This window comes from Mesoplodon densirostris, chromosome 2, assembly GCF_025265405.1.
Source record: "Mesoplodon densirostris isolate mMesDen1 chromosome 2, mMesDen1 primary haplotype, whole genome shotgun sequence".
NCBI classification, from domain to species: domain Eukaryota; kingdom Metazoa; phylum Chordata; class Mammalia; order Artiodactyla; family Ziphiidae; genus Mesoplodon; species Mesoplodon densirostris.
In genome coordinates, this window is record NC_082662.1 from 54,787,306 (window position 1) to 54,859,394 (window position 72,089).

At 46.9% G+C, this 72,089-nt stretch overlaps 1 protein-coding gene across 1 annotated transcript; it reads right to left on the reverse strand.

Annotated features, from left to right (window-relative positions):
• Positions 1-16,669: 16,669 nt before the first annotated feature.
• On the reverse strand, positions 16,670-48,333 carry KANK4 (KN motif and ankyrin repeat domains 4). The gene is made up of 9 exons (XM_060084224.1): positions 48,318-48,333; positions 40,348-42,273; positions 38,904-39,015; positions 35,473-35,691; positions 33,906-33,993; positions 31,599-31,818; positions 26,247-26,389; positions 22,389-22,589; positions 16,670-16,774 (listed from the first exon to the last, which is right to left on the reverse strand). Exons 1-9 carry the CDS (start codon positions 48,331-48,333, stop codon positions 16,670-16,672), a joined length of 3,030 nt encoding a protein of 1,009 aa, XP_059940207.1.
• Between the last annotated feature and the right edge of the window lie 23,756 nt (positions 48,334-72,089).

The following is a 72,089-nucleotide window of genomic DNA, read 5'->3' on the forward strand; positions in this document are numbered from 1 at the left end:
CTTACTGGCTCGAGTCATGGTGGTAGAGCGTCACCTCCTATTTATGCTTAACGGTGCTATTCTTTTTTATCCACACATCTCAAGTGTATTTTAATTTCTCTATTAGATTGTACTAGTAGCTTTACTTCTTCAGGAATGTGTAGATTGTACTTAAATGGCATTGGGCTTCCTCACATGTATAATTCTTGCCCAAGAGATTTCTACTCATGTGACTTGGCTTGTGGGGGTCTCCATTTGGGGCAACTCCATTTGGTTGCCTCTGATTGGGTCCTATTCTGGGTCCCCTGACTCTAGATAATTTTTTATGTTAGTGGATTGGCTTGGATTTTGCTCCTTTGAGAATGCAAGTCCTACATGTATGTGGTGCACACCGACTATTCCAATTTCATGATTCCAGTCTGCTAGGACTAACTCTATCTTCTTGCTGAGAACTTGGGTGAGTGGAAGGACATTTAGATTCCCGTTTGTGGATGGGCAGCTTGGTCCTGGCTCCAGCTCCAGGTCCTTATTAAATGCCAGGCCTGTGGGCATTTTAACCCTAGCTCCTACAGCCTGTCTCTGTCCCTGGTCCTTTTGAGGGCTATACACCCTCAGCTACTGCTCTATATATCCGACACCTAGGAAATCCCCTTTTCTTGCCTTTGAGACATGTATTCTTAAACTATTTTAATATTCAAATATTTTAAATAATATTTTGTACAGCATTTCTATGTTTTAGGCAAGGAAGGGAGTGTTTTAGAATGTGCCCAATCTACCATCTTGACCTAAAATTTTAATAGAAGTTATTTTTAGTAAAATATTGGTTTTTAATTTTAATTTTGTAAATAATCTCTTTACTCACCTCTTTTATTTTTGTAGCAGATTTAACTTGTTTCTGGGGCTTGCTTTTTTTTTTTTAGATGTACAGTCATATGATCTGTATATAATGACAGTTTTTCAACCTCCTTTCTATTAATTACATACTTCAATTCAGTCCTTTGCAATTACATTTTATTTTATTTTATTTTTTATTTTTTTATTTTTTTATTTTTTTGCTGTACGCGGGCCTCTCACTGCTGTGGCCTCTCCCGTTGCGGAGCACAGGCTCCGGACACACAGGCTCCGCGGTCATGGCTCGCGGGCCCAGCCGCTCCGCGGCATGTGGGATCTTCCGGGATCGGGGCACGAACCCGTGTCCCCTGCATCGGCAGGCGGACTCTCAACCACTGCGCCACCAGGGAAGCCCTGCAATTACATTTTAATTCAGTCCAGTTGCATTAGCAGGAACTTCTAGAATAATATCCAATAATGGTGGTACTATCAGTTTCCCTTTTGTGTCTGACTTTATTAGAAATACTTCTAGTGTTTTAGCATTAAACACATCTTGGCTTTGAGAAATGTTTTCCTTAAGATAAGGAAATACCTCTACATTTTCATTTTATTAAGAGGTTTATAAGAAATAGGTGTAGGAATTTTACTAAATGCATTTTCAATATTCATAAAGGTTCATTCATAATGGTTTTGCTCTTTTTACTTATTTAAAATTAATTTATATTATTAAATTTCCCAATATGGAACCATCCTTAATTTCTTGATTCCTGAAATGAACCTCACTTGGTTTTTGTGTGTTATTCTTTTAATGTATTTCAGGTTTGATTTGATACATATAATTTATATGTGGAGATATATATTTTTTAACCCTTTTTTAAAAAGTTTTAATTTCTAATCACAAGTAAAATTAGTTTGTAGCTTGTCTTTATTAGGCTTCTAGATTAATGGTTTGTCACTTTTAAAAAATGAATTAAGATTGTTTCCTATATGTCTCTGCTCTTGAATAGTTTAAACAGCAACAGAAATATCTGTTTGTTCAATATTTGAAAGATTCACATGTGAAATGATCTGGGACTAGAGTTTTTGAGAAGAATTTTCTTAATGTCTTCCATGTTATTAACTTCTTTAGGTTTTGCATCTCTTTCCAATCTGATTTTGGTAATATATATTTTTATAAAAGCATCAATTTTATTTGGGTTTTCAAATATATTAATTATGATAATATAAAATAGTCTCAAACCTATCTATATTTCCTCTGTATATAGGGCAAGTTTCTCTTTATCCTAATTTTGTGTTTTTGTGCTTTCTCCTCCTGTTTCTTCTTTAAAGCTAGTTACTGACACTCTTATTGTTTAGTAATCCAGCTTTTAGACTTACAAATCCGTTTCTTTGTTTTCTTCATCATTATTTGCTGATTTTAACTTTATTGCTTCCTTATTCTACTTCCTCAGGTTTATTTTACTGTTTTTCTAACTTCTTGAGATATTGAGGTGACTTCAGGTATTTTTTTCTGTAATGGCGGTTAATGTACCTGGATTTTCCTCTGAGGTAGCTGACATGCGCCATCTATCGACCTTCCAGGATATTACACCCACTAGAGATGGCCTTTTGGGATATATGTACTTTCCAAGATATTTTGGAACCTTAAACCCAAAGGACTAGATAAGAACTCTAGGTGAGATCTGAATATGCAGAAATTGGGCATGAAAAGATTGTAATAGCTGAGGAAAAATTGTAAGAAGTTCTCAGATGTAGGGAAAGAATAGGGGTATTTTCTAGCTGGAGGGTATGACAAATAGGGTGGTGGTAGATGTTTGGAAGCCACACAACATTGGATCTTGAATCCAAGGCTAAAGTTTAGAGAACTTCTACAGGCTCTGGGGAGCCCTCGATGGGCTTTTTTAGGGTAGAATGCCATGAGCTCAGAAGGGGTTCTGGCAGATGCCAGAACCAGGGTGTCAGACACAGTGAACAGGGCAGGACACCAGACACACCTGCACGATCTGAACTCAAGTCAGGTGGGGTGAGTGAAGCTCGAGGGGGTCAGGGCAGACACGCAGGATGGATGTGGTTTGCATGGAAGTAATCATAGAAGTCCTGAGTGTTCTAAGGGAGAGGGGGGAAGAGAGGAAGAGTCGCGGATGAATCTTTATATAAAGGGATTTAAAGAGCAGAGCCCGGCATGGGCATCTGGAGAGGAGAACCAGGGAGAGCAGTCATAAGAGCCAAGGGGCAGAGCCACGCTGAGCTACAGGGAATCACGAGGGCGAAGCTGCCGGCAGGTGGAGGAGGGGAGAACCTCGGTGAAGACTCCTCGATCTAGAGGGCGCCCTCATTGCTAATACTAAACTAGTGAGTGTTACAGAGCAGAACGGAAGCGCTGATGGGACGTAGGTTCTGGAGAGAATGGGCTCTTCACACTTCAGATCTTTTCATGTTATTCACAATTAACCATCAAAATATTAGACAATTGTGGTTTCTGTTGTTGGGACCGGGAGGTCAAATTTAACCTTATCTATCTGGGTAGCATGTATTTAGCAGAAAATACTAACTGGTGCCTTTTTTCAGATAACAGTTTTTTGTCAAAGAGAAGTCAACTAGAGGACAAAACAAAAACAGGGGCTGTAGCCTTCATTTTAGAGAAGATTTGCTACCAATTTCTTTTAAAGAGAGGTCTCTCTTAGAGTACTGAAAATATTATTCAATTTACTAAGATTGAGGATATGCTGAGCTCTCCCATGAAATGATGTGTAAAAAATGCCTCGCAGGCCCTCAATAAATGTTAGTTATCATTCCCCACCTCCCACTCCCAATACATTTCTAGGCAAATCAGGCCCGGTGTTCCGTCACAGGGAGCTATGTTCTTCCTGCTTAGAAGTTCGATCAGGTCTTGTCTGGGGCCAGCCGAGCCTGTCTTTCCCAACCAGAGACTGTGTGCTCGCCAGCATTGCTTGACCTTTCCGACATGCATCAGCATTCACTCCCACTAGGCCTGCTCATTTTGCCTTGTGTCTGCAACAGGATAATCACTTTGGAAGCTGCTGGGCAGGTCTCCTGCTTCCAGACGGGTGTGGAAAATGTCACCCATGCAGTCATATGTGACTGGCCTACTAGCAAGTGCTCACACTGGCCATGGTGGGGTCTGGGAGAAAAGGGAAGCCTAACCAGATTTTTCGGCAGCTAGTCTAGCCCCATGATTGAGTCAAGGCTATGCCAGGGCCAGAAGGAGAGGGAAGGTGGAGGAGAAAGACCAAAGGGCTTCCCCTGGTGTCAATGACGAAAAGTCAATGCCAGGAGAACAGTGAGTGTGCATACAAATGCTGTTTTTTGCTATGTGGTTATGAGGGACGGGAGTTTCTCATTGCAATATTATTTTTTAGCATCCTGATAAGCAATTGATATGTGTCTGTGCCCACCAGGTCTGAGCATCCTCTGAGTTCTCCTCCCTCAGTTGGGCCACCTGACTCAAGAGAAGTGAAACCACCTACACCCACAAAGCAACTGTTTATATTAACCTGACTTTCCTATTCCACTCTCTGCTTCAACATAAGTTGACTATTTCAGGAAACTCTTGCCCAGAGGATGAAAGTTGAAGTAACTATTGTTTATTCCTGGAAGTTTCCAAAAAACTATTGAAATGATCATTCAATTGTTTAACTCTTCAACAGAAAACATCAACTGACAATTTACTCCCCAAGATTCTTTGAACCCTTGCTGCTTCCCTTAGTGGTCATCAATCTCAAACTCGTAATTCATGATCCTTACCCAATCCTAATCAAGCCCCTCATTGAAAGAGCTTCTGAAACCAGACTCCAAAACCTTATAGATTCCCAACTTTGTCTTCCCCTCTCAAGATACTACTAAGACTCCGTCTTACTGAGAGAAGAATGAACACAGTCTTGTCTTAACAACAGGTTGTCCTGGTGCTATCTGGGGAGAAGGCAGCCTCCAATGACAATCTCATCTGTCATCTCAGCCTTCCCTGAGTTCTGGAACCCATTCGGACTTCAGACAAAGAGGTTATGGGTTAGAGGGACTCTGGTCAGTAGGACAAAGGCCCTAGTCTTATGTTCAACACACATGGCCCTAGGTGATCTGCCTGGGCCTACATGTAAATTCAGTGTATTATTGTCTACTATTTGTGAGTTCAGAAGCTAGGCGATGGGAATTAAAAGCTGAAGAAATATGGAGTCACCCTGTCTGCCCTCAGTCTACGGCTTAGTGGGGAGAGAGACATTTAAACAGATAAAGTACATTGTATTATGTGCAATGATATTATGCAGAATAGTGCTTCTTAAACAGTATGTGGTTAAGAATCGATTTTTCCTACCAAATCTACTGTGGATCAATGCATTTGTAAAATGCCATTGTATTCATGTTCTTTGGCTGCTACAACAAATTAGCCCAAATTGAGTAGCTTAAATCAACAGAAATGTATTCTCTTGCAGTTCTGGAGACCAGAAGTCTGAAACCAAGATGTTGGCAGGGATATACTCCTTTGGGGGCTTTAGGGGAGGATAGTTCTTGCTCCTTCCAGCTTCTTGTGGCTCCAGGTGCTCCTTGGCTTGTGGTTGCATCATTTTAACCTCTGCCTCCATCTCTGTGTGACTCTTTTAAGGACTCTCAACATTGGATTTAGGGCTCACCTGGATAATCCAGGATGGTTTCACCTTGCCATCCTAATTTAATCACATCTGCAAAGACTCTTTTTCCAAATAAGGTCACATTCATAGGTTTCAAGGGAATAGGACAAGGACATCTTTTTGTGGACCACCATTCAACCCACAACATCTATAAAAATGAATAAGTTGGAAAATGAAATTAAACACAACAGAAGCCCACTGATTGCAAAATGTCAAACTACTGTAAAGTTCCTAGCCACACTTTGAGTGGCACTGACGTGGAGCGTACGAGGGCTGCACATCATCCCTCTAGCTGTGCGGGTATCTGTAGTGGTGCTGGGGGCAGAGGTCACAGAAGGCTTCCCAGAGGAGGTTACACTGAGGTGCAACTTTAAGAAAAGCTAGGCATTAGCTGTGAGGAAGGGTGAGAGCTAGAGGGATGAACATCTTAAGAAGAGAGGAACAAAAGCACGTGATATGTGTTGAATCGTGTCCCCCTTTCCCCCAGTAAAGATATATTGAAGTCCTAACCCCTAGTACTTCAGAATGTGACCTTATTTGGAAATAGTCTTTACAGAGGTAATCCAGTTAAAATAAGGTACTTAGGGGGGCTCCTAATCCAATATGACTGGCATCCTTGTGAAAGAAAATATTTGTTGTGTTTTGTTTATAAATTTATTTTTTTGTTCATTTTTGGCTGCATTGGGTCTTTGTAGCTGGTCTGGGCTTTCCCTACTTGCGGCGAGTGGAGGCTACTCTTCGTTGCTGTGCGCAGGCTTCTCATTGCGGTGGCTTCTCTTGTTCCATAGCACAGGCTCTAGGCACATGAGCTTCAGTAGTTGTGGCACGAGGGCTCAGTGGTTGTGGCTCACGGGCTCTAAAGCACAGGCTCAGTAGTTGTGGCGCATGGGCTTAGTAGCTCTGCGGCATGTGGGATGTTCCCGGACCACGGCTTGAACCCGTGTCCCCTGCATTGGCAGGCGGAGTCTTAACCACTGTGCCACCAGGGAAGTCCTAAAAGAAGATATCTGGATGCAGAGATAGACATGCACAGAAAGAAGATGATGTGAAGACACACACAGGGAAGAGGGCCACACGAAAGTGGAGGCAGCGATTGCAGTTATGCTGACACAGGCCAAGAAGTGCCTGCGGCCACCAGGAGATGGCAGAGAGGCCCTGGCTGAGCTGATCCCTCAGGTCCCATATCTGCTCCCTGCTGGGCTGTGAGTGCTTTTAAGCCTAGATCCTGTCGATTGGGGGTGGCACTTGGGTGGCTTTATAATAGTGCCAGCCTGAATTGTTGCCCTCTTTGCTCCATGGCTGGGCCTCTCCTTGGACCACTGACTCCCTCCTCCTGATTCCTGGATGGGCTCCTGGTGTGCACACCTTGCCCCTTGGTACGGTCTTATTTACTTGCATGTCCGTCCACCTGCCTGCCTGACCAGACCTCTGAACTGTGAGACCTGGATGCCCCAAATTCCCCCTCAGTGAGGCCCTGTCCTGCCCCACTCTGACCCAGGGCACCCTGTTCCAGCCCTATCGGGGACACCATTGTGCCATCTGTGAATGGCAGCTCCTGGACACAACAGCAGAAGGTGATGTTCACTAGAATACAGTGAGATGGCGCCCCCTGGAGTTGTGCAAGTGATGCGACTAGTATCACTGCAGGCTCAGACAGACTTTGGGTCTGGCAGTGCCCCCTTCAGGCAAGATTCCTTCATCTGCCTGTAGCCCCCAACCCCTCTTTTCCACCCCACTTCACCAGTAAGACCAGGCTGGGCCTCATCCACAAGATCAATGTGCTGACCAGGGAGTGGGGGGGACTTGGGGGAGGAGTTCGGGGACAATAAACACCGTTACTTTTCTCATTTCCAAAGCTGGGAAACCACTGCGAGATGAGACACCAGAGATGTCAGTCAACTTTATTGCTGACCACAGCTGGAAAGAAGGACATGGCTTAAGTGTACACAGCGAGTATCTCACAGCTGAGCCCAGAATCACAGGTTCACTCTGGTCACAGGCAGAGCCGCGGTGCCCCCTGCAGTGTCCCTGTGATACTGTGATTAATAATAAGAAATATATATTTGAATTTTGTCCTGTTTTTGGCACAGAGCTCCTAAAACCCTGGGAATCTCCTAAGCGATGAGAGCCATAAAGGTGTCTTTTGTTATGTTGAGGACTGACCTGGGACAGCACCTAAGGTTGGGGACTGATTGCCAGAAGAACCAACCATGGGATTAAAGGGTTGGAACTTTCAGTCTCACTCCTCTGACCTCCGAGGAGGCGAGAGGGGCTGGAGATTGAGATCAATCACCAGTGGCCAATGATTTAATCCGTCATGGCTGTGTAGTGAAGCCTCCATAAAAACCCGGGTTCAGAGAGCTTTCCTGTTGGTGAACACGTGGAAATGCAGAGAGTTGCATGCTCTGAGAGGATGAGGAAGCTCCGCCCCCTTTTCCCACACCTTACCCTACAAGTCTCTTCCATCTGGCTGTTCCTGAGTTATATCCTTTTATGATAAACCCGTGACCTAGTAAGTAAGTGTTTCTCTGAGTTCTGTGAGCTGCTCTAGCAAATTAATCAAACCCAAGGAGGAGGTCATGGGAACTTCTAATCTATAGCCTGTCCATCAAAAGCACAGGTGCCAACTTGGGCTTGTGATTGGCAACTGAAGTGCAGGGCAGTCTTGTGGGACTGAGCCCTTAACTGGTGGAATCTGATGCTCTTTCCAGGTACATAACATCAGAATTAAGTTGAAAGATAGAACGCCCAGCTGGTATGCAAGAATGGCTTGGATGAGGGGAAAACCCCACACACTGGCATTGGTGATCAGAATCTCAGTCCCCTAATGAGGCATGGCCAGGCCTGTCCTGCTGAGCCAACAGGGGGGTGGAAAGCAGACCTGCGTGCATCCTCTTTGTGGGCAGGCAGAGCACAGATGGGGCCTGGGTTTTGCTCCCATCCTGCTCCGCATCTGACTGCAATGACGCTGGAGGAGGGTATCCAGTTTCTTCTCATAGCTTTCCCTTCTGGGGAGAAGAGTGGAAATTTCCTCACTTCTAAGGCAAATGAGGATTGAAGAATATTTCCCGGCTCCCTGCTCAACAGTAGGGTGGTTCTGTTTGCTTCACTGAGTCTGGCTGTGGAGTTGAGGTAGAGAGGAAGGCAGGTGCGACCCCCTCCATCACCGGCTGGGGTCCTCTGTTCCAGGACCATCCCTCTCTGGGATGGGACAGGGGGTGAAGGAACTGATTTGGAATCATAGGGAGTTCCCTACTGAGGGGGCAATTGAGGCAATGTGGGTTCAGACTATCTGTACCCTGCACAGAAGGCTGCTTTCTTCCCCAGGCATGCTGAGTGCCTGGGGGTCCTGACTCCTCAGCTGTTCCAGTCCCAAACACTCTGCCTGTTTGTCTCCTCTGTCTGGGGGCCACCCAGCAGGACCTGCAGGTCAGCCACTGACTGCTGCTGGGCACTCGTCCCCAGCCTGGGTCACTGGCAAGGGAGCAAGGAGAGCTCCAGATATATGGCAGGTGGTGGAGTGGAGTTACAGAGCCAAATCCACTGCTTGAAATCCCAGATCTGCCATTTAGTAGCTGTGTGACCTTGGATGAGTTACTTAACCTCTCTGTGCTTCAGTTTCTTCATATATTCAGCAAGGGTAATATTAATGCCAACCACAAAGGGTGAGAGTAAATGATTTTGTACAACACCCTTAAGACTGATGCCTGGGTATTTCTAAGTACTCAGTGAAGGCAAGCTTCTATTTTTATGGGGCCAGGTCTAGAGGAAAAGATCAAATGCCCAGCGGAAAGGGGAAGTACTCTTCTGTATATTGAGTTCTGTCACTGGGGCCAAGCATTAAAAGGACGCCTAATCTAATTAACCTCTTACGAGAACAGAGGGGGTAACTATTATCCCCCAGTTCACAGATCAGGAGCCTGAGTGGTCAAGTGGTCTAGCTGAGCTTCAGCACCAGAGACAGCCAATTCCAGACACCATGGTCTTGCTCACCTCCCACCATACTACACAGCCCCGAGGGGAGACTGGGAAAGAAAGCAAGTAGGGTAGTTACCTACTGGGGTCTTCAGAAGGAACAAGCGCTGCTCTGGTGAAGCCAGGAAGTCTCTTTCAGACTTTCTGGCTGAAGAGTCACTTTTTCTCTTCAGTGCACAAGGCTGACCCTGGCCACCAGCAGCTTCTGAGATCAACATGTTATAACCCAGACACCCAGAAGGAGACTGCATCTCTCTCCTAAATCCCAGCTCCAACATTCCTTGGAGAAGGTCTGATTGGCCCAGTCAGTTCCACTGTCCACCCTTCAGTGGCCAGGGGCCAAGATTTCATGTAGGAACGTGACTGCTCCTGCTGCAGTCATGTGGATGCTGGATGGGGCTGGGAAGGGGAGGTTCCTAGGACAGGAGGACCTGGCAGACAATCCATAGGTGTCTACTTGATAGAGACTTTGCTCTCCAACTTTTCTCTACTTGTAGCTCCCTGTTGCTCATACTTGTTGCCTGGCTTGACCTCTGTGCGTGCAAATTCTACCTGTCCTCATACGTCACTCCACTTCACAGCTTCTCTCTCTTCTCACTCCCTAACATGACCTTCTACTTGTAGATAAAACTCTACGTTTCTTTTTTCTTTTTTTTTTTTTTTGCGGTACGCGGGCCTCTCACTGTTGTGGCCTCTCCATTGCGGAGCCCAGGCTCCAGATGCGCAGGCTCAGTGGCCATGGCTCACGGGCCCAGCCGCTCCGCGGCATGTGGGATTCTCTCGGACCAGGGCACGAACCCGTGTCCCCTGCATCGGCAGGCGGACTCTCAACGACTGCGCCACCAGGGAAGCCCTCTACATGTTTCTTCATTCAAATTTCTCATACAATTCAGTGGTCTTGCCTATATTTCCATACCAGGCCAGTTCACAGGCACTGTCTTGCTTAAGGACTGGCTGCCCTGTGGCCCAGAGCCTGTGTTTAGGAATCTGCTATAGTGATACAAGGCCTCACCTGCAAGACTGTGGGTGGGGTGTTTTCACTGTGGGCATGGAACAGGGGCCTGTATCTTGAGGACATATCCATTATACTTAGCCATTGAGAGGATGCTCCTTCTGAAGGCCTTCCTGAGCTTTTCCCCCTGAAATCCACTAACCTCAGCTTTATTTATTTGTATTTTTTAATTTTATTGAAGCATAGTTGATTTACAATGTTGTGTTAATTTCTGCTGTACAGCAAAGTGATTCAGTTATACATATATGTATTCTTTTTCATATTCTTTTCCATTATGGTTTATCACAAGATATTGAATGTAGTTCCTTGGGCTATACAGTAGGATCTTGTTGTTTATGCATCCTATATGTAATAGTTTACACCTGCTAATCCCAAACTCTCAATCCTTCCCTCCTGCACCCCCTCCCCCTTGGCAACCACAAATCTGTTCTCTATGTGTGTGAGTCTGTTTCTGTTTCTTAGATAGTTTCATTTGTGTCCTATTTTAGATTCCACATATAAGTGATATCATATGGTATTTTTCTTTCTCTTTCTGACTTACTTCGCTTAGTATGATAATCTCTAGGTCCATCCATGTTGCTGCATATGGCATTATTTCATTCTTTTCTATGCCTGAGTAGTATTCCATTGTGTGTGTGTGTGTGTGTGTGTGTGTGTGTGTATACACACACACATATACATATATACCACATCTTTATCCATTCACCTCTCAATGTACATTTAGGTTGTTTCCATGTCTTGGCTATTGTAAGTAATGCTGCTATGAACATAGGGGTGCATGCATCTTTTTAAATTATAGTTTTGTTTGGATATATGCCCAGGATTGGGATTGCTGGATCATATGGCAACTCTATTTTTAGTTTTTTGAGGATCCTTCATACTGTTCTCCACAGTGGCTGCACCAATTTATATTCCCACCCACAGTGTAGGAGGGTTCCCTTTTCTCCACACCCTCTCCAGCATTTGTTATTCGTAGACTTCTTAATGATGGCCATTCTGACCAGTGTGAGGTGGTACTTCATTGTAGTTTTGATTTGCATTTCTCTAATAATTAGCAATGATGAGCATCTTAACATGTCCGTATTGGCCATCTGTATGTCTTCTTTGGAGAAAAGTCTATTTAGGTCTTCTGCCCATTTTTCAATTGGGTTTTTTGTTTTTTGTTATTGAGTTGTATGAGCTATTTGTATATTTTGGAAATTAAGCCCATGTGGGTCACGTCATTTACAAATATTTTCTCCCAGCCCTTATATCCTCAGCTTTCGACCCTTGAGACTGCCATGGGATGCTGAGTACATTTGTCCAGCTCCTCCTGCAACAGAGATCCCAAATGTGCAATGGTGTAAACAAACTAAAGAATTATTTCTTGCTCACATATCAAATGGGGAATAAACAACCAGGGGCAGATTCGATGGCTTTACAGTGTTGGGGGCCTAAACTCTTTCTGAATTCTTATTCTATGATCCCTAGAGAGCTGGCCTCATCTTCATGGATCAAGATTTATTGCTACCACAGTCCAGCCAGTGGGAAGGGAGAAATGCATTTAAATGCAGGAGCCAGAGTTTGCACACATCATGTCACTCACGTCTCATTAGCCAGAATTTAGTTACATGGCCACATCAAACAGTAAGGGAGGCTGGGAGATGGAGTTTCTATTATGGGTGGTGATGTGTCCAGCTAAAAGTTGGGGATTCTATTACTAAGGATGATGGGAAGAACAGATATTAGGGACAGCGACACCATTGTTTTCCTGTCACTCATTTTAGACCCTTCTCCACCATCCAGTTTGTCATCACATCCTGGCCCATGCCCACTCCTGATGCCTTTCCCATAGGGCCCTATTCTTTATCCCTACTGACACCAGGAAAAACGGCCCTTACAGCTTTATACCTCGTGTCTTATGAGAACTTTTAGCAGGTCTTTTCGCCTCCAGTCTCTTTCCACCCTCCCCCTGTGATCATTCTAAAGTGCAAATCTGATCATGTGGCTCCGCGGTTTAGAAATTCTTCAGTGGCTCCCCACTGCCCAGAGCAGTGAGATTTTAACTGCAGATTTCTGAATCCCTGAAATTACATGCATATTTGGCACATATGTGCATTTTTCCAAAGAGAGCTTCAGAGTGTCCAAGGACTCTGTGATTTCCCCTCAAGTTACAAGGTCAATTTCAAATCCCTAATGTCAACAAACATGTCAACAAGTGAGATGTGTCTACCAACCTTCTTCTCAAATCTTCTCTCTAGTCATTCCTCTGTGCATCCTAAACCCAAGTCATCGTGAAATGACTCTGAAAGAGCAGGCTGTGCTCTTTCACAGTCCACATCTTTACACCTGCTGTTCTATCTAGAATGCCTGGGCCAACTCCTATGCATCCCGCTGGCTTAGCTCAAAAGCCACCTACTCTGGAGGCTTCCCTGACTCCCTCTGGCCAAGTCAGTCTCTGCAGCGCGACTCAGACTTCCATTATTCATCCTATCGCATAGCTGCTGTCAGCCTATGTCTGTCTCCTCCACCAAACCATGAACTCTGGAACCTAGGACCCAGAATAGATAGTCCACAGATGTTTGTTGAATAAATGTCACTCATGCCCCCCAAAACTCTAGTGCTATTTCTGACATGTAAATCTGAGCATCGCTTACTATGTTCCTATTTCCTTCAAGTCTTGTGACAGTGGCTTTCTCTCTGGTCTCATCTTGCCATCCTTCCTTTTCTCTATTCCAGGAACACTGGAGTTCTTCTAATGCCCCAAGTCAGCGTTCTCCCTTGTCTTGAGGCTTTATGCATGCTTCCTCAGCTCCTCTTTGCCTGGCTAATGCCTAGTCATCCTTCAGAAAGCTTAAACATTCCTCGGGAAGCCTCCCTCGACTCCATCCCCACCTTCCGACTAGGCTGAGGGTCCCACCTATGTGTCCCCATCACACCTTGTACTTTCCCAGTTACAATGTGCATCATTCTGGGCCAAGAGGACTGGTTTGTCTTTCTTCCCTGCTAAACTGTGAGTTCTGTGCCTAACTTGCCTACCAGCATGTCCTCAGCCCCAAACACAGGACTTGGAAGGGAGTAAGTACCTGACACATCTGTGTTAAATGAAGGTTAGGTGAATGAATTTCTCAATCATAAATCCGTAGACTTTCATTGCCTTTAGAACAAAGAGCTATCACAGATTTCGGGCCCTTTTTGATCTGGTCCTCAGGTATTTTCAGTCTCATCTCTTCCAAATCCACCCTTTGATCTCAGCATCCCTCTCAAACTCTACATGGCAGTTCTATCAAACTGAATGAAGGTCCCCAAATGCCAGCTCTCAAGTCTTTCAGCCTTGGCAACACTGGTCTCTCTGCCTGACACACTCAGTCCTCTCCTCACCTCTCAGTACTCTTCCTTTTCTGGCGAACATCCACTCATCTTTACATTTTCAATTAGACTCTGCTTTCTCTAGAAGCCTCCCTTGACTTCCTAAGGCCCGCTCTAGTGCCCTTTATTGGTACCCCTGTAGTGTTCTAGGCTTCCTTCTCACATTCTGTTTCCCCAGGTAGATGAAGTGGCCGTCTGAACTGTGTCACTATGATGACTCTAATTCAAGCCCAGCACTTGCACACAGTGGGTACTCCAGAAATATTTGTGGAATAAACTATGTTGTCTGGTTTTATTCTTTACTATTAGCCCATGTGTCCTGTCTTCCAAAGCAGATTGTAAGCTCCCTTGCAGGCAGTGAGGGAAGCTAAAATATCTGTGGGTCTCCCCCCAGGCCTGAGCTTAGTTCCTGTCTCCAGTGAGCCTGACTTATGTTGCTTGGAGGCTGTACTGTCAGACACTTGATAAATGTGTTAATCAGTGGAACCTTGGCTTAAAGTCCTGGAAAGCCTGGGACTGGGATCATGGTAACCTTAGACACTGGTTTTCTAGAGGGAACCACAGCTGCTTTCCAAAAGCCAGTGCGGGGAACAGTGTCAGGCACCGGGCCGGTTCCAGCAGATTTTTGTGGAATGATTCTAGAGCGGTGACAGTGACAGGGAGGCAGGCTGTGCTTGTTCATCTCACCATGCTCTGGGCTCAGACATTCCAACGGGATGGAATGGTTAAGTGATGAGATCATGTGTTCACGTTCCAAACTCAACATGAAAAGAAACTTATTTAAAATCTCAGAAAGGGTGAAAAAGTCTTTCTGATAATGACTCAGTGGCTTCAAACTCTAGGAAAACCAGTTTGCCTTCTCTGGTAAATAAGCAGTTTTTAATAGCTGGGCTCGAATGAGATAATTTTAAAAAATATGACCAAATAAAATTTACCACCCTAACATGAGATGCAGAGATAGACCCTAAATTGGCAACCAGGACACGGACCCCCTTAATGCTCTCTGCAGAACCATAATAGAAAATAATTTGCAATGACTGCAAATTCACAAGAGCTGAGAGCAGAGAAATGCAAAGAAACTTTGAGACAGAATATCGAGAGGCAGCATTTTAATACATAAACGGTCAGGATAGGCCAGAGTCTTGCTACTGCACGTGTGGTGTGGCCCTGTGGCGTCAGCATCCCCTGGGAACTGGTTAGAAATGTAGACTCTCCAGCTCCCTTCCCTCGCAGACTGACTGCGTTCCAACAAGCTCTCCAGGTGATTTGTATGCACATCAAAGTTTGAGAAGCACTGGACTAGAACATTTATTAATGTGGGGTTCTGCTCTTAACATGTGCTTTGAGGTCAAAATAAACCCATTTAAAGCATTTTAGATCATTATTTGCTCCATTCTCTCTGAGCAGCACCATCACACGTCAATGTCCCGCTCTGGGGCTTAGAGCCTCTCTCATGAATCACAAAGTTGTACTGAAGTTTGCTGTGCCATTTCAGCAGACAGTCTTTATGGATTACAAATTGGATTCTAAAACATCCATCAGCTGTTCCTTGCCCAGCACCCCCAGGACGAAGGTTGTATGATGATTTCCATTTTTAGAGATGATGAAATTGGGGCCCAGAGAGGTTCCATGACTCACCCAAGGGGCACCAAGCAAATTGATATCTGAGTCAAATGAGAACTCAAGCTTTTGAGTTACCAGTGTGAGGCTCACCCAGCTTTGATGTCTTTCCTTTTTATACAAGAGGGATTGCTTTGCATAAGAGATTTTTAAGAAAGAACAAATTCATAGATAAAGCCATGCACATGTGGGCCCCTGGGATTGTGGAAGTTTAAGAACTAACTTTCCAGTAGACAGATGTGTCAGTGCAGAGGGGGCCCTGCGCAGCCCAGCTTCCACATTCCTGCTGCAGGCTGACAAGTTCTGCAGCTAGGAGCCTCAGAAACGTCAGAGCCACATGAGGGCTCATAGTCTGCTCATAAGGGTGGAGGGGAAAGGAGCCAGGATTACCATGAGTCCATGGGTGCTGCTACAAAGGAACAGTGGTGGCTTCTGGATGATAATAACCCATCTCAAGAAGTATGCTCACTCTGATTCATTTGTTTCTTTCGCAGATTCAGAAGAGCTGACGTAACTGAACTCTGCCTAGATATATGTGGTGTGCTTCAGTGGATTGGATAACTTCCTGATTAATTCCAATTTCCTAGAGCAAAGTAGAGCCACTTGGTGACTCAGAAATGGTCAAGACTGTATATCTGGCATTGATGCCAATGTGCTTCTTCCTACCTCGTCTGAGTTTCAGATTTCTCTGTCAACGCCAACTAAACAAAGGCCCCAGAGGGGTTTGTTCAGTTTCACCTGCCTGCATGGTGAGTCTCCTAGGGTCCTACAGAGAATGACTGCCAGGGAAGCTGCTTAAATCCCACCCCTTCCCCACCCCCTCCTCTCTAGACATGCATATTCAATGGGATATCTTCATATATAGTTGATTAAAAAACAGAAAGATGGCGCACTTTAAAATTCCATGTGAAAAGTATTGCTTTGCTACTGTGCTCCTGCCTGCCTGCTCTCTGCACGGTGCTACAAAGGGTAGAGTCACGAGGAACTCGAGGCTGAAGATAGTCGGGATTTTTTAGCCAACACCAATGCACTTTGTACCTTGCACCCCTCTGCAGCCCGCAGTTTTGGGGCTTGGCCTAAGGCAAAAACTACAAAGCATCCTAATGAGCAGAATTATACAAGAGGAATGTATGTGCGTATTTGACATAGTTTCTTCTCTTGCGGGGTGGCCCCCTGGCTATGACCCGTGCCCTCTCCAAGGGCGAGGGAGGAGTCCAGAGAAGGCCCCTTCTGTTCCCTGCTGCCAGCTCTTCTGCAGCCCCTACGGTCCCAGGGACCTGCCCTGCTTCGCGTGGGCCCGTAGCAGCCCTGCAATTTCCACATGGGCGGGCGATTTCAGAACGATGGACAAAGCTGTTCGGCCAGCCTACAGGGGAGAAAGAAAAGGAAAAACAAATTTTTATCCCATTTGCCTCCCACCGCAGAAAGGAAGGGTGAGTTGGGAGCAAGGGGTACGCATGGGACATAGAAGTCTATTCCAAGCATTCACAGAGGAGAGCAGGAAACTCGAATGGCATGAGGATCAGAGAAGTGGGCCCCCTTCCATGGAAACATCATTCACTCCTGGGAAATCTGTGCCAATGAAAATAAAGAAGTGTTGCTTGGTTTTTAATACTTTTTTTTAAAAATTGGAAAACAGAGGAATGAAAACAACTCTTCCATTATTCCATTACACAGACCTAAATGAGAGTTAGGATTTCGGTAAATTTCCCTCCAGTCTTTTCTCCTGTGCCAATGTGTTGTTGGTTTTGTTTGTTTGTTTGTTTGTTTTGCGGTACGCGGGCCTCTCACTGTTGTGGCCTCTTCCGTTGCAGAGCACAGGCTCCGGATGCACAGGCCCAGCGGCCATGGCTCACGGGCCCAGCCGCTCCGCGGCATGTGGGATCTTCCCGGACAGGGGCACGAATCCGCGTCCCCTGCATCGGCAGGTGGACTCTCAACCACTGTGCCACCAGGGAAGCCCTGTTGTTGGATTTTTTTGTGTGTGTGTGGTACGCGGGCCTCTCACCGTTGTGGCCTCTCCCGTTGTGGAGCACAGGCTCCGGACGCGCAGGCTCAGCGGCCATGGCTCACGGGCCCAGCCGTTCCGCGGCATGTGGGATCCTCCCAGACCGGGGCACGAACCCGCGTCCCCTGCATCGGCAGGCGGACTCCCAACCACTGCACCACCAGGGAAGCCCTGTTGTTGGTTTTTAAATAGAGGAATGATAATGTATATCAATTCTGAATGTACTTTTATTTTTAACTCACCATGATATGCTATAAGACTTTCCCTGCTCTTACATAGTCATCAGGACATATAGGTTTTGCCTACTGGCTGTATAATATTCCATTATTTACTGAACTATTTTCCTTTTATTGGAGATTTAGGTTGTTTCCAAGTCTTCACCACCATAAACTTAGTGCAGAAAGCATCCTCCCATTCCTAACTATTTCCTAAGGACCAATTCTTTGAAGTGGGCTTGCAGCCCAGAAGGACACACATTTTTACTTCCTGATGCATGATACCATGCTGCTTTTCTCACCATGGCTGCTGTGCAAGAAGCTTCCCATTCCGCTGTCTAAAGAAGCTGCAAACAGAGCGGCTCTCAGCAGGCAGCACCAACCATTCTCTACCCAGAGATGAGGGGAAGGGTCGCCATGATGCAGTGGACGCTGAGCTCCAAGGGCTCAATCCCGAACCCAGAATTCTGAAATCTAAACAGCTCTGAAAACCACTTTTTTGGCAACTCATTTTGAGGCAAAACCTGAGGTTATCTCTGGCCCTCACTTAGCCCATTTAAGTATCAATACTTTTACATTTTGCTGTATAAATATGAATGGGTTTGACACATGGGGGCCACTCAAGACCCCGCTAGAGTGTTCTCTACTCTACTGCAGATGGGGGGAATTACTTTCTAAAATGTGGAAACTCCAAAGAAGCAGGTGGGAAGTGTTCACGCTCAGCTAAAAACCCTTCAGTCTCTTCTCTGTGCTCCAGGATGGAGTCCAGCTGCCATCGGGGCTCCACACACATGTAAATAACTATAATGTACGGCTAAAGGCCAAACAAGCCAGCAAAGGAACAGAGTGAGCTCAAGGGACAGGATGACCACCCTGTGTATATCGGGGGAGGGCAGGGGGCGGGGAGAGGAAGGAAGTGGCATTTCAGCAGACAGCCTTCACAAAACAGATGAAGTTCTTTCCCTGAAAAGGCCTCATGATTCCTTGTACCCCCCTTTTACCCGTCTTTGTATTTGTGGGGTTATTTGATAAATCTCAGTCTCCACAAGGTCAGACACTGGATCTGGCCTGTTCTGCTGGCCCAGCCCCTGGCTTCATGCCTGCGGTCTGGTCAGCCCTCAATAAGCACTGTTGAAAGAGGGAATGCTGGATGATAACAGAGTATTCATTTCAAGTTGATGAAGAACCTGAGCCACCTAAATCCTAATGAGTATGTTCTTAGATTGTCCAAGTCTGGAAGAAAGCAAAGATTTTCCACAGAAGATTCTTGTGAAAGCCCCACCAGAGGGGCCTGGGTTTATTTAGGCCTGTCCCCTGCTGCACTTTGTCAACCCTGACGCTCCACATAAACAAGGAGACAGCATGATTAACGTTATTATGGGAAAGAGCCACAGGGCCAGTCCCAGGGGACACATGCACCCTTGAACAGGGCCCACCTGGAGATGACAGCCTGCATCTGTAGGCTCTTCAACTACACACATGGAAAGCGGGGGCCCCATTCATTTCAGAAAGTGTGGCCAGAGAGACCACCTAGGGAGGGTGTGCCCCTGAGATGCCTCTGCCCGAGCCCTGGGAACAAGCCCACGGCACGCAGCTCTGGTGGAAGCCAAGCACGGCAAGTCCCTGCTCGGCAGCACTGCAGGCCCAGAGAGCCCGAAGGGGTCAGGCAGCCAGCACACCTTGTGTGTGAGAGTGTGTGTGTGTGTGTGTGTGTGTGTGTGTGTGTGTGTGTGTATGTGTGTGTGTGGTAGGGGATTATCTCTCAATATGACAAAAACTCACCAAGAAGCCACTACATATCAGGCAAAGATGAGCAAGGCATAGTCTATGCCTTCAAGAAGCTTTCACTTTGATGCATGCTTTGGAGTCACTGCCCAAACAAGTCCTTCAAAGGGTAAGCCTTAGGGGCCAGGGATCAGGTCTCACCACCACCTCCTCATTCTCATCACTCTGGGGGTCCCAATAGGCTGGGTGACCAATTTCCCGAATTACCTTCTAAACGTGGGGAAGGTGCCTTGCTGGCTGTTCTGGGGGTTCTGCATTTATAGCAACCTTTACATGTCGGTAGGATGAGAGGAACCAATTTCAGGACATGATTCCTCTTTCAGTTTTCCAAGGGAGCACCTAAGTCTCCATAGGAAAGTGAACATTGAAACGAGATGGTGATCATGATAAGGGCTGGACTCCACCCTTCAATGCAAAGCTGGAGGCACAGGGCTTGGTGCTTGCCAAGACCCAGTCGTCGGTCCCCATCTCCCACTGAAACTTTTCACCCAAGTCACCTTCAGGAAATTTGGCTGTGACTCCTGAGTCAACCCTGTCCCCAGCAGGCAGCAGGTGATTGGGCCAGGAGCAAGGTCTAGAAACTTCTGTGGGCCTGCCACCTGTATCGCTTGGGCACCCCTGTGCTCACTGGGCATCCCCTAACGCTCTCCACCTTCCCTTAAGACAGGCTTCTGCTGCCATCTCTGGTTTAGCTGCCTAGTTCCTTCTTCTCAGGCTGCCCCGAACTGCAGCCAGCCTGTCCTCGACCTCCAGCACTTCACTGGGACAGCATTTCATCCCACCTGGACTTCAGCACTCACCTATACCAGGGTTTCTCAGCTGAAGCACTACTGCCATGTTGGGCCAGATAATCTGGAATTCTTCACTGTTCCTGTACTTTGTAGGATGTTTAGCAGCTTCCCCGGCCTCTACCCACTAGATGCCAGAACTGGCCCCCACACATGCTTATGACAGATAAAAATGTCTCTAGACACTGCTGAATCTCCCCCAGAGGGTAAAATCCCTCCCAGATGGGAGTACTTCTCCCTTTAGGCTCCAGCCTCCTCTGAATGGCTCCTCTAACTCCAGACCTTCATCCTCCCTGCTCCCTGCAGACACTGCCTGCAAATGCCCAGGTCCCTACTCATTGGTGTGGTGGCTGCTTCATATTTGCTATCATGGTTCACCTATTCCCAACAATAACAGTTGCCATCAACTGAGTATCTCCTAGATGTCAAATAGGGGCTTTACAAACATCACCGTATTTAGACCTGGTCTATTACTATTCTCATTTACAGACGAACATGCAGAGGCTCAGAGTGGTTAAGTGACCTGCCCAAAGGCACACTGTCACAGAACCCTGTTTCAAACTCATGAGTGTTTAATTCTAAAGTCCATGCTTCTAACAATCGCTCGATTTGTCCAAAGTTCAACAGAGCCCTGCCTCCAACTACTGAAAGGAGCTACTGAGCTCTCTAATCTGTGGCAGGAGACTCTCTCAGTCTCACTGCCTGATGACCCCCACTAACCAGGGACTTCCAAAGCTCCTGCCCCCCGTCCCACAGGCCTGCCCTCTCAGGCCTCCCCTGGCCAACTGCACTGGTCACTCCTAAGAGGGCCCTGGGCCTGTTCCAGATTAAGGGCCTACCTCCTTCTGCCCCAGGGTGACCCTGCAGGGAGCTCATTAACATAGAGCCTTTATCTGACTGTATCACATTTGGAAAAGGAGGCTCTTACTTCCAGAGCCCACCACTGTTCCCACAGGCATTTCAAGAGGGTCTGTGTTCTCTAATGATCAGAGAAATGGCTTTGGGCAGAGCTGGAGTTCGTGGGACCTGAAGATACTGGGCCTGGGTGCCTGCTGCCTGGGTGTGGTACAAGGGACCCAGCAGCTTGAATCAGTGATGGAACAGTGGCAGGGCGTTTTCAGATGTGGCTTGGTAAGAGGGGCTGTCCCTGGGCGGGGAGGGGATTCTCTTTCCTCCCTCAGGCCTTGGTTCCTTTTGAAGTGTGGATGTTAAGAAGGTACAGAGAAGTCTGTTTAAAGCATTCAATTACAGTGTCAGCATTAAGTCAGACCTGGGCTCGAATTCTTGCTTCAAGAATCAGCAGCTTGTGACCTTATGACGGCTATATAAACGCTCTAGGCCTCTGCTTCCTTATCAGTACAAAATGGGGATGGCAGTATCTACCTCACTGGATTACTGAGGGGATTCGTGAGGTAATGCATGGAAAGAGTTAGTTCCTGTGAGTGCTCTTAGGAGTTTGATGGAGCTGGTTGCACGAGCTGTGTGACCTTGGGTATGTTACTTAACCACTCAGGGCCTCCGTTCCCCCATGAGCAAATGGGTGGCATCAACAGAGTCAATCTAATAGGACTGTTGTGGGATTTAAACTAGAGAGTCCGTGGTAACTGCTTGGTACAGTGCCCGGCACCAAGGCAGCACATGATACAGGTTAGCTTTTATTACTATTGTTATCTCATCACTGTCACCACCACGACCACCACCATCATCACCATCATCATCATCAACGCCATCACCGTACAAGAGGCATGTATCTGGCAATGCAACTTCAAGCAGGGTGGCTTGATGAAATGGGCCACTCTGTAAGGTAGGCCACTGTCCAAGAGTGGACACAATTTGTACTTGGTTCCTTCATCCAGCCTTTGGGAGCCCCACGGACAGCATAGCTTCCCTACTCAAGCTGCTGCCTCAAAAGCCCACATGCTGCCATGACCAGATGTGGTTCAGGGCCAAGACCAGGCCTGAGCAGCACAATCCCTCAGAATGGTGTGAAAGGCTAGGGTTTGGGGTTTCTCAGCTCCAAATCTCCCAGCATTTACATGGGTCATCTCATTTAAATCCAACAACAGCCTTATGAGGTCAATTCTGTTCCCACTGCCATATGGTTCCTTGAATTTTGCTGGCTGGCAAGATACTTTTCGGGAAGGGAAATGGAACACCCAGTTGTTCATTGCCTATAAGTCTCACCTTGTCAGTCAGGCTGCTGTCACAGGCCGGGTGTGCCAGGAGCAGCCGGACCATGTCGACGTTGCCATGGCGACAGGCCAGCATGAGGGCTGACGATCCATCATGGTCCTGTAGGTTGACATCTGCCTGGCAGCTCAGTAGCGCTTGGACCATGTCCTCCCTGTCGTGGCTGACTCCCAGCATCAGCGCAGTCTGGCCTCCCTGCACACAGAGAGCAGGGGTGTGGTGAGGCTGGGGCTGATGGGAAGGACCCCCTCCGCAGCCTGGGTGTAATCAGGAGAGACTTCTCTGGAAAATGACAGTTGACCTGAATCTCTGTGGTAAGGGACACATCCTCCTTGGCCTGGTAAACTTCTACTCTTCCAAGACACGAGTCAAACGCTGCATCCTCTCTGAAGCCCTCTACTAACACCCCAGGCACAGGGGTCATAACACAGCATTTATCACTTGGCATTTCAACCTGTCAACCTCTCTCTTTCTAATAGACTGTGACATCTTTTTTTTTTTTTTTTTTTTTTTTGCGGTACGCGGGCCTCTCACTGTTGTGGCCTCTCCCGTTGTGGAGCACAGGCTCCGGACGCGCAGGCTCAGCGGCCATGGCTCACGGGCCCAGCCACTCCACGGCATGTGAGATCTTCCCAGACCGGGGCACGAACCTGTGTCCCCTGCATTGGCAGACGGACTCTCAACCACTGCGCCACCAGGAAAACCCAAGACTGTGACATCTTTGATGGCAGGAACTAAGTCTTTTTCATCTCTGTCTCTCCAGTGCCTAGCACCAACTACATGCTGATAAGTGCTGAATGATGGAATAAACGAAGGGTTGAATACATCAGGACCATGGCTTCTGACTCCCTGCCCCAGCCTAACTTCCTACAGGAAGTCTTGGGCTGCTCTGAACACCTCTGGTATTTTCGGTTGAATGATACCCAGAACCCTCTTTTCTCAAGAAGCTCTCTGTTTACATGGTCCTGTGGTCATTTCTAATCCACAGCCATTGACAACGATCTTTCACATCCCTGTAATCATCAATGCACATGGCAATGGATTAGAGTCAGAAAGTAAGACGAAGCTCTGGTTCTGCTGTTTCCTAGTGCGTGACCCTGGCCACGTCACTTCGTGTCCCTGAACCTCGGTCTTTCTTTCTTAAAAATTAATATAATTATGACCCATCCTGTATACCTCACAGGGCTTTTGTGAAAATCAAATGAGATAAAGGGTATAAATATAAAAATGTGTGGCAGTAACTTTTATGATTACAAATTGATCATCATTTTTCCTGGATTTTCCTGTATATACATAGTCCTCTTATGTGACTTGATTATATATTTTGCCCTCGTGGTTCTCTCCTGGGTTCCAGGCAGCTCAGGCATGTCACTCTGACTGTCAGGCTTTGTAAGGATGTGAGAATAGGTAAGGACTGGTTTCTTTCCTCTCAGATCCCCTGTGGCTCTGAGCACAGTGTCTTACACGTAAAATATGTTGGCTGATGCGTTCACTGATTAAAGCTCCAATCTGCAGTCACTGATGGATTATGCTTCCCTGCCCGGAAGGCTGGGGCTTAGAGAAAAGAAAGGGGGTTGCAATCAGAAAAATCCTGGCTTTGCCGCATTCTGTACTTATGTGAATCTGGACAAGTTAACCTCTCGGTGACTCTTCCTGATCTGGTAAAGCAGGAATGCTTAACGACATTACCTGCCTTCTGGGGCTGGTGTGAGGCCTGAGCGTGGCACAGATGCTGTGTACATTTCAGCTATTATTGCATTTATGAGCATTAGAGATGAGGTCTGACCATCGCCTGGGATGTGTGAATGTATCGTTAGGTGTCCTGGTTCCCCATTTCTCTGGAACCCAGACAGATCTTTCCAGAGAAGCTTGTTTGCTCTTTGGTTTGCTTATGCTCAGCCCTGAGGTAATGCTTGTTTACTGCACTAACCAGACCATAGGTTTCCCTCCAGACCCCTCTCTTTGAGTGGTATTAAAGCCAGATGACATATGCAGATGTCTTCCTGTCTGCCCCCTGCCTGACTTGGGGCCCCCTCCCTCCTGGTCTGGCTCCATACAATTTAATTCAACAACCATTTCCAGAGCACTGCTATGGCCCGGTGCAGCGCTGACCCTGGAGATACAGAGAGAAATAAGTAGTTTAGCCCAGGAGACTCCTGGCCTCCCAGCTCAATCCTATTTAACCTGGTACCTGCAGCTCCCCTCATATGTAAAGCCCCCAGAGGGTGCTGAAGGGTGCAGCTGCACTATGAATTCCCATCCCTCCCTTGGTGACCTGGGATGGGTCCCTTACTCTCCTAGAGCATTGGTTTCTCCTCTATAAGAAGGGCATTGATTTTGATCATTAGTGAGCCAAGAGAACCAATTTAGAAAAAAAAGATTTGATATGTTTATGGAAAACATATTATTTAAAATGAAAACAGCTTTACTGAGTCCTATGGAGTAGGTGGGTGAAGATACTTTGAAAACTAGAGAGTAAGCTACAAATGTCTGTTTCTTGCCACCAGTAGAATTGCTAGTATGTGACGTGTGCAAAGAGACTTTGCCATCAGGTTAGGCTACTGTCTGCCATCACTTTGGGGTCGGAGTGGTGAGCAGAGTTAAATAGGTGGTTGGGAGACAATTTTCTATGGATCTCTTGGCTTTCTGCATATTTCGTGAGTCAGGCAATATCTGACCTTTTGTTCTAGACTATCTTTTTAAGGATGAATGTACAATGAACAGCGTTGGAACTTAGAGACAGTGTCCCCTCCAGAACAGAAGGCAGACATGATTACTATCCAGTATGAAAGATTCAGGTTCCCTAAGCTCAGGGTTCCTCCCCCAGTCCCTCCTCCCTCCACTCGGTGTGCAGGGATCTGGCCCTCCTCACACCGCCCTGTGAGAAGTGGGAATTGGGACTTGGGGAACTGGTATAAATGCCAATGCTCTGACTACTGTTACTGCTGTGAGTAACACACTGTCCTTTGTCTCTTGCATGAGAGTCCTGGGTCCTCTGCCAGCATCCATGACACTTGTTAGCTTTAAGGTAGAGTAAAATCTCAGACCCTTTACACTTCTTCTTTTTTTTTTTTTTTTTTTTGCGGTACGCGGGCCTCTCACTGTTGTGGCCTCTCCCGTTGCGGAGCACAGGCTCCGGACGCGCAGGCTCAGCAGCCATGGCTCACAGGCGCAGCTGCTCCGCGGCATGTGGGATCTTCCCGGACCGGGGCACGAACCCGTGTCCCCTGCATCGGCAGGCGGACTCTCAACCACTGCGCCACCAGGGAAGCCCCCTTTACACTTCTTGAGAGTTAGGCTACACTGATGATCACTCTAGGGGGAAATGGAGAGTGGAATGCACTCTACTTGTTCTTCAGTTGGTCAAAGATGGATAAGTGGCCTTTCGAGGAATACCCACTGTTCCATATGGAGCTTTGTCCACTGGCTAAGGGCCACACCCCTACTCTGTGTTCTCAAGTAGAAGGGTCCAGAAGCTGAACAGAGCCATCCCAACCCTCTGAACTGCTTTGTAATTTATGATCGAGGTGGATCTCCTGCAGGGGCTTTCTAGAGCACAACTAGCAAATGCCTTCTCAAGGTGCTAACTGTGGGAACATTCGGTTTGAGGAGTCTGAGCCAGATGGAATTTGCCCAGTTTCAGATGGGGACATAGATTACAAGCTCATGACCAGGTCTCAGGAGGCTCTGAGGAAACTGAATGTCCAGTCTTTGGACAGATGCCATTTGGAGGGCCCAGACTTCTCGGGTGAAAAACTCTACATGGATCTGCATGGAGTTTCTCACTCCAGTGGCAGAATAAAACTGGGAGGTGCCCGTGTTCATTAAAGGGACCATGTTCACACCTCCTACCTGAGTAGCTTGGATGTTCACATTTCCTTCTCGTAAGAGCTTCCAGACAACAGCCATGTCTTCATCGGTCTCTGCAGAAGCCAGGGGAGTGATCATCACGGCGGTGTAGCCAGCTTTGTTCTGATGGTCCACGTTGCAGACGCCTGCAAGAGAAACACCGAAGCTGGAACAGCTCCCGAGAGGCTGGAAGCCAGGCTTTAGCCTGTTCAACAGGATGCTGCCAGCTGGTTAAAGGGCCACAGAATAGAGCAATCCTTTCCCAGTGGTGGAATCTCTGTTCTACATTTTTAGCAGCCTTTAACAATGGCTACTTTTCTTTACAAGTTTTCTGAGGATATCCAGTAAGAAAGGTCCACAGGAGAGTCAGAGGTGGATGACCTTGACTTTATTTCCTAAAGTGGAGGATAAACATTATTCCTATTTTACAGATGAGGACTCTGAAAGTCAGTGAAGCTATATCAACTGCCCAAGTGAAGGAGAAATGAGACCAGGACTCAGGTCTATCCGGCGCTAGAGCCCATCACTCACATGGCCTCACGTCACCCACAGGTGTGTATTTCAGGTCTGCTTCTATGTCTATGTGTAACTCTTAAGCAGCTGGCTATGGTTGTAGGTCTTTTCCAAAGGCTTGTGATATCTTGTGCAATGGACCAGGGGACATGAAAAACACCCCAGGATAAACATGGGAAAGCTTCCGGGAATAACCATTTTCATTTGAAAAGCAGAGCGGAAAATAAAACACTCCACAAATTTTTATATTAAAGCAATTAAGAATATACATTTCACAATAGAATGAAAAACTGGCATATGTTTAAGATGAAGTATTAAATGAGAACTCAAAAGAAATTTCTGCTTTGTAACCCTGGGGATATGCATTCATATCCGTTCCCACCAAAGGAGACGTAGGAGATCTTCAGCCTGTTATCTGTTGTCTGAAGGCTCCCACTTCATAAGGGCGGTACAGTGTGGAAAACCAAATCTTCCCTGTACTGCTGCTCGTGCAAAAAATCTATGTGTCTCTTTGGGACAATAATAAAACTATCTCAGTAAGGCAAGTCTGAGATCTTCTTAGCATCTCTTCTGTAAAATGGGGATAATAACAGGACCTATAAGGTTACTGTGAAAGTTAATGAGTTAATGTATTAAAAGCACTTAGAACAGCGCCTAGCACATAATAAACGCTCCATAAATGTTAGCTGTTATTACTATTATTGTCCAGAATGGTATTCTTGTCTTTACATCCTTGCTACTTGCTCTTGAAGACTTAGAGCTTCATTGTAACAAATCTGGTTTACGACAAATTGTCAGGGTTACTTACAAGTTCTGTGCAAGGGAAAAACAACAACAACAACAATATTTGTTTGACATTCCCTCCACTCCACCCCAAACAATTTTTCAGAAATGTGTCATAGGGGACCAGGATGCCAATGCATACAGTTGGGCTCATGTATCAGCAATTTCCTCCCTGAAGCCTCTCTGACCACTGTCATGACAAGCTGGGTTATGAAAGCCGAATAATAACTCCATGCATCGCCTCACAACTCTGTTCTCATAAAGACGGGAATATCTGCGTTGCCACGTTAATGACTTTAAAATTTTTACCCCGTGACTATTTTATGTTTGCTTTTAAGATGCGTAAATGAGCCTCAGGTTACGATTCTCTATACTCTCTTCAGAAACGTGACCTATAACTCAGTAGAGTGAGAACTAACTCCTACCCAGGGGCTCTGAAAAGGGGCTGAGGACCCCTGGCTTGCACAGCAGATGTTTCTGAGCAGCTCCAGGGAGCAAACCAACCTCCCCGGAGGCGAGGACAAGGCTCTTGACTGAACATCCTCCAACTCGGCCAGCTTCCTCTTCTGCAGAGGTGTCCTGGCGAAATAGAGGACGGATCACAATGGACTAAAGGGGTGGAGGTGCACCCATGGCTCTACTCTCAATAATGATGAGTCACTTCTGTGCAGCCCTTTACAGTTTGTAATGTGCTTTCCAGATGCTTCACAAATGGCTGGGAAGGGAGCCCAGTTTGGAGTGGGACAGATCTGCCCTCCTCAACACCCCTAGTACAGTGAGGGAAAGGAATGGCACTTTCAGGCCGTCTCCCCAGCCCCCTTCTTTCTTTTTGCTTGCGGCTGTTGTGCTATTTCAGCACGTTAAAGGGGAAAGCTTCCAAACCACTTTAGGGTTGATGAGTATTGACTGGATCTCGGACAACATCAGCAGAAATTTATAACAAATAAATCAAAGGTTGTCTGTTCTCCAGCCTGGCCTGGCCCAACCAGAGGACTTCTAACAGGCTGCAAGCCTCTGAGCTACTTAGAGATGAAGGTGCTACATTATGGATATTTAGAGTTTTTGTGCACATAATAGGTGTGCCTAAGGCCTCACAGTGTCCCTGGAACCTAGCTTCGGGTAGTAGAAAAAAAGCCCAGGTTGGGAGGGTGACAGATCATGGTTAGAATTCTGGCTTAGCTACCTACTGGCTCTGTGACCTTGACCACATAACTTGACCTCTCTGAGCCTCAGTTGTCTCACTTGGAAAATGCGTTAAATATCTGCTTCACAATCCCCGCAAGGACTGCATATGGTAGTATTGCACTGTGTCTGGGTTGGGGAAGGCACTCAACAAACAGTAGGTGGTGTTGGTATTCACGTTCTATAAAGAAAGGCCCTAACACTGAACACAGTAAATGCAACCCAGAGGCGTGCTCCTTTAATTATGTGCCTTTCTCAACTGAGCTACCACTTTTAGGGTATTCATGAATCCCTGAAGAATGTTAGAATTGTAACTTCGTCTTCCTCTGATGATGCAGAAAGAATTTCAGGCTGTCATTACGTACATTACCTTTCCATGCAGGTAAAGAGCCTCAAGGCTGCCTAATGGAATTTTGGAGAATGAAAGTTTACTGGAATTTAACCTAGCTCTCAGGAATCATCCATCCACTCGTTTGTCTAACAAATATTTTCACTTGACACCCACCATGAGCCAGGAGCTGGTCTAGGTGCTGGGGACACTGAAAGGAAGGGGACAGACAAGAGCCTCCCTTGGGCTAACTGAGTTCTGTTAGACTCAGACAGAAGTGACAAGCAAAGATCACCTGAAGAAAGAAACTTGGTGTACTGCTAGAGAGAGATGGGGCAGGCACTTTAGATGGATCACCAAGAAGCCTTCTGCGGTGACATCTGAGCTGTGACTTGAATGATGAGAAGAAGCCAGTCATGAGAATAGTTTCAGGGAAAAGGGTCCAGATGGAAGGAAAGTGCAGAAGTCCTAAGGAGGGAATGAGCGTGGTGAGTTTGAGGCCCACACGTGGCTGGAGTGGAGGGAAGGAGGGTGCATGGTGGTGGCAGAGAGAGCAAAGGCTGGCAGGACCAGGCCATCTGGGATTCCTGAAGGCCAAGAGCAAGGGGAAGCCATGGGAGGGATTTAAGCGAGGGGCGGAGGACAAGACACAAGTTGGGGGGAAGCTGTTGGATCCAAACTTCAGACTCCTGATGCCTGTTTAAACTCCCCCTCCAGCTTCCTAAGTAAGGGTGTATCGTTCTAGCATGTGCTCTAATTCCTGGTTGCCACGGTATCGCCTTCAAATCCCAGCAACACACTTAGTCATTGCATGATCTAGAGCAAGTATGTTGACTTTTCGGAGTGTCACTTTCATCACCTATAAAACAGGAATAATCGTCCTAATAACAGGATCATTATGACGATGAAATGACATCTCAGGTGCCAGGTGCTTAGCAGAGGGCCTAATCCGTGTAGATCATTTGTGGTTTTATACCTCTTGTGGGTACCCTCCTAGATATCCCTCATACAGCCTTCCTAAGCTCACAGACGACATTCGACTGGGACCCACACACCTTCAGTCGGTCCCATCCCCCGCCTGTCCACACAGACACTCCTAGGCTACTTGATGTTGTCACACGCTCTGCAGAAACTCCACTCTAAGCCCTGTGGGGTCGTCTCAGCAGACGTAGAGTTGTTTGACTATTAACCACCCTTTCCAGCCCCTAAGACGAGCAAGGCCATTTGCAATGATTCTCCACCAGAGGGAAGAGTCTCCCCTTCCTCCAGACTTCCAACAATTAAGAACCTAACGCTCACATCCCTTCTCTCCCCTCAAATCCCTCTGGACCTTCACCCACCCTCCCTTCCTTTTGCTTCCATCTCGGAGGAATAAATATCCCAGCAGCTTGCCTATGCTGACCTCGTCTGCCTCTGCTGTGGATTCCAGGTCTTTCCATCTCCTCGAAAACCTTGCTCCATCAAGCATCTTCTCTCCTTTGTATCTTTAATCTCTCTCTCTCTCGTTCTTTGTCTCTCTCTGTCTGCCCCTTTCTCTCTGTGTGTCTCTCTCTCTCTCTCAGATTCTTCTTCTCAGCCAACAAACATATTCAGGTCTCCTCCATCCCCATTCACTCAAAAATAACTCTCCCCATCCTCTCGTGCTTCCTCCAGCTATTGTGCTACATCACTGCCTTCCCTAGCTCATGAACGTCACTCCTTTCACTTCTGAAATCTGGTTTCCTCCCAACAGGTCCCTGAAACAACTGTTTCCAAAGTCATCAGTGACCCCTTCCCAAATCTGCCAACCAACCCCAGGCATCATCCTTCAGGGACACTACAGTACAGTATTTGACCCAGCGGACAGTCTTCTTTCTTCCTGATATTTTCTTCTTCAATGGCCTGGGACTTTTCTCTGTCTGCCAGAACCTCCCCGCTGCAGTGCACATTTCCTGCCCTCTAAACAGGGTATTATCTCACTTTTTGGGGGCCCTGAAATCACATTCTGCACCTCTCTCTGGTGAGCCATCATGCTGTCCATCCTGACTGTCAGGCTGTAAGCTCCTGGGAAGAAGAGGGCTCACTCCTAGCTCACCTTTGCATCTCTGGTGGTAGTCAGTATGGACCTCATACGTAGTTCACAAATATCTGATGAAGGGTGAATGAATCAAATTGAGTCAAACTGATCAAATGGAGCCATGACCTTTGTTACAAAGTACTTATGAAGGTGGAAAATGTGACCTTTCCTAGAGGCCGTGTGGTATAGCTCTGGAGCTGGACAAACTAAATATGAAGTGTGACTCTACCACTTACCAGCATCGTGACCTGAGCAAGTGTTATGACTGTCTCAGCCTCAGTTTCCTCAACTGTAACATGAGAACAATAATACCTACATCACAAGAGTGTTGTGAAGAATAAATGACATAATAAAGGAAAAAAATGGTCTAGCCCAGCTCCTAGAACACAGGAGGAACTCAGAACAGTGAAGAATCTCCTCGCTGGAAAGAAGTGGGAACAAGAACCGCCTGTCCCAGAGGGACCCAGGCTGCACAGATGCAGCCATTTCTGACCTGTTTCCAGCAGCAGCCTCACGATGGAGAAGCTGGAGTGGGATACGCTGTAGTGAAGAGCTGTGTTGCCATTGCCATCAGCCAGGTTGACAAGCAGCTTTAGCAAGTGTGGGGAGTGAGGCTGGACCCCGCGGAGGTAGGTGGCCACCACAGCAGGGCTGGATGACTTCCGGCTGGAGACCCGGAACCACTCTTGACTGATGGTATTTAAGCTCTGCTTCTGAAAGATCAACAGATTCCAGCTCCAGGAGGTTACCTACCTGAGTGTTCCAGCTGGGGTGTTAATTTCCACTAGGAAAGGTCAGTTAAGGATGGTTTCACTTCTATCCCTTCAGCTCTCTCCAGATCTCCATGTGATTTACTCCTAGAGGGCTCAGAGCAAGTGGGGTTCCCCATGCAGCAGCACACTTTGAACCCGTGGGATCGGTCCCCCATATGAGGTAGATAGGAGGATTGGGAGAGCAACCCAATAGCCAGTAACACAGCACACTACTCGGGGACAGTTTGAGTCTACTGTACGTTTCGATCACATCCCCCATATACACAGGATAACCATGACCCCCTCCTTCATGCGTCTACACCAGCCTATGCAACCCTAGCCCAGACTCCACCAGGGCATGTGCATGTTTTTAACAGGCATAGCTGGAAAGTCACAACATTTTACTAATGGGAAAAAATGCACACTGAAAGCTAAGACAAACAACATGCCCAATTTAGGCTTGAAGTAAAACCCAAACAGATGTGCTTGAATTATTTTTGGCTTTTAAGTTTCGCTAGGACCTTCAGAGAAAATGGTTTAATAACCCACGGCAGGACCGCACTACCTGCAGTATTCAGCTCCTTTATAACCATGAATGCAAATGACACCAACTCTGCACGTGACATGACCTAAATGTTTAAAATGGAACATGACTAGATTATTTTTCTAAAGGGGAGGAGAAACGATGAGGCTGTGACTATTAGAGATGATTTCATATTCATTCTGGAAAGGGCACTGAATTAGGAGTCACTACACCCTAGGGGCCAGGCATAAGTCCTGGCTCAGCTGTGTGACCTTGGAAGTCCTATAACCTTTTTGAATATTTCCTGTCTTGTCTATAAAATGGCGGTGAAAAAATGGCTGGGTCCCTAACTTCCCATGCTCTACAGAGTGAGGTCCTTGAACAACCTGCTTTGTCTCTAAGGTGGAGAGGGGGTGTCCTGTGCTTTGGTCCTAAAGTGGGTGTGATGTCAGGTTTGTATGTCCTCTGATCGATTTTCTAGGCAGAAACAGTGGAACCTTTTGTGGCTGAAACACTTCTTGTATATCAGAATATCTCCTTTACCCATGGAATCTTCAGGAGAATCTGGAGAAAGTTCCTCATATTAAGGAACATAGTGGTAGATTTTAAATGAAGATCTAAGAAATAACTTAGCTCTGTAATTCATTTAAGAATAAGTAGCAGGAGTTTTAATCAACATCCACCTCACATATTGGTTCTTTAACAATCTGGGAACAAGTTAGTTGCCAAATCAGCGAAGATAAAATACTCATGAAAATGGGCTAATCAATCGTTTTTACTCCTAAGGCTCTTCCGCAAAGGAGAACAAAATGGGCTTTAAAAATGCTTACAAGCTGTTACACGTTGGGTCTTATCAGTTGCTCTCACGACTTGGGAAAATGTGTCTGTGCCAGTACCTCTTGATTCAAGCAGAAACTAATCCTTACATGTTTAAATCTCCATGGTCCATGATGGAGTTAAGGAACTAACATGTATTTTCTTGCTTTTGGTCTCTTGACCCATAGATGCACTTCAAGAAAAACAGTAAAGACTACAGAATGAAATGCCAGGGCTTGAGGGTAGTGGAGACATGCGGTCCACCACCTTCCTTTTATTAATGAGGAAATCACGGCCCTGAGTGTTGAATTGACTCACCCAATATCTCACCTCTATCTAGCGGTCCTGGGAGTAGAACCACGGTTCCCATTCCACCTGCTCTTTTCCGCTCTACTCATGGTTCTCTCAAACTGCGAGGCAATTTTGAGCCTAAACCACAAAAGTTCTATGACACATTCAGGTTGGGACGCCTAATAACACTTGGTAAATGCCTCTGAGCCGCAGGCCTGGTTCCTGTACACATGCATGGGTTCTGCTTTCTCAGCACAATCCATCACCTTGGGCAGCAGAGTTTGGGCAAATGAGAGAACAGCCAGCAGACAGGGACCCATGCATACCCACACCACTGCGTCAGGCATGGGACCCAAGTCACCCAGGTGAAACTTAAACAGTATAGAAATCTTTACATGATAATGAAAAATCAGAGTACCAAGAGCTGGTCAGTGGTCGTCCCAGTTTCTGGCAGATGTTGGCTCAATGCCCGGCATGCATTAAGGAATTCCTCTGAGGGTTTACATCTAAAGAAAAAAAATATGTATGTATGTATGTATGTGTATATATATATATATATATATACATATCAGTCTCCATGTTGATAAAAAAAAAGTCCCCTACCTTGACTTTCACTCTCATCTTTTACCTCTCAGCGACTCAAACACCCAAACTGGACAACTTCCCAGGGTCAGGGGCATTCCCCAGAAATACTGGGTGAACACAGCCTCCTGACCAGGAGGCTTGGCTTCTGAACTCTTCTGAAGAGTGAGTTAAGCGCATTGCCCTTTGGATCCTGCTGTTTTCAGGGGGCAGGAGCAGACCACCAAAGCATTTTGGGGACCACGGGCCCAAATGCCATTCCTGACACGCTGGGAAAGGGAGAGTTATCTCTCCGACTTTGGAGCCAACATTTTCTGCCTGAGTGACTTGACTAATCCAAAGGACTCAATGCACAGCAGCAAATTTCTTCCGGTTATTCTTCCATGAAGGATACAGTAAGTGCTAATTGATTCAATAAAATGAAAATCGATTAAGCTGGGGCACTCTCAATGATACGCACTCCTCCTGTGCTAGTATAAGGGCAGACTTAGCTCTGAGAGGCCTAGGTTGGGAGTCAATGGCGTTGGTCACCGAGAAGCTCCGCTCTCATAGCGTCCTTACAGCGCTGCTATTTTGGAGCAGCCCTGCGGCACTGCTGGACAATCAGCTGCCATTCACGGCTCATCATTCCTTCAGCAACCAGGCTGGGGATGATGGTAATGATAATGAATGGTACTTATTATTCTCATTTCTCCCATTTATCAAGAGCCTACTATGTGGCAGGCACTGCAGGAGGCATTTTGCATACTTTTTTACATACTTTTTCTCATCCAGTCCTCAGATCAAATCTATCAGGTTGCTACTATCTGCATTTTACAGATGAGGAAACTGAGGCGACCGCAGCTCAAAAACACCGTGGCAGACGTAGGATTTGAAACCAAGTGTGTCCAACCCCGAAGTCAGTACTCTCTTCATCATGCCATGTGACCTCTCATCACTTTCCAAAACAGGGTTATGTCAGTATGGCCAAAGGGAGAGGCAGAAAAACATGTGGGAGAATCACAAAAGACATGCGTTGAAACACCACCTCTGCTAGCTGTGTCACTAACTTCTCGAAGCCTCTGTTTCCACATCTGTAAAGTGGGGCTTATAATAATTTCTACCTTACAGATTGTTAGAAGGATTACATCAAGAGAATACCTGTAGAGTCCTTCACATTTTCAGTGCTAAGGCCATGTTAGCTTCATATGCAGAGCTCTGTCTATGACAGTATATCCCATGAAGGCAGAAGTTAGATCTGTTTAGTTTAACCAATGCACAGTACCTGGCATAGATTGGAAACTCAATAAATATTGGTGAATGGATGGATAAATGAATTAACAAACAACCAGAAGAAAGGGTGAATAAATGCCCTTGCTCTTTCTCAGAGGATCAAGTGCCCCATCTATCCCCATCTGACTCACCTCTCAGCCTTGGGATGGGGAAGCTCTTCCGCAGGCCCGCCTTCCTGGTCTGTGTCACGGGTGCCCTCGGGAATGCCCTGCCCCGCCTTGTAGCTGAGGTGGGCATCCTTGCCCCGCCTATATTCTGGGCCATCACATTTCTTCTCGGCCTCGCTGTCAGACAAGTCTTCTGGGGAGGTGTCCTCACTGCTGGTCTCCTCACTCGAGGTGGTCTCATAGCTGGGAAAGGAGACAAGGTCACTCGTTCCGTGCTTCCTGCCCGATGCTCATGTCAACACCAATGAGAACTCGGTGGGCTTCAAATAACACTTCCGGGCTTGCTAACCTCATCCTCCATTCTCTACACTTGCAGTGCTGGGCAAGGGGACTCCCAGGAAACCTACTGTCAGAGGAACATGCTTTTAAGGGCTCTGTACCTTTTAACGCTGGAGGCCATTTGGGGAAAAGGGTAATTAACTAAGCTCTTTGCAACAAACACACAAACAGCCCATGGCCTAATTGGTCGATGCATTCAGATGATCCACGTATCCAAGGCTCTCATGAAAGCATTTGATTCTGGAACCCTAATGTCCTGTCCTGAGAGGGACCCAGATCTAGGCAAACATCCTCCACCCTGAGTTCTCTGAATTGCCTAACGAATCTTCACATCTCTGGGTGACTGTGAAGCCTCCCTTTGGCCACACTGTTCTATCCCAGCTTACAGCTGACAAGGGAGGAAACATCTGTGTTCACTCCTGGCAGGGTTCCATGGGACACGTGAACAGTTGGGATACTTGAACCTAGCACCTGCCTTTCTCAGTTGCTGTTTCAACCACGGCTTAAAACAGCAAAAGTGAGGGCGTGGGCCACTTGACTGGCCTTCCCTCCCCAGCAATGATCCTTATGTTCAGTTATATGCAACTCTATTGAGGTGGCAGACCAGAGACCAGAGAGGAAAGTTCTGGAAGATGTATTGATCCCTCTGCTGATGGTCAACAGGAGACCTCCGATGGAGGATGCTCCAGTTAAGATGAAGATTTCAGGTTCTTGGCCTACTGGCACTGCCACAGAGACCAGGGGAGACCAGTGGCCACAGCTTCTACTGAACCCCCTCATGCCCTTTATCTGAATGGTGGTCCCTATGTAAAGGCCCTGTGCTCACTGGATTTGCAAACCCAGACTGCTCCCTAGTATGCTCACATTCTGTCTTGTTCAAACCCCAGATATTTCTTCCTCTACTGTGCTTGGCACAACATTTTGCTTTTGTGATTAAGAAAACAGGACTTATTAAGTTTACCAAACAGTTCTTATCTTAGAATTGCTTCATAAAAGCTCCACCTGGAAGTTCATTCATTCAACAGACATTTACTGAATACCTACTATGTGCCAGGCACCGTTCTAAATGTTATAACCAAAGTCCCTATCCTAACTGAGCTTAAACTCTAAGTAGGGAAAGGCAGAAAATAAACACGTAAACAATATATTCAGATAACGATAAGAGCAATGAGTAAACTAATAACAGGCCACGGGATAGTGTGATGGGAGGAGGGGCTACTTTTTTTTTTTTTTTTTTTTTTTGCGGTACGCGGGCCTCTCACTGTTGTGGCCTCTCCCGTTGCAGAGCACAGGCCCCGGACGCACAGGCTCAGCAGCCATGGCTCACGGGCCCAGTTGCTCCGCGGCATGTGGGATCCTCCCGGACCGGGGCACGAACCCGTGTCCCCTGCATCGGCAGGCAGACTCTCAACCACTGCGCCACCAGGGAAGCCCAAAGGGACTACTTTAATTAGAGCAGACGTTTTTAACGTTGGCTGCATGTTAGAATCACCTGAGGGTGTTTAAAGTTCCCAATACCTGTACTGCACCTGAGACTAATTAAACCGGAGTCTTCCAGGAGGGGGAGCCAGGCATCAGTATTTTTAAGGCTCCCCCAGGGTTTCCAAGGTGCAGTCAAGGTTGAGAACCACTGCACCAGACTGACAGATACTGAGGGATATCTGGGAGAGAACTTTAAGTGGAGGAAACAGCGAATGCAAAGGCCCCAAGATCAGCCTGACTGAGCATGTTTAAGGGAAGAAAGCCCGGAGCCAGTGACGGGGGATGAGGCAGGCTGTAGTCACAAGATGGACCTCCAGGTTTTGGTACAAAGCTGGCACTTTGGGGGACTTCCCTGGTGGGCCAGTGGTTAAGAATCCATCTTGCAATCCAGGGGACGCCAGTTCGATCCCTCATTGGGGAACTAAGAATCCACGTGCCACGGGGCAACTGAGCCCGTGTGCTGCAACTACACAGCCCAGGCGCTCTGGAGCCTGCACACTGCAAGGAAGAGCCCGTGCCGCAACTAAGACCCGAAGCAGCCAATAAATAAATAGATAAATATTAAAAAAACAAAAAACAAAAGCTGCCACTTTTGCAAGTATTTAAGCAGGGGAGAGATGGGACCTGCTTTAGACTTTGAGGTGAGTCTGATTCTGCTTTCTGTACACAAACTGGGGAAAGCTCAGAAAAAAATGGTTTCTCCTCTGGCCACAGTGTCTGGCGTCAGCAGGCATGAGAACAGCAACCCTCCTATGACATCTCATTTCAATCTTTCTGACATTCCCCTCACAGAACCTGCCACAGTAGTGACGTCACCCATGTCTGAATTGGGTGTCTTCCTTCTGGTCTCACCCAAATTAGCAGGGGTTCTGACCTGTTCCAGGCAGCCTCCTGGGCCCACCCCTGGCTGGGCCTGGTGCCCCTGCTTTGGGCTTTCCCACCATCCTCCACTTCTTTCTCTACTAGTGTTCATCTCATCCTGTCAGCGTTCTCCCTTTACTTCCGTCTTATCTCAGCCCATGTCCAAACTGTGAGTTAAAGGCTGGGACAATGATTTATTTGACTTTTTTATCCCTACCACCAAACACATCATCGGTACTTAATAAATGTTTGTTGAATGACTGATTTAGCAAATATTCTAAATCCAGTGATTTACTCTCTACACTATATAAGGTCTGGTTCACGTTCTGAGTCAATAGACATTGATCATTTTTCTTCATCCTAAAAAAGTTGGTCTGGTTTGCCGTAAGTTAGTTAAAGGAAGGAAAAAATTAAAAGGATGAAATTTGAAGTTCTACAAATTAAGAATTTGTCCTAGGTTCAGTGTTACGGTTCAGATTAAACGTCTTCGTTAAAGGGCTCATGTGTCCCCAAACTAGCAGAAGGCACCAGAATCCTGGCCCCGGGGAACACCAAAGCCAAGACATATTAAAAGCACAGGATCCAACAGACTACCACAGCTGGCAAGAAGCCAAACACATGCAAACCCGAGAGGGAGTTTTAAAGGGCCGTTGAGATTAATTCCCTTGAAGAAGAATGAAAACCAGATGCTTCCCCTAGGAAAAGAGAGTGCTCAGGGCAACAGCAGGAGAGGTAGTGTGGAGGGCAGTCTGGGCTTCACGAGCGATGCTTACCCACCGTTAACCCCAACAAACTGAAGGTTCTTTTTGGTCCCATTACCTCCTGCACGGAAGCCATAGTCTTTCTTTTTCATTATGGATTTAAGGCTGGTCGATGGGGAGATCTCTAGGTAGACACAACATCACAGGTTAGCATGATCTTGGGGATGCCCCAGAATGCAGCAGAACTGGGACTCTTGCTTTGAGGGCACACAGGCTGAAGGTGTGTGAAGAGGCAGAAAGGGAACTAGATAATTTAAATCAAATATACTGAGGGTCTTTGAGGTGTCCCAGCCTTCTGGTCAATGCCAGCCAAATTGTTCCAGTTCACAAACCCTCTACGTGTGGATTGCAGAGTAGAGTTATTGGAGCATTCTTGAACCATGTGGTGTGAGTGCCATTGTTGACCCTATATCTTAGTCTGGGGAAATCTGAGGCTCAGATTTGCTCAGTGAATGGCAGAGCAGGAGTAGAACTTAGGCCTCCTGACCCCTGGTCCAGTACCCACTTCTGCTTGAGGGCACCCCAGCGGTCCTTCCTGACTCACAAGCTAGATGACACTTGTGATGTGGGGTAGCCAGGGAAATCACATGAGCAAGAGCACAAGTCTTCTTTTGCTGGGCTCAAAGTTACAGGAGGCAATTCACAATGAGTAAGACGAGAACTAGCACCGAAATAATGAGAAAACAGCCAATTTGTGATCTGCGGCAGGAAGCAGACTCACACGCTGCTGCCCGTTGAGCAAAGCAAAATATGGTTCCACTTAACTCCAGAGTGCGTGATCTGTTATAGGAGGAAGAGCCGCTCTGCCAAAGGGTCGACTTCCACATGTGAGTATCGCCCAATTTCTCTCTCTCTCTCTCTCTCTCTCTCTCTCACACACACACACACACACACACACAGAGACACAGAGGGAGAGAGAGAGAGAGAAAATAATTCAGTAAAATACTTCAGCTCTCAATATAATGATCCTCCAAAACAAGGCTACAAAAAACCTCTAATGTGCAAGAACTGGGCAGGACCACAGGAATGCAAGAGCCCAAGAAACAATTAAGGAAGGCAGAGGTTTAAAGCACTCACAGCCAGGGCCTTTCTTCACCCTAGACATTGCCTCCGCACAATGCAAATGAGAAAGAGGCACCTCTCTGGGCAGACACACAGTGCTGCAGGCTTGGCAAGTGTGGGATGGGTTTCAGCTCCCATTTACCCTCTGGCACCTTTGTGCCCTGTGCTATGTGAACGGCTGTATGTGGTGGCCCTGCAGTCAGTCCCAACGTTAGAGCAAGGACAAGAGCAGAGGTTCCAAGCCTCCACTGTCACAGAGATCAGTTTTTATTCCACTGGGTTCCTGGATGTGCTTAAACCTTTAAAAAAAAAAACATATGCATGCAATTAAAACCCTTTTCCCCTTTGACTCGTCAAGGAGCAATGGTTCCCCGTCTCAGGCACCAGTATTTACCCGTCGGCGGGGAGGAAGAGGGGCCCGGGGGCTCCTTCTGGGGTGGAGTGTGGGCCGAGTAGGCGGACAGCAGCAGGTTGAGGGAGCTCTGTAGCTGGCTCTGGATGCTGCTGAGCTTGGAGGCGGGCTGCTTGATGGCACGGGCCAGCTCTGGGTACCCATGCTCCAGGCAGCTCCACTGCTCCTGCAGGAGTTCCTGGATCTTCTTAACGTACTGCCCAATAGTGGCATCGGTGGTGGGTGAGCTCGGTGGCCTTCCTGGGCGCTCCTTCCCCGGGAGCTCTGAACCGGCCTCCTTCCTCCCTGCTGGGGGAGCCTTTCTCTCGCTGCTCCTTGGAGAGCCTCTTGCTCCCCTGACTGGACCCTCGGCTCCTACCTGACGGCCTTCTTCCTGGTCAGAGCATCCTTCTTCGATCCTGAGCTCAGTGGAGAGGCAGCTATGTAAAGAGGGGGTGAGGACCATCTTGGATCCCCGTGGCAGTGACAGCTGGGATGGTGACACAAATTCTGCTGGGCTCCGATCCTCCCATTTGTGACCTTCCTGCCTCCACAGGACGCCATTCCCCTTTCCCCAGGCCCCCCAGCTTTCAGATCTTGTGTTGCCCATAAGGTTGACCCCAATGTTCTTGTCACACGACTCCCTGGTCAAGAGTCCTTGCAGAGGGTCAGTGTTGACCATGGCATCAGTCTGGCCCTGAGCATCTTTGGTGTTCTCGTGGCTAAGCTTTTCTGTCAGTTGAGCTACAGTGCACTCTAGCTCTCGAACCCTCTGCCCCCTAGCCTTGATTTCCTCCTCCTGCCGCTGGAGGGCAGCTCTGACTTGGGCTAGTTCCTCAGTTCTTCCAGACAACTCACCCTCAAGGCCCGAGAGCTGCTGCTTCAGGCTGGAGATGCTGCCAGGATCCACGGAGGTAAGGCCCAGGCTTTCCTCCGTGACCCGGATGCCGATGCTTCTCACGTCTACTTCTACAGGTGGCGGCGGTGGGATCTCGCTGATGTTGAGCTCGATTTCTTCCAGGGGGAGCTCATTCTCAGGGACGGGTGATGGCAGAGGTGGGGGGCTTGGTGTTGGGGAGCCGGGGGTCGTGACCGCCACCTCGGCTTGTCTGCTTTCCTGCTGGTCTCCTGCATCCTCTAGAACTACAAGTGCTGAGAAAGGAGGACTTGAGACAGGGAGGTGACCTGCAGCTTCTTCTTCACCCTCTGGAGGCTCAGGCCCCTTCAGGATCAGCTCCGGTATTCCTGGCACCAGGTCTCCGGACTCTCTGGCTTCTGGTTGAGCTGCTGCTCGCTGGGTGGAGTTGGAAAAACCTGCAAATCCTTCCGCAGGGCCAAAGGCACCATCACAGACACCGCCTTCGCCCTGAAGTGGGGGGAGGGCGGGCGGGGTCGGGGGCCCTGAGTTTAGGCTTGGGTCCTCCGAGGCCCTGTTTTGCAGCAGCGTGGCTGGCATGCTGGATGCTCTCAAGAGCTGGGGCCGTCCACTCCCGGAGGCGACCTCAGCCTCCCTGGGAGCAGCAGCCTCCAGCTGTCTGGCCGTCTCCGTCAGCAGCGCCTTCCGGTGGTAGCTCGCCTCGCTCCCGCCGGCGGCTTGGGGGTGATCACCGAGCGGCAGTGGCTGGGCTCGCGCCTCTGTCCCGAGTGACACCTTACTTGGCACCACTGGGGGCCAGTTTGGGTGGGAAAGAGCAGCATGGGGGCGAGCCCCGCTGTCGGGAAGGCTGAAGTTTCGGGGCAAAGTGCTAAACTTGGCCTGCTTGGCCCTTCTGTGGATAGGAATCCTTTTGATGGTGTTTCCCTTCTCGATGTCATCCACATACTTGAGGAAGTCCAGGTCTAAGTGGAAGCCATATGGGGTCTCCACGGAGTAGGGGTGGCTCTTTGGAGGGTCTTTCTCTTCATCCCCCTGAGAGGACTGGTCTTTGGCTGGGAGACATAAGACATGTGAAAAAGAAGCACAACATTAATGAGAAAGACAGGCAGTGAGACCTAATATCTCTCGCATAAGTGTTCTCCTAAATGTTCCAGCCTCTGAATTATGCTGTGATGCTCACCGTCTTTTGGCTGGGCTGAGAAATCCTGTTATTAAATCAATGTGGACTTAGCCAGTGTCTCCAAGGAAATAGGTAGAGGGAGTAGTTTCCAATTTGCAGTATGGCATTTCAGTTACCACTGTGGCCAGGAATTTGCCAAATCAGGGTACTAATTGGTAATTATGAATATGGACATTTTCAAAGGATGAGATACACGATTGTCTCAATATTAAAAAAGGACCTTGCATTATTCAAATAGGTCCTAGTAAATCTTGCTAAAGCCAGAGATATCAAGGAGCCGTGCCTCCTGCATTACTTAAGCTTCCTCTGATGGCTGAGCCTCTAGGTACATGAAGCTCAGAACGGGCACCCATAATCATGCACAGCCTATGCTCTTTTCCCCTGGAAAACTGCGTAGTGCTTAACAAACAAGTTTCACTTTCAAAAACTCATGCCAGGTAAGGAAATACCACCTTTTTCACAAACTGGAAAAAAAGGTGGTGGAGGAAAATGGGACAATCAATGTCAGAAGGGACATTGGCAAACATTCCTCCAAGAGGTGTGGGACTCATGATTTTTCAGAGCAGCCCAAAGTATCAGGAGAATATCACGATGAGAAAGTTCTCCATCACACCAAGGCACCACTGATCTTGACTCCAGCAGAGGATGCTGAGAACAAGTCAGTCCTTTGATTATTTGAATCCATAGGGATTTGTCTCCAATTAGCATCTTCCTCAGGTTAAATAATCTTTGTTGTTTTCATGTTCCTAATGTGACACCCTTTATTACCTCTGTGACATTCTGCTAAACATGCTCTGAAAATGCTGAGTTCAGGAGAGGACATTAGTGGAGAGCACAGAGGCCAAGAATACAGACCCTGGAGCCTGGTCTATATTTCAGCTCTGTGACTTTGGGGAAATTACTTAGCCTCCCTGTGTCTCATCATCCATAAGATAGCAATAATAACAGGTAAGATGAGATTGTGAGGACTGATTAATACATATGAAGTGCTTAGAACAATGCCTAGCACATGATGAACATTCAATACACACTCAATATTATAGTTATTATCTTTGTGGAAGTCCAAATTACAGAGAACTGAAGCCCCCTAATGGAAACTGACTTGCTGGGTACATAGGAGGGGATCCTCAAATTCTTTGCATCTGACTGATTGCTTGACTCCAAGAGTAATAGGCCCTGGGGGGAAAATGACAAAATAGCAGCAATTGAATTCACTTACCTCAACCACTATTTATTGAGCACCTCTGTTGGTTGCTAAGATAGATCTTAAGGACACAGAGATGAATCAGGTATAGCTCTACCCTCAAAAAAAAAGTATGGTCAAGTAGGAGAAACACCAACAAGTACGATGCAGTATGACAAGGATGGTAACAGATACACGCTCAAGGACCAGTGTTCCTTCTTGACTTATTTTCCTAGTTTCTCAGAAAAACTTTCTTGGACTTAGAGGCTAATTCTGCCTTGGTTGGAGAGGGATGACTTCATAAGAGCGACATATAACTGGGTGTTAAATGAATAAATAGCAGTTTGCCAGGAGAACACAAGAGGGTGAAAGACATTGTAGCTGTTTATCTCCAAGATGGCCATTATCAATTCCTACCTTCTCTAGACAGGCAAGGGAATCTTATATTGAGAGGTGGGGTCCATTTCTCTATGCTTTTGAATCTCAGCTGGCCTGTGACTGCTTTGACCAAAAGAAAATGGCAGAAATGACACTGAGAGAATGCCAAGATTAGGTCATAAGAAGCCTCTAAGTTCTACCTGCGTCTCTTAGAATGCACACTCAGGGGGAAGCCAGATGTCATGTAAGGAGTCCAACTTCCCCGAGACTGCCATACTGTGAGTAAGCCCAAGTAGCTCCAGAGAGAGGTCATGTGAAGAGATGGTGAGAGATGCCTCACCAGACTGAGCTGTTCCAGACATCCTAGCCCAGGTGCCAGACATAAGTAAAAGAACTTCAGATGATTCCAGCCTCAGCCATCATCTGATTTCAATGACAGGAGGGACTCCAAATGAGAACCACTCAGCTGAACTTGTGTTAGTAATGCATGATTGTTTTAAGCCACTAAGCTTTGGGGTGGTTTGTTATGCAGCAATAGATAGCCAGGACAGATCAGATATATGTCAGAGAATGGGCAAATGCATTAAGGTGTGAAAATCCATAGTAATACAGGGTTCTATAAACACAGTTGATATGTGTGGAAGAGAAGGGTGAGGAGTAGAAAAAGACAAAATTGGAAAGGTCAGCAAGAGCCAGATCAGGGAGCCACTTGTATGCATGCCAACAAGCTTTGACTTTACTCTCTAGGCAGTGGGAGTCATCAAAGGGTTTTACACAAGGGAGTGACTTGGTCAAATGTGATTTCGCAGTGAGCATTCTTACAGAGGATTAGAAGAACAAACCAGAGGCCTGAACACCAGTTGGGAGATTGCTGACATGGTCAAGGTGAAAGAGGCGAAGGGATTGGAAGGGAGGGGCAGGTTCAAGAAGAGGTGCAAATGATGGCGTTACCTGGGGCACATATAGGGCTGCTTTCTCCCTAAGAGTGATGACGTATTTGGACTGAGCTCCTCCCACTTGCCTATCTGATCTGTCCTTCTGGCCAGTGCTACATGCTTGGGGCACAGGAACTGTGCTTAGGGAAGTACAGTTATCTCCAAAGAACTAAAGAAGCCAAGTAGACACATAAAGGCTGAACCCTTGAACACTGACACAATCGACCCTACCAGCCTCAGGGCTAAGTAAAGTTGCAGGGCCTGTGGGTGAGTAAGTCTCGGCCTCAGCAGGGAACACAGCAAGGCATTGGTGCTGATCCACAGGGTTGGTCCAAGTTGGGTTCCAGAGCTTCTGTGCAGATACCTGGACTCCAGGCAGATAAGGAGTAAACACTCCTCCAGCACCCAAAAAACTCCAATAAGTTCCCATGCACCCACATGATTTTTTACAAACCTGCTTTCTCCCAAAGAGGCCCACTTGTAGTCTCAATGACAGCAATTGTTCTTTGTTAGTTTCCCAGCTGCACTTGGCTATACTCTTAGGCCTACTGGCCAGTTCAGCAGCCTCCTGGATTATAGGAACAAGCCAAATCAGAGAGGAGGTATTTGTCTAAAGTTAAATAGGGAGCAGATTTATGACCCAGAAGGCAAAGAACACTCCAAAGGAGAGACTGCATTATTTATCTGCTTACTGCCTCAATTCGGTAGAAATGAGCTGATTTGCCCATCAGCCTCTGAGAGCAGGTCCAGAGCACAAATACAATAATAGCATCAAATGAGGAACAGCAGGTTCCAAGGGAAAATACTGCACAAGGGAGATTGAGGTGAATCGAAGAAGTCAGGGAGACTGAGCAGTTATCCAGGATGACGGGTTTAATAGGTGCTTTCCTAAGCTACACTATGGGGTCTCTCTCCTCTCTCTCTCTCTCTCTCTCTCTCTCTCTCTCTCTCTCTCACACACACACACACACACACACACACACACACATTGTGCTGCTGAGCCTGCCACCCACCGTTCTGCATTCCTTCTCTTTCTCCCAGTGCAAGAGGAATGCTGGACCTTGAATGAGGGAGCTTGATCTGATATGCTGGGAGATCTATGCTCACATTAAGTTCTGCTCCTTTTAATTCTACCTGGTGATAGGTATGCAGGAGCTCAGAATTCCAGGCATTGGGCCAGGGTGAGAATTAATTAGGAGGACTGTCTCTACTCAAAATGAACTTCAGATCTGACAAACCAACACATGACTGGCTGGAGTTGAATCCTGCCTCTGTTACCTCCTGCCTCTGTGATTCTGGGCAAATTATTTAAATTCCCTATGCCTCAGTCTCTGCATTTCTAACGTGGGGATAAGAATACCTAACTCACAGAGTTGTGATTATTAGCACCGATGCAGTAGAGAACATGGCATAGGTACTCAACAAAGGGGCCAAAAGACGAGGACGGGCTAGCTCTGAACGGGGCAGGGGGAGATTCACGGAGAATGTGCTCTTTCTTGAATATTTAACTCTGTGTTAGGACTACAGCATCAAGAGGAAGTGAGAGTCCAAGAAAATAATTCTGGAGAAACTGGGAAAAACGAGTCAGGGGAGAAGAAAAAAGTAAGATATATGAGGCTCAGAGCTACCTAGAATTCCCTACAGAGTCTCAGTCTGAAAGCACCCCAGATCACTAGACCCAAGTTGGAAAGGACCTGCAAACACAGTCATGAGCCTAAGACTTACAGGTAGGCATGAGAAAAGGGATTGGAAGGAGACAAGGGAAGGAGGAAGGGGCCACAGTCATTACCCTGAGGGAAAAAGTGAAGTGGGGTGCAAGTAAGGGAACCCATCAGAGGCATTTAAAATGAGGAAAAAAGTCCAAAAGCCTATACTCAGTTTCTGAAGGAAATGGGAAAAACAGAAACTAGAGAGAAAGTGGCCAAAAATACAACCAGAAAGAAGGGGAATTAAATGAATCTCTTCAAAAGGCCAAGACAGTGGAAGCTGTCTTTTCCCTCCTCTGCCTTTATTTTGTGAGATGTGTGTGCTTGAAGGGAGGGGTGCCTTTCTTAGCTAGTTGTGGGTGATCACGTGGAAAGCAGCCGTGCCAAGGATGCTGAGCGGGGACAAATGAGGCAGGCAGGAATGACAGGCCCCCGGGGCATTAAGGGAATTAGCTGGTGTTCTGTGGGACCACTTTCAGGGATGCGCTGAAAAGGCAGCTCCCTGGGGAGAGAGGCAGACTTTTGAAATATATGGTAACTGCATTTGGAAAGAAGGATAAGGCGGGGCTGGAGCTGCTGTCCAATCCTTGAGTCCTGTACCAGTGAAGGGCCATATAGGCTCTCCTGTTTCCTGACATTGGGTAATCTGGAAAAAGCATTTCATTAGAAGTCAGAGGATCGGGGTCTAGTCTATGATGTTTGGCAAGTTTCCTGGGGAGGGAAAGGGGAATATTCATTGGGCTAGATAGTTATTACTCAACAACCTTACATGCATTATCTCATTTAATCCTTTACCAACCCTGCGAAGTAGGTATTCATACCTGCTTACAGACAAGGTGTGGCAGACTGTTTGCAAAAATAGCCACCATTATAACCCACCCTTGGGTACTTCCCTCCCACACTGACCCTAGGCTTGGCCTTGTGACTTGGTCAACAGCAAATGTGACAGATGCAGAGATTTGAAAGTTGCTTGCACATTAGAGTTTGTCCGTTTTTGCTGTGCTTGGAACCCTTCTGTCGTCATGTGAACAAACCCCAACTAGCCTGCTGGGCAACAAAAGACACACGGCCAAATCATCACCAATGCCCTAGGTGACATGGAGTCCACCACCAGACATGTGAGTGTAACCATTCTAAACCATCAGGACAAGTCACCCAGAAGACCACAGACATGTGAACAAGTCCAGCAGAGATCAGTCAAGCTGGCCCAGCCCAGAATAATGGCTTAGCCAATCCACAGAATCTTTTAAGAAATAATAAATATCTTTAAGTCAATACATTTTTGAGTGGTTTGTTACACAGCAAAGCTAACTGATATAGGAGGGAAGTGAAGCTCAAACAAGTGAAATGCCTTGGAAAATCACACAGGTATGAATGCAGGCTCTTTTACCAAATTGTGCCTCATTTTTAGACCTCAAGTTCCTCATCTCTAAAATGAGGTGAATGAGTGAGATCATCCTGCTCCCTTCTTGGTGCTTGGAAGGGATAAGAAACACTACAAAAAGTACACAACTCCAATATAAACATAAGCCTTCATTTTCATTCCCTACTACCTTCTCTTGTTCATGTCTGAAACACACAGTTTGGGTTTCCCAGCACCGCCTAGATGGTCTCCCGTAGGCCTCCCCTGAGCTGTTTCCAGGATTTATGGTAATAACCGCTTTCCAACCCCAGTGCTCACTGTAGAACAGGGAATACAAGGGATCCTGCCTACCGTCTGTCTTCTCCATCTTAGAGAATGCTGACCGCCAGTCTCTTGGGCACTCTTCTTCCGATAAGCCTGTACAATTTGTTGGAGTGGTCTGAAAGAAAGAGGATGGAAAAGTGGAGAGTCTCATTACAATTAGAATAAGTATGGAGGGAACATAGCACCAAGAAAAAAAAAAAAGTAACACCCCTCCTTGCCTTTCTCCCAGGGTGCCCATGTGCTTGTAGCTCTCCAAGGAGGGAAATTAAAAGCCTATACACACTCCTAGAGTATAACCTTGGGTGTGTCTTCATGGAATGTTAGCAGTGGTTGACACCAAAGGAAGCCTCTGGTCCAACTAGACAGATGAGAAAACGAAGGCTTAGAAGTTAATTGTTCTGTGCAAGGCCTCTCAGCACATTCGTGAAGGAACTGGACCCAGGTCTCCGACAAGCAGCATGGTGCTCTTTCCAAAATATCAAGAGCTGAAATCTACTCACTTCCTGTCATGGTAAAAGAATCATAATCCATTTTTTTGGAAGAGCTGGAATCAGAGTACCTATAAGTGATCTGTGACATCCCAATCAGATTCAAGAAAAAGATGAGCTAATTGGAGGGACTGACTAGGAGCTAATAGTTTGGGGTGATTTCTAACCAGGGGCAGAACAAGGGGGAGGTCAAGCCTGGTAGCCGGAAGACATCAGTAACTATGCAAGCAGCGTACTCTCCTGACTCTGAATTAGGGTACCTTGAGGTTTGATCATAAATTCTCCCCAAAGTTTCAATCCTTTTCCAGAACTATTTCTTCAAATGGTAAACAACCTGGATCCTGCCCCCACCCAGTACAGTAAATCACCTAGGAAATTGGTTTTTATGATTTAACTCCGCACACATCAGAATAATAAATCATCTGTGACACCTCAGCAGTAGAAGCGGAGTTGTTTCAGGAATTCCAATGTGCTCGACCACAAACTTCAGATCAGAGAAGCATACCAGGGATGAGGGAAAGGTTGGGAGGACGTGGGAGGAAGAAAAGGACAAGGGGTGGCCCCCAGCCACCCGGGATGGAAAATGGGGAACAAACAAGCAAACTGGGGAAGATGCCTGGGAAATATCAGGCCTGCCAAATCAGAGGAAGTCTGAAGTCTGCCCGACAGAAGGTTTGGTGAACCCTCTTTCTGGGAGTGCTGCTGCTGCCCGCAAAGCCAGCACCCGGCTCTGTCTCGGTTCCCCCCATAACCACGTTCCATGCAGCAGCCTTTGCCTATGCAGGAGTGGCAGAGCCTGGAAGGGCAGACAGGGTTTCTATAGGCAGAGACACTCCTTGCAGAAAGATCACAGAAGCTAAATACCTCACTTACCTTTGTGGCAACCAGTACTTGAGTTTGGAGCTGGAGCAGAGAAGAAGTTAGGGAGAAGGAAGGTGAATGTGGATGGTCCTGGAGGCTAAAAGTGGCCACTAAGGAGGCTGACAGCAGAGAGGCATGGAAGCTTCTAATCAGGGGTGAGGGAGGGTCGCCCTTGTTAAAAAGAGGAGGTTCTGAAACAACCTAAGTGTCCATTGACGGATGAACGGATAAAGAAGATGTGGTGCATAGTGTATGTACATAATGGAATATTACTCAGTCATAAAAAAGAAGGAAATCTTGCCATTTGTGATAATACGCACGGACCCTAAGGGCGTTATGCTAAGTGAAATAAGTCAAAGACAAACACTGTATGTGAAATCTTTATTAAACAAAAGAGAACTGAGGGCTTCCCTGGTGGCGCAGTGGTTGAGAGTCCACCTACAGATGCAGGGGACACGGGTTCGTGCCCCGGTCCGGGAAGATCCCACATGCCGCAGAGCGGCTGGGCCCGTGAGCCATGGATGCTGAGCCTGCGCGTCCAGAGCCTGTGCTCCGCAACGGGAGAGGCCACAACAGTGAGAGGCCCGCGTACCGCAAAAAAAAAAAAAAAAAAAGAACTCATAGATATCGAGAACAGATTAGTGGCTGTCAGAGGCAGGGGTTGGGGGTGACGGCTGGGCAAAATGGGTGAAGGGCATCAAAAGGTACAAACTGCCAGTTTTAAGATAAAAAGTCCTGGGGATGAAATGTACAGCATGGTGACTATAGTTAACAATACTGTCTTATACTTTTGAAAGTTGTTAAGAGAGTAGATCTTAAAAGTTCTTGTCACAAGAAAAAAAAACTGTAACTATCTGACATAGTGGATGTTAACTAAAGTTATTGTGGCGGTCATTTCACAACATATACAAATATCAAATCATTACATTGGACACCTGAAACTAACACAATGTTATATGTCAATTATAACTCAACTGGAAGAAAAAAGAAAAGAAAGAGAAGGTTCCTGGGCAGAGGACACTGCTGCCGATCTCAGTGCCCCAGACCTGCAGTCTGCAGCCAGGGGTGGGGCCTCCCACAGGCTGGCAGGCAGGAGAGGCCCGGCAGCTTCAAGGTGAAAACTGGGGAAGAAAAGGGTGAGGATGCAACCCCTACATATGCACCCCCCATCATCACGGCCTCTCCTCTCCTTCTGCTTCCTTCCTCCTCCCCCCTCAAAACATTACTGAATAACAGGCAGAGCTCGGAGCACTTGACACACTCGAATTACCACACGCAAGCCTCACCATAACCCCAAGAGGATTATTATTGTCCCCATTTTCCAGGTAGGGAGACTGAGGCTGAGAGAGTTGGAAGGCCTGCCCCAAATCATATAACAAGCAAGTATTTGAGCAGGATTTGCTCTCAAGTCTAGTTGACTCCAAGCCTGTGCTGGGAACAAAACTGATTTGTAAACATTTTTCCACCCCTGTAAACAAGACTGATGCTGTGACTGATCCCCAGCTCTCTTTGTGAGGGGAAATGTTTCTGACTCCGATGCTTCTCTGCTTTTCCCCCCAGTATATGTGATGCATCTTCTGGGCATGCAGGAGGAGAACCGCTCCTTTTTTTTTTTTTTTTGCGGTACGCGGGCCTCTCACCGCCGTGGCCTCTCCCGCTGCGGAGCACAGGCTCCGGACGCGCAGGCCCAGCGGCCACGGCCCACGGGCCCAGCTGCTCCGCGGCATGCGGGATCCTTCCGGACCGGGGCACGAACCCGTGTCCCCTGCATCGGCAGGCGGACTCCCAACCACTGCACCACCAGGGAAACCCAAACCGCTCCTTTTGTAAGTCCTCCACCACTCCTTTTATAAGTCCTCTTGACCAAAGTGCGATCTGCTTCTCCGAGGCTGGACACCAAGCAACAAAGCTCCTCCTAAGCAGGAGGTGGCCACCTGGGTGCAGATGGACCTCTGGCTGCACGAACTCACCATCACCTCGGGGAGTTCAATCACACCCACTGCCCTTGGTTAGAGTTACAGTTCAGCCCTTCATATATCAGATCATAGAGCTTCAAATAATTCTGCAGCACCCTTGGGGTCAAAGTTTATTAAAAAGAACTCTATAGAGACCTCTAATCGTTTTCTTAGACTTGAATTTTTCTAAATGAATCTTTCCAAGGCTACAGAAATTAATTAGTTGATACCCCAACTCTCTGAAGAGGGCCGAGCAAGCTTTCACCGTAAAGGGCTCTGCAGGAAAGGGGGGACTATAATGCCCAAGTTATGCCACTTCCAGCTCCACGCACCCCAGCCTTCTCCACCTTGGCCCGTGGTCCTTCGCACGGACATCTCGGAATTTAGCTAAGGGAGTTTTCTTCGAGTGGGTGGATGTTTGATGTGTTTAGGGGAGTGGAATCAAAGACTAAATGCTACATTGACACATGCTACTTTGTTTGCAATACAACAGAATATGAAAAATAGCTTTGTTGGACACCATTTCCCTTTAAAGTGGAATTTTGCAACCTCCTGGAGCATTTAAAATTTTGACTTAGAAGCAATTTATTACTCGTTCTGTTAAGCTGTATCCCCAGTGTTCAGAATTGTAATACTGGTGGTGCTATGTAACTTTTCATTTGTTTATGGCCTATCCCAGGATAAAGAATGCCCAATTAGGTCCCAGCCTCTCTCGTGAGCTCATGATATTCTAGATGTTTTGAGTATACATCGCTGGATCTTCTTCTAGTTCTTCTCCCCTGTTAAGCTTGTGAAGGTCAGAACTCCTACAGGACTCATTTCTGTGGCCACATGTCACCCTCACCCACTGCCCAGCTATATCCTAACATGTGGCAGATCATCTTCAAGTTCCAGATGAGGAACAAAGACACAAAGAGGCTATGTGGCCAATCTAAAGTTACCCAGTTAATTAGGGGCAGGACACTTTGTGCGACTCCATCACTCCACACTGCTTCTCAAAGCCAGTGGGCAGTGAAGAGGTGAGGACTGAGGCTGCCCGCACAAAATCCACCAAAGAGGCAGTTGCTGGCAGACAGCAGTGTTAGCCCATATGTATCTACCAGGCCACGTTAGAAACGGTTCCAGCAGGGTCCATGCCCAGGAGCGTGGATTTCCCTGGGCCAGACCAACTCCGGCGATTTATACCCCCACCCTCTCCCTCTCCCCAGTTATTCTCTTTATGATGCCATTTTCAATCTCACTTTTAACCTCAAATCCAAATACAAAGAAACCTTCCTCTACTTAGCCCTGAAACTGAAACCTAGTTCTGTACGTTTGTTCTCTTCAAACCTCTCTTTATTCTGCAATAATAAAAATGCCATATTTCATCCCAGAACAGGCTGCATGCCAAAATAAATAGCACCTTGGATTTCCTTAAAAAGAAAGCTTGGCTCAAAGCACAGCCTTATTGCCATGAGAATTCTTGGAGAATTCAACCTTACAAAGTCAAATATTTAGCAAGGTAGCACACCAAACAGCAATCTGTCAATCCCTGCAAGACCTCTTGCAAAGACAAAACGCTCTTTCTGAAACAGAGGGAAAAAATGACTTATACCTCATACTGATCTCCCCAGATGATGAGAGCTTCCCGTTTCCCCACTCCAGGGCCCCACGCCTCCAAGTGGGAACGTCCCCTGTGCTAAACAGCAGGAGGCATCTGACAGCATTGCTTAACATTCAGAGGGCTGAAGTCCAGGCGCCGGGGAAGTGAGATGCGCTCCCGAAAAGGATTCCATCAACCGAGTTCTCCAGCCAGCTCACTTCCCACCAACCCAGGAAACAAAGAGATAACTCATGCTCAATAAACGATACATTAACACAATCTCAGTAACTCCGTTCCCCCAGTTTTCTGCAAGTGTCTGTCATTTTTGCCTGCACTGCAGCAGCTGAATCTGGAGCTTCATGAAGAAGAGAAAACCGTCGGGAGGAAAGCTGGGACCACATTACCTTCCCTTGGCATCCTCCCCCTGCCACAGCCTGGAGCTGGGGGAGTCACCTCCTCCCGGAAAGCGGGGTTCTGCTGCTGGACCCGAGCCGATGGCTCCTGAGTCCAGCACAGCAGCACTGGCTCCCCAGCTGTTAACGATTTGGTCAGGTGATCCGTGACCTTGCTGGAAAAGCCAATACTGACTTCCCTTTCGCTCATGGGAAGCGGGGACTGGGGTCAGGAAGGAATTCAGTGCTCAATAAGCTGATACTGGATCTTGCAGAAAGAGGAAGAAAGCTCAAATCATTCAATCGGAAAGTTAGTTCCCAGAGCTGCTCCCAGTTCAGAGGGACGCATCTAAAGATGCTGAAACGGTGCACGCCTTCCTCTGCACACTCCCCCAAAGCTAGGCGCTTATCTGGGGTGGGGGGGGTCATAATTAATTATGCTTTTCCTCCTCCTTCCCTGCAGCTGAGTGGCTCATTAATAAATTTGCTCCTAAAGAGAACTCAGCCTCCTAAGGAGCTGAAACCCTCCAGTGGTGCACCTCCTTCTTCCAGGCTCTGCCTTAGAAACGTCCTCCCCCCCCACCCCGCCCGCTGCCTCCTGGGTCCCACAGCCAAGCAAAGCTTCTGTGAGCGATCCCCAGACTGCTCGCTGCCCTGATCAATCAGTGACTGGAAGTCTGTCGGGGCAGAGCTAGAAGAAACAATGACCAGGGAGTTCCTGGGGCCAGACTGGCAGCTCCTGCTTCCTGCCGCTATGTGAAGCTGATGCCCCAGCACCAAAACTCACCCAATTCTGGCAAAAAGAGAAAAGCAAGGAAGTACCTACTGTAAGGATCCAGCTCCAGAGCGGACCAGTGATTTCCAAAGGGCGGGTACAGGAGCCGGGGAGAAGGCAGCTGTGGAGGAGGAAGGTCCCAGAGTATCCCAGGCAGGCGCCGTGAAGAGTCTCAGCCAGCCCACTGCAGCCGCAGCTCTTTGGAACAGAGGCAGGTGTGAGGTGCAGGCACAGAGGCTCCAGGCTCTGCAAATCCAGCACCACTACTAGACCTGAAGGAGATACAGGGGGGTGGGTGCAATCAAAACGGGACCAGGAGAGCATCTGGGCTCCTGTATGCAGGCTCAGCAAAAGGATGAGAGGACCTTATCCCCTTGACCTTCTGTGGCTCTAGCCAAACGAGGCTGTCCTAGGAAATGAAGCCCCATCAGCAAGACATGTCAAAGCAGCTCTGACCTTTACAGACACTGCCTGTCGAGATGTGCTCTCAGAGGCGAGGGCAGATTCCTGTCTAACCCACACTGAAATTGATACCAGAGCTGAGTGTCACCCTGAAGTGCTGCCTGCATCCAGCCCAGGACACTTGGAAAGTACTTCACATCCAGGGCCTCACACCAGATTAAGGCAGCCAGGCAGGGCTGAGCATCCCCATTGTACAGGTGAAGAAAATGAGACAGACTCAGCAAATTCCCTTGGCTCACCCAGGAGTGAATCTGGATTAAAATGAAGATTTCGGGGGTGGGTAGAATTCTGTGTTCTTCCCACTACACTGGATCAAATTTCTTATTTTCCTTGGAAGACTCTGGAGCATCTTGCTCAAGACGGACATTAACAAATTTACTGAAAGGCATGGGAGGATGTGATGGACGAGACTATGGAACACCAACATTCACTTTTCTCAACTGCTAAAAGTATTTAACTAGTACACAGACCAAACCACCAGAATTTTTTTTAAAAATCAGAAATGTACCTTGAACTCTGAGGTTATATTCAAAAATATACTGAGGAGCAGACTGTCTTTCTGTTAGATTTTAAATGATCATCGACCATCCCCTCTGAATTGGCTAGAGAACGGCTAGAAGCATAAGACATTTCACCAGGAAGCTGAGGGAAAAAGACCTCTCCATTTCACCAGGTCCCATGACCTTCTAGCCACCCACTTTTCCCCTCTGGTTTATCTATATGATAGAGGTAAGCCTTCTCATTTCCTCTCCCAGGATAAATTCTTTCTTATCGAAGACAGAATGGTGAGAGGCTTCCTTGCAGAGCTGAGCCTTTCTTGAAACACCCAACATTCTTCCAGGAACACTGGCCAGCTCCCGCCTGTCCCCCCAGCTCCGCTCAGCATCTCCTCCAAGTGCAGTGGCCAGCCTTCCTGCTTACACTGCTCCTGTCAGCCCTTAACTGCCGCAGGCGTCACCTAAATTCTAATTGCTGCCTCTGTGTCTGTCTCCCTGACCAGGATCACAGGCTAGATGTTCAGTAAAGTTTGTGAAACTGAACTTATCCACGACACCGACGACTCTAAACACAAGTGACCTCTCCAGATACTCCCTTAGGTACCAAGAAAGCACCTCTCCTTTCCAACAGGTGCCAGGCCTCTCATCAGATTGAAAAAGACAGCAAGCAGAATGAGGGAAGGAAATCCTAGCCCCTAGCAGTGCCATGGATCAGCTTGGCTCAGATGCCAGGACAGAAGATCCACAAACACACACACATACCTCTAACCCTCCTTCTTCAGCTCTCTTTCTGAAGATGGGTAGTTCTTTCAGTTCTCTGAGTTCCACATGAGATGCAGGTTCAGGCACTGTGCTGACTGCCTACGTCTCTAATAGGAGGAGAGATTCTTCTGTCTTTGCACTTACCTAGTACTCTCAATTAACTCCATGGTCAAGCAGGGAGGTGAGCAGAACCGGGAACGTTACCCACCATCTTCCAGATGAAAAAACAAAGTTGGTTCCCAAGGGTATAAAGCTAAGAAAAGGCAAAGGCTCAACTCAAACCCAGATGTTCTGTCTCCCAGTCTAATACCCTTTCCTCTAAACCACGCAGCCTGAACTGGGCATGCAAGTGAATGCAGGAGACACACAAACTCCAGAACGTAAGCTTCAATGCTGGTGCTGTCCAGGCAGAAGGCGACCTCACATTTAGGGGAGGTCTCCATGAGAAACACCAACAACTTTCTCTAGGGGAGTCTGAGCTTCTTTGGGGGGGATCCCGTCCATAGCCTCTGGCCCTTGCCATGTGGGGATACTGGCATGTCTCTACCCCTACAACTCACTCATGCATATGTCTTAATCTTAGTAGCCCATTTCATGTTACCACCTATATACCCAGAAAATTCTCCTGGACCAAACACACTTATCCACCAGAACTTTTCTGGCAGGAATCATTTAGCCGAGGGGAGGTTTGACTCCTTTCGCAATTTAGAAACCTCCAACTTTTATGGCCCAGGTCCCTTCTGCCCCATGATGGGAAAAAGGTGGACCACCTAAGTCAGGCAAGATGGCGCCAGGCAAGAGGGAGAAGAGGTAGAACTATCTGAAGAATGTGCCCTTTATCTATGCGGTCCCTTAGGCTTTTGCACTTTGCTCAGGGAGGTCAGCTATTACGCAGGGCCGGGGAGCAGTGCGCTGCTTAGGAACATGTGCTGCTGAAACAGCCTCTCAGAGCAGACTGGTTACAGCCATTCTGACAAAATGCAACTTCACTGGACAGAGAAAGAAACCACACATGGGAGATCTGTGGGTGTAGGGGTCCAGTGGGAATGAGCTATTCAAATGATTGATCCTTTAAGGCAGATGAAAATTTCTCAGGGACGAAACAGGGCCAGTTGCAGGGAGAGAGGAGCCTGCACTAACCAGTGAAAAATGCTCCTTGGAGAAAAAGAAAGGCATCAGGCCCACGGGGGAAAAGACCTCTACTCCTCATCCCTCCCTTCACTTAGACCCTTCCAGAATGCTCTCAGTCTTTGACTCAGACACTCTGCTAAATAAAGATGCCAACAGACAAATGATGAAGGGTCACAAGCAGGCAATTCAGGAAAGAAGAAATACCAGTGGTTAATATTTTTAACAATGTTTAACTGCATGAATTAATAATAAAAAAGATGCTAGAAAACATCGAAATGCCATACTATTTATTTACCTTACACTGCACCAGGCACTATAGGTCCATTCCCAAACCAGCCAATTTAATTCCCACAATGACCCTATAAAGTAGTATTGTTATGTCCATTCTCTGAGGACAAAGCTGAGGCTCAGAGCGGTTGCCCAGTTACTGAGACCATCAGCGCCAAGATTCGAATCCAGGTAACGTGCTGCTCTTAACCATGGTATGACACAGACTCTCTTACAAGTTAGAAAAAACAGATTTTTTTAAAGAAAGGTCCTCAGTGTGGATAAGAATGTGATAGGGGACACACCCTCCCCAGAAAGTTGCAGCACAGTCGTGTCCATCTATTTTGCCTATTTTAACATCATTGAAGACCAAGTTCTAGAGTGGCTAAGAGTCTGGACTCCAAGTCAAGAAGCCAGGGCTAGGGGCTTCCCTGGTGGCGCAGTGGTGGAGAATCCGCCTGCCGATGCAGGGGACACGGGTTCGTGCCCCGGTCCGGGAAGATCCCACATGCCGCGGAGTGGCTGGGCCCGTGAGCCATGGCCGCTGAGCCTGCGCATCCGGAGCGTGTGCTCCGCAACGGGAAGCCAGGGCTAGACTTCCAGCTCTGCTAGTGACTGTGTGACCTTTTGGACACATTAGTTAACCTCTCTGTGCCTTAGCTGCCTCACTGGTAAAGGAGGAAACACATCATGGATCTGTCAAGAGAATTAAATACGATGACAATACATGTCAACCACTTAGAGGCGGGTATACAGTCTATGTTCAATAAATAATAAGTATATTAGCTAGTAACATAATGATATAAATTCAACTTTGGATTCAATTTTGTATTTAAAATTCTAATCACATAACATTGAGAAAATATACCTGCTTTATAATGATTACTATAAATGGCTGTGCAAGATTCCATGGACTTAGGCCTTATTTTCCAAACCCAATCCCTCCTAGAGGTCATTTCATCTCAAGTTTAACTCTCCCTGTAATGCTACTAGATCAGCCAGCCGGACAGACAGGTCTCTGGGCAGGTCTCCAGGGAATACCCCAATTCCAGGTGCTGGAACCCAGCTACCACATATAACGATGAATGATTAAGAGCAAAGATTTCAAGGTAAGATAGACCAGGTTCAAATCCTGGCTGTGTGACCTTGAGCAAATTTCCTTATTCAAGAAGAGCCCAGCTCAGGACACGGTTGTGAGAACCGCATGAGATAAGGTACAGTAAATGCTTGTGCCAATGCTCAGTATGTAATGAACACTCAGTAAATGTTAGCTAGGATTACTTCTTAAAACCCACAGTTTTTTAAGCAAGAAAAGGCTAGGGATTGTGTTTATTTATCATCCTATTCCTAACTGTTGGCATGGTAGAAACACAACAAAAATATGTTGAATTAATGAATAAATAAACGGATTAATAGATAGATCATAGAGACTGCCAGAGCTGGAAAGGATTTTTTTCACAGCCTTATTTAGATATAATCTACATACCATACAATTTACCCATACAAATTGTACAATTCAATAGCTGTAATATACTCAGAGTGTGCAAACATTGCCACAACCTAATTTTTTAAATTGTGGTAAAATATACATAACATAAAATTTACCATTTTAACCATTGGTAGGTGTAGAATTCAGTGGTATTCACAATGCTGTGTAACCATCACTACCATCTATACCCCAAACGTTTTCATCATCTCCAACATAACTCTGTAACCTATAAAACAATAGCGCCCTATTCCCCTTTGCTCCCAGCCCTGGTAACATCTATTCTACTTTCTGTCTCTATAAACTTACCTATTCTAGGTACCTTCTATAAGTGGAATTATGCAATATTTGTCCTCCTATGTCTGGCTTATTTCACTTAGCATGTGGTCAAGGTCCATCCAAGTTGTAGCATACATCAAAATTTTCATTTCTTTTTATGGTTGAGTGATATTCCATCATATGTAAGTATCACATCTGGTTTATTCATTCATCTATCAATAGACACTTGGGTTGCTTCCATCTTTTGGTTATTGCAAATAATGCTGCTGTGAACATTGCTGTACAAGTATCTGTTTGAGTTCCTGCTTTCATTTATTTTGGATATATACCTAGGAGTGAAATTGCTGGGTTATATGGTAATTTTATGTTCAACTTTTTTTTATATATAAATTTATTTACTTACTTACTTGTTTATTTGGCTGCATTGGGTCTTCATTGCTACGCATGGGCTTTCCCTAGTTGCGGCAAGCGGAGGCTACTCTTTGTTGCGGTGCGTGAGCTTCTCATTGCAGTGGCTTCTCTCATTGTGGAGCACGGGCTCTAGGTACATGGGCTTCAGTAGTTGTGGCATGTGGGTTCAGTAGTTGTGGCTCACGGGCTCTAGAGCATGGGCTCAGTAGTTGTGGCACACGGGCTTAGTTGCTCCGCGGGATGTGGGATCTTCCCAGACCAGGGCTCGAACCCATGTCCCATGCATTCGCAGGCGGATTCTTAATCACTGCACCACCAGGGAACTCCCCTATGTTTAACTTTCTGAGGAACTGCCAAACTATTTCCAAAACAGCCGCACCATTCTACATTCCCACCACTAATACATGAAGATCCCAGTTTCTCCACAGCTTCACCAACATTTTTTTCTCATTAAAAAAAATCATTATAGACATCCTAGTAAGTATAGTAGGTGTGTAGTATTATCTCATTGTGGTTTTGTTTTGTATTTCCCCAATGACCAATGATTATTGAGCATCTTTTCCCGTGCTTATTGACCATTTGTATATCTTCTTTGGAGAAATGTCTAAGTTCTTTGTCCATTTTTAAAAAAATTTTGTTTGGTTCTTATTTATTAGGATGAAAAAGTATCAGATATTTGTCTGTAAACATCATCCATCTAATGAGATCATCTGAATGATCCTAGTTTTAATTTCATACATGAGAAAATGGAGACAAAATAATTTCCCTAAAATCACCGTCACATTTTTTTTATACAGCAGGTTCTTATTAGTTATCTATTTTATACATATTAGTGTATATATGTCAGTCCCAATCTCCCAATCCATCCCACCACCACCACCAGCAACAACCCCCCCTCACCCCCCCGCTTTCCCCCCTTGGTGTCTACACATTTGTTCTCAACATCTGTGTCTCCATTTCTGCCTTGCAAATCGGTTCTTTGTTCATTTTTGAATTGGGTTGTTTGTTTTTGTTGTTGTTGAGTTGTCAGAGTTCTTTATATATTGTGGATATTAACCCATTATTAGATATGTGATTTGAAAATATTTTCTCCCATTCTGTAGTATGTCTTTTTGCTTTCTTGATAGTGTCCTTTGATGCACAAAGGTTACTTGATGAAGTCCAATTTATCTATTTTTGTTGTTGTTGCCTGTGCTTTGGTATTATATCCATGAAATTGTTGCCAAATTCAATGTCATAAATATTTTCTTCAATGTTTTCTTCTAAGAGCTTTACAGTTTTAGCTTTTAAGTCTAGGACTTTGAACCATTTTGAGGTCATTTGGTTTAAGATAAAGGCCAGCTTCATTCTTTTGCATGTGACTATTCCCAGAACCAGTTATTGAAAAGTCCACAATCAGATTTTAGAACATTTTCATCACCCTCAAAGGAAACTTCATACATGGGATTTCATTTTTATAAGGAATTAGGAACATAATGAGTTATTGAGAATTAATAAACCTTGGCATTCATAAACAAAAATTAGTTTATTAGAGTTTACTGAGAATATTAACTCTCTGTTCTATAAAAATGTGTGGCCTCCATCCACTGGTAAACAACACTGCAGAACTAGGGTGTAGTATGCATGCAGGTGAAGAACTGGAATTCCCCCAATTCTCAGGAAGGGTGCTTTGTTATTACAGCAAAAGACATTTGTTATGCTATTTTGGGCTACCCAGAACCATGTGAACACCCTTCCTATGTCTGGGTTATTTCCTTCCTTAGGAGTTCCACCTCCTCAAGGTTGAAAACAGAATTTACAGTGCCAGACTCCTTTACAGCTAGGACCCAGTCGTGGGACCTGCACTCAGCAGGCAGAGGCACCCAGGCCAGACCTCAGATTGTAAGAAAGTGCCCTGGAAAAGGAAGGGCTGCAGGCAAGTGATTCTGAGGAGGGTTATGGAGTGACCTGACATCCTCTAATAAATTCCTCTTTTACGTAAGTTTGCTAGAATCGGTTCTGTTGTTTGCAGCTGTGACCCTTGACTGCTACGATGCAGCATCAGCGTTGGCTTGGTTTTTAATTGCTTTATTCCATTAATTTACATTACTTGGAGAATTACTCTTTGGAGTTTCTGTTGATTGCTGTGTCCTGAGGATTTGCTGCACGACCATTTCGATTATTTTTCTCTTCCCCTTTACCCTTTGTTATTACCAAATTCTTTCTCACTGTAAAGTGGGAATCAGTGGGCTCGGTGGGCCACAAGGTCTTTTGCTTGGCTGAACTGGGCCACAGTCCAAAGAGCTTGGGAACCACAACTTGGAGTAAACCAAGGAATTCAGCCTCCCCTCCTCCCTCCTGGATCAGTTCAGTGAAAGCATCTTAAGGGTAAGCACATACACACCCTCTGCCGTGGGGCACCCCTGCACCCACCCTCTTAGGGCAGCCCCCGGTCCCAGCATCATGGTCCTGGTCAGAGTCCAGCGGAAGCCTTCACAGGCATCAGGCTGGCTTTGGAACACGGCTGCAGGTGCAGACACTTTAGGGCTTGCGTGGGCTGTGGCATCTGCCTTCTGGGTTGGGAGGAAAATTTTTCTTGGCACAGGGAAGTCAGTTAAACCAAACCGAACCTGATAAGTCATCTCCAGACACCTGGGTGAAGCCAGTGATGTTTCCAGATTTTTCAGGCAAGTTGGAGAGCTTTTTATTATTATTTCACAAGGCCCCGCCTGGCCCTCTAGCAAGCACAGTCCAGAGAGGAGCGGGCATATGTGATGTGGGTCAGACAAGGATGGTGAGCACCCAGCCTCAGCAGCATGCGACTGAGGGAAGGTTGGGCATCTTTAGAGATGAACCAGAGAGAGGCAGTGAGAGAAGAAGGTCTCTAGAAACTTCTATCAACCTCAAATTCCCTTAGAGATAGGGTTCGTTGTCAGTGTACCACATGGCAATACAAAGGAAGGTCATACACTATTCTGGTTTGGGATTTGTTTTGTTTTGTTTCGTTTTAATGTGAGTAAAGTCACTAAGAAAAGATGTTTCCAAAACTGACATCCCATGTTTGTATCACCCCATAGTGGTTGCGAATTGGTAGCAGAGGACAGGCAGACTTTCATTAGGTAACTCCAATAAAAAAAAATAAAGATGCTCACATCTTTTCTTTCTTTTTTTATATTTTATTTTGTTTTTAAATTTAAGTATAGTTGATTAACAATGTTGTGTTAGTTTCACGTGTACAGCAAAGTGATTCAGTTATGTGTGTGTGTGTATTCTTTTTCAGATTCTTTTCCCTGCTCACATCTTCTCTTCCAGCCAGATTTTAGGGCTTTTTTTTTTTTCAAGTTGAGGCCCCTCTTTCATGCTTTTGGGTATCCTTTAGGGCACCAGCCCATGTGGCCTTGCAGGTGGCAAATGTTCAGTCAGTCCTGCTGATTATCTACAGTTGGGAGCAGAGAAACATAACACAGGACTTTGGACCTTATCTTCACTTACTAATGGGGAAACTGCAGCTCAATGAGTTGCCCGTACCATACAGCAGGGCCAAGGTCAGATTCTGCTTTCTAGACTCCTGCTTTCCTTTATAAATTTCATGCTGATGGCCCTGGTCTGCAGTAGGCATTGGAGGGCACCAAATTGATGGCTTCTTTGAAAACAATGTGGCTGGTGTCCCTAGTTTAAATGTGGGATAATGGCCTGATGTTGGTAAAGAGAGCCAGAGAACTGCTCATTTTCCTAATGGTGACCTTTGCTTGCAGCTTCTGGCAACAGACAAAGTATGATGCACAGCAATGGAAATAGTTACCAATGGCAATTAAGCACGTATTCTGTACTGAGTCCTTTACCCATCCTCACTCAGCCCTGGGATGGTCCTATCACGATTCCCCTGTAAATGAGGTAAAGATGGCCACCTTATGGCCCGGCCACAGCTCAGGGTTGTGTTCAAAGAAACAGCATTTAAGTAGAAAAAAATGCATTGGAGGCAATCCAAAGCTTCACTGCAGTCTCTAGAGAAAACACAGAAGAGGAAGTGCATTCTTAGCACAAAGCAAAAGTCTTAAAATTTTCCTTTCCTATCTCTGCTATTCTTAGTATCTACTTCCAGCAAAGTAACTGCTCCAGAAGCAGCGTGCTCTGACCCCCAACATCCCTTATGCAATCCCTTCCGCCTGGATCTTCACTCCCTCACCTCTGGCATCTACGCACCCATCCTCTGCCATCTCTCTCTATCCTCGTCACAATCCCAATATTGGCTCCATTTGTCCAGAGCTTTCTCATCACTGGATGACCCCAGTTGACATAATAGTGGAGGGGTAACAGCCAAGCAAGCTAATTCCTAGAAGGGAATTACTCGAAGGCTCTATGGGCAAAGAAGTTTTGAATACTCATGTGTTTATGTTTTTAATTCCCCGTCACACCCATTTTACAGATTAGAAAACTGAGGCGGCATCATCATAACAGTGACTACTCATATTGTTATAATAATGATATCATTGTTAGCCAGACACTCTCCAATATTGTACAATGATAACATTTAATTTCACAATGATCATATTGGGTAGGTACTATTATACCCTCTTCACAGATGATAGGCTCAGGCACAGGCTAGTCAGTTGCAGGACTGGAATTCAAATTGACGTATGTCTCACTCCAGAGACCAACCTCTTAACTACGGTGTTCTCTGTCTCTCAGGTTCTAGTTCTGCAACTGTCTATGAAGTAAGTTGCCAGTGGAGTCAGAACAGAAAGAGAAGGAACCAGATAGGATTTAGCAAAGGAACTAATTTACTGTTAAATTCCATCACCAGCCGCGCTCATTAAATATCAGATGATTATCAACATATAAACAACATTTGGGAGGCATGCAATAGGACTATAAATAAGATAAATTTATTTGCAAAGGAATAGACTAAGGAATGCCGTGGCTTTCTGATTAACTTAAAATTATTTAATCAATACAACACAATTACTTTTCAAATAATCTTTGAAAGTTCCAAGGCGGTTTGAGATGTTTAACTGCTATTTAACCAGATAGCAGCAGTCAGGTCACACAGATGTCAATTTTAGAGAAAATGCTCTTTGCAGATCTATTGCTCTGTCAAATTTTCCATTAGAAAGATGTATTTTTCAGGCTTTTAGGTTACAAGTTAATTTCCTTTCTTTGTTGTTCAAAGGGGCAGGGAGGGTGGTGTGGCTGCTGCAGGGATCCATGGTTCCTTCCTCATATAACTCAGGAGAGAGATGTACCTCCCTGCCAGTGGGGCAGTTTCCCCCAAAGCAGAGGGATGTTGCTGCCAGACTCAGTGCAGGCCCCAAGTCCAGCCCAGATTTCCCTTAATGGCTCTGCATACATAACCCATGAGCAGCCTGGTGCCAAGACTTGAGCCAGAAGTTTGCCTGGATCCTACTCACATGCATTACACCTACACCAAGGAACCCACGAAGTGAAGGCAATAGATAAGAATGGAAGGAGCAATGGATACAAAAATCAGAATCTCCGGGGCAGGAATCAGTGTTTTAACGAGCCCTCCCGGTATTTTTATGCACTCTATAGTTTGAGAAGTCCTTTTCTAACTTACTTTAAAAAACGCTTTAGAAACTCAGTTCAGTGCTTCTCAAATTGTATTATGCACACACAGCGCCCAAAGATCTTGATAAAATGCAGAGGCTGATTCAGTGGGTGTGGGGCGGGGCCTGAGAATCTGCATTTCCAACAAGCTCTCAGGAGATGCTGATGCTTCAGGTCCCAGAACCAAGAAGCCAGGCCTGTGATGGGCATCTGTCTGGTTGGGAAGGGATGGGAAGGGGTCCAACAGACCTAGGCACAATTCTTCACTCGGGTGCTTGCGAGCTGTGTGACCTTGGCCACGTCACTCTAGCTCGGAGCCCGTTTCCCCAGCTATGAAAGGGTATAAGAAAGAACCAAGCACTTTGGAGGCTGTTCTGATGGCGCTATGCCTGGACTTAACACAAAACTTGGCATGTAGAAAACACTCAAACAGAAGCCGTGGTTGCTGTTGTTTCTGAGGGAAGGATGAGACTAGTAAGTGCTCAATAGTTGTTCATTGTTTGGTTATTAATTAATTGAGAGCTGCCGTGTGGCAGGAGAGGCCTGGTGCCAGGCAGTACAGTACCATTTCCTCCACCCAATGGCTCTGTGTGTGAGGCCAGGTATCATTCGTTCTGGTTTGCAGATTAGGAAGCCGAAGCCCAGAGAGCTTGAGTAACTTGGTGCAAGTCACAAAGATAGTGAAAGGCAGAGCTAGGGTTGAATCAGGTCTTCCTGCTTAAGTTTCTAACCGCCCAGACTGGGCCATGGTTCTGACCACACCTGCCTGCAAGGCCTGGTGTGGGGGTAGGGTGGTGGCCTGATAACACGTGCCTCTGGGAGGTGATACAATGCAGGGCCAGGTCGTGGAGGTGGAGGACAGGCAAGGGCAGAGGCCTCAAGGCGGAGTCCTGAGCTGCAGAGGGACATCGGGCCCCAGAGAAGGAGCAGGGCCAGGATCCACAAGGATGTGGACACCCGGCAATCCCGAACTGAGCCTCAAAGGGACAAGGGCTGTCTCCCTCGTGCCCAGTACAGTGCTGACCCCTAGCAGTGCTCCTTGAAGACATAGCAGTCACACGAATGAATTGATGGATTCGCAGATTGATTAATATTTTGAAGGCAGCAACTGATTTGGAATTGGTGGACAGGATGTGTTGGAGTGGGAGAGAGATTTGCACTTCTGGACTTTTCCCCTTTAAAAAGGGAGCAGTTCAAAACAGAAGAACAACAGGAATATTTCCCTTGGAGCGCAGCCAGCGCACACAATGCCTCCTTTTCTTCCCAGGGCAGGAGCCGTTAGGGGCCCAGGCCCTCGGCGGGTGTGTGCAGCCCGGACCCTGCCTGACATACTTACACACTTGTGCTCTGGAACACAGAGCCCCCTGCCTGCCAAGCCCAACACAAAGGCCTCCTTCAGCGCAGCCCCTGCTAGGTATGGTGTCAGCGGCTGCTGCTTTTGAAAGTCCCCCTCCTGGGCTACAGTGAGGCTCTTGTGGCGGTGTGTCCCCACTGCTGTGTGGAAAGAGGAAACAGTGATGCTTTCTCAACCATCCAGTCTCCTTCGCAGGCCGTGAGGCATGGAGTTAAACAGCCCAGCAGCTTGAGAGAAAGCAAGGGAGCTTCCTGTTCAAAGATCAGCCTCTATGGATGGTATTCAATCGGCCATTCATCAGAAACTATTGTTCATGCTCAGGGCTAGGTTCTGTGGACTCGTGGATGATGAAGACAGGGGATAAAGACCCTTTAAGGAACTCATGGTTCAAAACAGGAGGTGGAGACCTAAACAAGGACACATGGTGTCAGAGGGGTGGGCAAAGGCATGATAGAAGACCACGAAAGCATCACAGTGTGGTATCTGAGCTGGGCTTTGAAGGATGAAGAGAAGTTCACTAGGCAGGCTAGGTAAAGCAGCCCTCTAGCCAAGAGATGAAAACAGGTACAGTGGGCTTGAGTGCACCAGGCCTAGCATGCAGAGTGGGGGGCCCAGGAGGGAGAAGGCAGGAGCTGGAAGTCAGCTCGTTTTATTCTATAGAGAGTAAGAAACCCACAAAGGTTCTTCAGCAGGAGAGGAACCAGATGAAGGCTGGGTTTTGGATACAGCTCTGGTTGCAATGAGGGAGTGTGTGTGTCCCTAGGGCCTGGCCCATTTAGTAGACAGTAAATATTTACAGACTGATTTCGAGAGGGAAGAGAGAGTAGCAAATCTGACGAGAAGTCCGGCCAATGCTTTTCACTAACGGCTCCTTTTATGTAATTTTTTTTCTTTTAAAAGAACAGCAGTTTTTCTTCTCCTTTATTGAACCATCACAAATGGTTCAATAATCTGAGATTGCAGGCATAATTACATAATGTCTTATACTGCTGGCAGTTTCCTGAATGTTGGCTTGTTTTCCGGAATAATTTTGTCAGCTCCTTGACGGCTGGGGCAATGCCTCTTGTGCTCTCTCTGCATTGCCCACAGCATCTATCATGTGCTGAGCATACAGGAGGACCCAGGTAAGCAGAACCATGAAACAGATTCATGGAGCATAAGAGCAGGACAGGCTCTTGCAATTAACTTGTGCAACTCTCTCAGTTTACAGATGGGGAGACTGAGACCCGAGAAAGGGAAACATATGTCCTGTTGGAAGATGTGTTCACATTCCTACTTCTAGGCTCTGGCATTTCATGGTGGGGACCTGGGCTCAGGGAAGGCTTTCAAGTGCTAACACTGAGGATCAAGGCACAGACTCTGAAATAAACCAGCGATGAGCCTGGGTAACAGCAGGGTAAATAGAACACCAACACGCAAACAATACAGGCACAGAAGGATGTGTTCATGTACATACACAATATGTATTCAATTCTGAAAAGAGCATAGCCTGGTACAGGAACTGCTAGAGGCAAGAGAGCATAATAGGAGGGTGGGCTTTGGAGAAAGGCAGGCTTGAGTCCAAAACCCAGCTCTGCCACTTACCAGCATATGTTTAGCAAATTCCCTAGACTCTGCCAGCCCCAGTGTCCATGTACACAAAACAGAAAAAAACACAACTTCTTCCTTACAGGGTTGAACAGATGAATTGGGATGAAGTATAGCAAATGCTTACCATAGGGCCTACAGTGGGAATTGAAAAGTGATGAACTAGAGAGAAAGGAAGAAAAGGGCAGGACTTGGCAACCAATGGGATTCATTGATTATAACCTTTTGTTACTAAACACTTACAGTAAGTCCCCTACATACGAACAAGTTCCATTCCAAGAGCACGATCGGAAGTCCAATTTGTTCGTTAAGTCCAACAAAGTTAGCCTAGGTACCCAACTAACACAACTGGCTGTATAGTACTGTACTGTAATAGGTTTATAGTACTTTTTACAAAAATAATACATAAAAAACAAACAAACAAAAAAGAAAACACTTTTAATTTTACAGTACAGTACCTTGAAAAGTACAGTAGTACAGTACAACAGCTGGCATCCAGGGGCATGTTTGCACCTTTGAAAGTTCACAACTTGAAGGTTCGTGTGTAGAGGACTTACTGTACCTTAGTTCAGGCACTGGATTTGGGAGACGAAGGAAGTGTCAAAAACTGCAGGGTTTCAGACCTGGGTATCTAGAGAGTGGCGGGAACCACAGCCGAGTTAGGGAGGTCAGGAGGGAGAAGAGATCTGGGAGTAGGAGACCGGACTGTTAGCGTCCTCGGGCACGAGTGTGCCTGCCTAGGGGTTCACCCACAGAGAGGGGTTTATCCTGTGAGGGTGGCCCAGCAGACAGTAGAAAAGGTGGGCCTGGGGCAGAGGAGAAGCCTGAAGATGAGAGTGTAGATTCTAGAGTCATCTAGAGTCATGCAGAGGTGAGGGGGGCAGTGAGAAGCTAGAGCGACGTTAGAGGAGTGTGGGGAAAGTCACAGCGGGGAGCGGGGGGCGGGGAAGAAGAGCCAGTGTGGCTCGCAGCCCAGAAATCCAAAGGAGGGTGAGTGTAGAAAACCAGTGAGCACAGTGTCAGTAGAGCAGGGGGAAGATGCCTGGGGTTGACAAGAGGGTAGAGGCAACAAGTGGGGCTACTCTTCGATACTTCAGTGGAATTCAGAAGAGAGATGGGCAGCCGCTCAAGGGAGGAATAAGGTGAACTACTAGACAGGGAGTGTGTTTGCAGGCCAAGGGGAGGAGCCAGGGGAGAGGGATGGACTGAGACACCAGCAAGAGAAGGGAACATAAGAGTCAACATTTACTCTAGGCTCTGTGTTAAAACATGTCACAAAACTGAATTTCACCTTCGCCGCCACCATAAGCACTAGGCGATCTTATGAGTCATATTAGTCATATTTTGCAATGAAGAAACCAGGCACAGGGCACTTAAACAACTTACCCAGGTTAGCAGTAGGTAGACCTGAGATTTGAAGGATCCGAAGCCAGAGCTTCCTGGCCAGTTTGAAGTAGAGTGTTTCTGGAGGTGGGAAGGGAAGGTTTTTAAGGCTCTGGCCTGGGAGAGGAGAGCACAGATGAAGAGAAACGGCGAGGTGGAGATGAGAGCGTTCAAGCCACATGACCTCCACCTTCTCAGTAAGGGAGGAACTGCCCCCGTGCTGAGAACGAGGACGGGTGGATGGATTTGAGAGCTCAAGGGAGCAGGTGAGGTTTGCAACAGTCAGCGAGGGGGATGAGAGACAACTGAGACAAACGTGAGGGTGACAAGTAGCAGCTGAGGTCAAAGGGCATGGATTTAAAATGAATCCAGCAGTCCCAAGGCAGGATCAGAGAAAGGGCACAGTAAAGTTAAATCTAGGATTGGGGTTCACAAAAGTCACAGGTGTCAAGAGGGAAGACAGGAGAGGGCAAGGGAGGACACAAATAGTGTGGGTGGTGGCACAGTGGGCGAGGGGAATATTTTCAGCATCATGTCGCACATGACAACAAGCACAAAGGTGAGGACAGGGCAAGTAGCCACAATGTGCTGTAACTGAGGTCTGCTGATGGGCCGTCCCACCCAAAGACACCCTGATCACAAAGGGGCCCAGAAACACCCCATTACCCATCTCCAAATAAGCCTTCTCGGTTTAACAGTGAATGAAGCCTCATAAGTACACTGGCCCAAACCATCGCCACAAACTATTCAACACATGTGGCTCCTGAGCACTTGAAATGCAGCTAGTCTGAATTAAAATGTGCCATAGGGCTTCCCTGGTGGCGCAGTGGTTGAGAGTCCGCCTGCCGATGCAGGGGACACGGGTTCGTGCCCCGGTCTGGGAAGATCCCACATGCCACGGAGCGGCTGGGCCCGTGAGCCATGGCTGCTGTGCCTGTGCGTCCGGAGCCTGTGCTCCGAAACGGGAGAGGCCACAAGAGTGAGAGGCCCGCGTACCGCAAAAAAAAAAAAAAAAAAATGTGCCATGAGTGTAAAATGTGCAATGGATTTCGAAGACTTAGGATGAGAAAACAAATGTAAAAATATCTCATTAATTTTTTTGGTATTGATTACATGTTAAAATAATGATATATTGGGTTAAATAAAAATATATTATTAATGTCACCGTTTCCTTTTTATTTTATTTAAAGTGCTGCTAGAACATTTTAAATGTGACTCGCGTTATGTTTCTATTGAGAAGAGCTGGTCTGTAAGGCTACTGTGATATTACACGTGGGCTAGATAAATGTATCCTGCCAGCATGCTCATTAAAGCAAATAAGGTTATCTGAATAGCTCTCTCAGCTATTCTCTGAGAGAATGGGAAACAGAACTGATAAGTTTTGATTTGTTGCATGTGGAAATAGAGGGCTAGGTAGATGTGACCTGAATTAGGAAAGGGTTCCTCTGTGGGGTATGGCAGAGGATTTTACAGCATGCTACTAACTGAGGCAAAAAAAGGGCCGAACATTCAAAATGAGACCAAATGTTGGAAAAGCCCACAAACCTGCCAGTGACCACAAAGGCCAGCCTCCCTTTTGGTGTCCAGGCTCTGCACCAGGCCATTCTCGACCTCCCCAGCTCCCGGCTGCCCGCTCCACTGACCTTGGGGTGACCTCCAAACCCATCCCCTTCGTCTACTCTCACCAGTCTCTCCCAGCACCCTAAGCCCTACAACCGCACGCATTCCAAACAGTCTCCCCCACTGGCCAGAACGAGGGGCCCTCCTGTAGCCCTCCCTTTCAGGAGCTTCCTGCCAACAATTAGAAAAGGAGGCAACATGATACAGCACGACTAGCATGGCCTGCGAGCCAAGAAATCCAGATCTGTCCGAGTTTCGCTGTGTGAGTTTGACTCCTATCACAGCTCCTCTGGGCCTCAGCTGCTTCATCTGTCATATTATACGGACCTAAATCTATTGACTTGTTGGGGGGTTCAGTGAGATATCGGAGTAAGAGGTCTTTGTTAAAGACGTGTTACACAAATGAAAGAGAATATGGTACTCTAGCACCAGAAGGGGAAGGAGAGAAGTAGAAAAGGGAAAGTCCATAGCAGGAGGGGATGCCATTTGCGAAGACGAGGTATGAATCCCCCCTTGTACTAAGAGGGGCAGACTTTCCCCACTGGCACGAGGGCGCCTCTATGAAGGGCAGGCACAGGTCACAGCCTTTCTATCAGACATACCTTCCTGCTCACACACCTGACTTCAGGAATTTTCCTGCAGCTGAATAAATAAACGTGGGTCCGGAGAAAATGTCCTAAACAAAACCGAATGCATCTGTTAATGAGCTGCTCGAGACTTTAATGTTACTCAGCACTGAAAAGAGGGTTTTAAACTCCATTGAGAAAAGCTGTAATTTGCCCCAGACTCACCTTCACCCTCCAACCCCCCACCACTCCTCTCCCAACGGGGTGAAGGGTGGAGAATGAAGAATCCAAGGAGTGAAACACATTTTCTCGATGGTATAATGGGCTCTGATCACCCAATATCCAATAAGCTGTGCTGAGTACATTTGCATTCTATTTAACCCTAATTCTAACCTTT

Coding starts and splice junctions, on each gene's coding strand:
- KANK4 (XM_060084224.1), bottom strand. Junction 39,016..40,347: donor CTCTTCCTCCCCGCCGACGG/GTAAATACTGGT, acceptor GTGTCTACCTAG/AGATCTCCCCATCGACCAGC. Junction 22,590..26,246: donor TGAACATCCAAGCTACTCAG/GTAGGAGGTGTG, acceptor CTCTGTGTGCAG/GGAGGCCAGACTGCGCTGAT.